General features: G+C 59.4%; 4 protein-coding genes across 11 annotated transcripts in view; 1 reads left to right on the plus strand and 3 right to left on the minus strand.

The window, feature by feature from the left end:
• Window positions 1-6,964, minus strand: part of LOC119846912 (immunoglobulin superfamily member 1-like) — a 615,137-nt gene extending 608,173 nt beyond the window's left edge. The window contains exon 1 of the mRNA XM_043501223.1: window positions 6,525-6,964. Coding sequence (XP_043357158.1) covers window positions 6,525-6,927 — 403 coding nt within the window. The 5' untranslated portion in view covers window positions 6,928-6,964. The remainder of the gene's footprint in view (window positions 1-6,524) is intronic.
• LOC119847459 (leukocyte immunoglobulin-like receptor subfamily A member 6) overlaps window positions 1-15,327 on the minus strand; it is a 652,437-nt gene extending 637,110 nt beyond the window's left edge. Inside the window, exons 1-9 of one of the 2 annotated variants that reach the window (XM_043501222.1) lie at window positions 15,227-15,327; window positions 15,059-15,094; window positions 13,744-14,034; window positions 12,435-12,725; window positions 11,901-12,038; window positions 11,336-11,363; window positions 10,943-10,992; window positions 10,389-10,426; window positions 9,747-10,181 (exon numbers count right to left, since the gene is read on the minus strand). In XM_043501222.1, the coding sequence (XP_043357157.1) occupies window positions 10,032-10,181; window positions 10,389-10,426; window positions 10,943-10,992; window positions 11,336-11,363; window positions 11,901-12,038; window positions 12,435-12,725; window positions 13,744-14,034; window positions 15,059-15,094; window positions 15,227-15,257 (1,053 nt within the window). In that variant the 5' untranslated portion in view covers window positions 15,258-15,327 and the 3' untranslated portion in view covers window positions 9,747-10,031. Of the gene's footprint in view, window positions 1-9,746; window positions 10,182-10,388; window positions 10,427-10,942; window positions 10,993-11,335; window positions 11,364-11,900; window positions 12,039-12,434; window positions 12,726-13,743; window positions 14,035-15,058; window positions 15,095-15,226 lie in introns of those variants that run through there. The other variant, XM_043501221.1, reaches the window with a different exon arrangement.
• LOC119847133 (immunoglobulin superfamily member 1-like) overlaps window positions 1-23,883 on the minus strand; it is a 660,993-nt gene extending 637,110 nt beyond the window's left edge. The window contains 4 exon segments of the mRNA XM_043501169.1: window positions 21,689-21,979; window positions 22,445-22,723; window positions 23,063-23,098; window positions 23,724-23,883. Of these exon segments, the coding sequence (XP_043357104.1) occupies window positions 21,689-21,979; window positions 22,445-22,723; window positions 23,063-23,098; window positions 23,724-23,868 (751 nt within the window). The 5' untranslated portion in view covers window positions 23,869-23,883.
• Window positions 23,884-29,768: 5,885 nt separating this feature from the next.
• On the plus strand, window positions 29,769-60,618 carry TTYH1 (tweety family member 1). Of its 7 annotated transcripts, none has more exons than XM_038382396.2 (14): window positions 29,769-30,043; window positions 43,777-43,949; window positions 47,289-47,400; window positions 48,354-48,574; window positions 48,843-48,938; window positions 49,388-49,460; window positions 54,964-55,039; window positions 55,158-55,213; window positions 55,560-55,652; window positions 55,747-55,839; window positions 56,327-56,469; window positions 56,922-57,047; window positions 58,219-58,297; window positions 59,404-60,618. In XM_038382396.2, exons 1-14 carry the CDS (start codon window positions 29,918-29,920, stop codon window positions 59,485-59,487), a joined length of 1,551 nt encoding a protein of 516 aa, XP_038238324.1. In that variant the 5' UTR covers window positions 29,769-29,917; the 3' UTR covers window positions 59,488-60,618. The 7 variants fall into 7 exon arrangements, with proteins under 7 accessions (XP_038238324.1, XP_038238325.1, XP_043357133.1 ...); XM_043501197.1 differs by having other exon boundaries at window positions 29,787-30,043; window positions 55,155-55,213; XM_043501200.1 differs by lacking the exon at window positions 59,404-60,618 and adding an exon at window positions 58,999-59,373 and having other exon boundaries at window positions 29,789-30,043; window positions 55,155-55,213; window positions 56,922-56,970.
• Window positions 60,619-60,948: the final 330 nt, after the last annotated feature.

Genomic DNA, 60,948 nt, shown 5'->3' on the forward strand with positions numbered 1-60,948 from the left:
AGACCCCAGGGGCAGCCGCTCTGGGCTGGAGGCTAGTACTGGAGCTAGGTTGGCCCATGGGTCTGACCTGTGGGGCAGGGGCGGGGGTGGGGAGTGGGGCAGGGATACCAGGCTGGATGGGCCCATGGATCTGATCTGGGGGGCGGGGATGGGGGTAGGGAGTGGGGCGGGGATACCGTTGTGGATGGGACAATGGATCTGATCTAGAGGGGCGGGGACGGGGGTAGGGAGTGGGGTGGGGATACCGGTGTGGATGGGACAATGGATCTGATCTAGAGGGGTGGGGATGGGGGTGGGGAGTGGGGCGGGGATACCGGTGTCGATGGGCCCATGGATCTGATCTGGAGGGGTGGGGAGTGGGGCAGGAATACCGGTGTAGATGGGCCCATGGATCTGATGTGGAGGGGCGGGGACGGGGGTGGGGAGTGGGGCGGGGATACCAGTGTGGATGGGCCCATGGATCTGATCTGGGGGGGCGGGGGTGGGGGTGGGGAATGGGGCAGGGATACTGGTGTGGATGGGCCCATGAATCTGATCTGAGGGGGCGAGGGTGGGGCTGGGGAGTGGGGTGGGGATACCAGGCTGGATGGGCCTGTGGGTCCGATAGCTCCCACCCATCCACCCTGGTGTGCGTGTCCTGCTGTCCCTGTCCCCAGTGACCGGGCAGGAATTTGGGGGGGCTGCAGGTCCAACACCGGCGTCTCCATCTGTCCCTCGGGCTGCTGGCTCTGCTCCCCGCTGGGCCGTGGGGGGATCAGCGGGTGGGGGGTCCTGGGGACGAAGTCCAGAAGTCTCCTCAGCATCAGGGGTCTTTAGTCCCCAACACCCCAACCCCCCAGGGCCCTGTCTGCCCCCAACCCCCTCCGTCGACTCCCCCAGGTCGCCCACCAGACCCCCCCATTCCAGCCCCTCCCCTCTGACTGGGGGTGTGGGGGAGGCCTGGCCCCATGGCCTGAGGTGCCCCGCAGGACACCTGGGTTCAATCCCGGTCTCTTGCCGGCTGGGCCCGATCCTGGTTTGACCCCCGATACCAGCCTCCCCCAGGGAGATGGACCTTTCCAAGGCTCAAGGGCGACCCCCTCTGGTCAAAGGTCTTCAAGGTGCCATCTGGGGGATCAGTGGGGTTGCCCGCCCCCCCCAGGGACACAGCAGTAGGGTGAGGGGAGCCCCCCATATGCAAGGTCACCTCGTCTCGCGTCCTCACCTCTTCCAGCTGTACGCGGCTTCGGCCAGAACCAGCACCAGGACCAGCAGGACCCCAACGGCCAGGGACAGACGGACGATGGCAAACGGGGTATAATCCTGCCTTGGGGGAGCCCCTAGAGGGAGGTCAGGGGCAAGAGGTGAATGCACCATGCTGGGGGGGGCTGTGTCCCCCCAACTCCCAATGGGAGAGATGGGCCGTCCCCCCCAAATAACGTCTCTCCCCCCACTCAAATCTATAAAGAGCCAGTTTGATCTGCCAGCCCAGAGTCCCCCGTACCTGGCTGCGTGCTGCCCGGGAGGGTGGGAGCCAGCACCGCTCCAGGATGAGTTGGGTCAGATCCCCTTGTGGGACCAGAACCAGCACCTGTCAGGGGTGAAGCAGGTTAGGGGGAGAAACAGCGACTCAGCCCCACGCCCGTCTCTGTCATTCTCAGTGCGGGGGAGTCCGGGGGAGGGATTTTAGTGTCTGGCGACGGTGCCGGCTGGGCACCCCTGGAACCCGACTGCCTTGTGCATCCCCAGAGCTGGGGCGTCCCCCTACTGCCCTGCAGCTCTCCCGGGGGCAGGGATCCCCCCACCCTCCGCCCCGAATCTCCAGCAGCTGGAAACCCCCCAGTGACGCTGCTGGGACCCCGGGCTCAGGGCAGGGCCTGGTTCTGAGCGTCCCCTCGGTGCAGAGCCCCCCCACCCCGAGGGTCGGGCTGGGGGTGGGGCTGGGAACGGGGACGCCGAGCCGGGCCCCTCACCTGCTACCACCAGCTGCATGGGGTCGCTGTGGGGGGAGCTGATGGGCGGCTCCCTCAGGCTCTCGTAGCTGCAGGTGTAGCTGCCCCCATCCTCCCGCCGGACGTTGGGGATGCGGAACTCGGCCGTCGAGCCGGCCGGCTCCGTGTGCCACCGCGCGACCCCCGCCCGGTACAGCTTGAACCGCACGCCCTGCCGCGGCCCGTGGCAGGAGATGGAGACGTCCGTCCCCGGCGCGATCTCCCCGCTGGGGCTGAGGGAGATGGAGGGCTTGGAGAAGTGCGCTGGGTTCAGGGAAGGAGAGAGGATCGGCATCAGACCCCACATTTGCGGGGACCCTGTGGCCTCGCAGTCGTCGGAGCGAAATGGAGGGCGGGAAGCGGTCATCTCGTCCAGCCCCCTGCGCTGAGCCAGGACCAGCTGACAGGCGCCGGTCCAACCTGGCCTTAAAAATCCCCACAGACGGGGGCTCCACCACCTCCCTCGGGAGCCATTCCAGAGCTGAACTTCCCCCGGAGTTAGAAAGTTTTCCCTAATATATCTCTAGCCGTAAACTACGCTAATTTAGTCTTCTCTGGCCCTCGGTGGACAGGGAGAAGAATAATCACCATCCTCTGTACCAGATCGGAAGACTTATCAGCTCCCCTCTTGGCCTTCTTGTCTCTAGACTAAACATGGTCAATTTTTTTCAATCTTTCCTCGCAGGTCATCTAACCCTCTTGTCTTCGTTGCTCTCCCCTGGCTTGGCTCACGTCTTTCTTAAAGTGCAGGGCCCAGAACTGGGCGCAAGACTCCCGCTGAGACCCGCTCCACAACTTAACGACGGGTACGTTAACGTTACCACTGGAATATTATTCCGAAATGTAACTGAATAATAATGAAATAAAGACAAATTCAATATGCCATGTACGTGAAGTTCGATTACCATTGTAATAAAATATGGGAACACGTGTACAAAGGTTGAAGTACAATGCCCCTTAAAATAAAGTCTAATACTTGCATTTAAAAATGTAACAATAAAATAAATAAAAGGTGCCTTCACGTTTTCATATTTTTTGAAAACTAAACTTTTCCCTCCAGTAAAAGGAAAATTTCATTAATTTCTGAAATGAAATCAGTGCAATTTCAAAACACAATGTCCATTCAGTTAAATGTATATTGTGATAAACGATGAAAATCCGTAGAATAATAAAGCAATGAAATGCGGCAAGAAAGTGTATACTCAAACAAAAGGGGCAGTTTGAAATGAAAGCGGTAAGATTTACGTTACCGTTTTCAAATATTTTTGAAATAGAATATTTTGTTCCCAAATTGAAATCGCATTTTAATGAAACGTTGAAATGAAGAGAAATGAATGCCGTTTCGAAATCTCATTGTTAGAGGCGGAGCTGTCCCTAACTATTCTGGGGCCCTATGCAGCCTATTCTGGGGGGGCGGGCGGGCCTCTGCGGGGGGGACCGGGGGGGCTGCACTTCCAACTGCTGGTGAGTGCAGGCCTGGACCTGCTGCAGAGCTCAGGGGAGTGGGGGTGGAGCAGGGGCGGGGAAGGGGCAGGGGCAGGTGGAGCAGGACGGGGCTTTGGGAAAGGGGGGAGTGGGGGCAGGGCTGGGGCGGAGCAGGGGCGGGGAAGGGGCAGGGGCGGGGCTTTGGGGAAGGGCTGGGGTGGGGAAGGGGCGGGGGCAGGAAGAGGCACGGTGGGTGGAGCAGGCTGGGGCTTTGGGGAAGGGGGGAGTGGGGGCAGGGCTGGCGCGGAGCAGGGGCTGGGAAGGGGCAGGAGTGGAGCTTTGGGGAAGGGGTGGAGTGGGGTGAGGCTGGGGCAGGAAGCGGCGGGGGCGGGCAGAGCAGGCTGGGGCTTTGGGGAAGAGGGGAGTGGGCGCGGGGCAGGGGCAGAGCAGGGGCGGGGAAGGGGCAGGACTTTGGGGAAGGGATGGAGTGGGGACGGGGCTGGGGCGGGGGCAGGAAGAGGTGGGAGTGGGCGGAGCAGGCCGGGTTTTGGGGAAGGGGTGGAGTGGGGGCGGGGCGGGGGCAGGAAGAGGTAGGGGTGGGGAAGAGGGGAGTGGGCACGGGGCCTTTACCCCGCGCCTTTTTCCCAGCTCCGACGCCACAGAGCATTTACCCCATGCCCCCCTCCCTGGCTCTGACGCCACAGAGCCTTACCCCGCACCCCCCTGCCCAGCTCCCACGCCGCAGAGTCTTCACCCCGCAACCCCCTGCCCAGCTCCCACGCCGCAGAGCCTTCACCCCGTGCCCCCCTTCCCAGCTCCCACACCACAGAGCCTTTACCCCACGTCCCCTTCCCCGGCTCCCATGCCGCAGAGCCTTTACCCTGTGCCCCCTTCCTGGCTCCAAAGCCGCAGAGCATTTACCCTGCACCCCCTTTCCTGGCTCCCACGCCGCAGAGCATTTACCCCGTGCCCCCCTCCCCGGTTCCGACGCCGCAGAGCGTTTACCCTGCACCCCTCTTCCTGGCTCCCATGCCGCAAAGCGTTTACCCTGTGCCCCCTCCCTGGCTCCCACGCTGCAGAGCCTTTACCCCGTGTCCCCCTCCCCGGCTCCCACGCCACAGAGTGTTTACCCTGCGCCCCCCTCCCCGGCTCCCACGCCGCAGAGCCTTCACCCCGTGCCCCCTTCCCCGGCTCCGACACCGCAGAGCATTCACCCCGTGCCCCCCTTCCCAGCTCCCACACTGCAGAGCCTTTACCCCGTGCCCCCCTTCCCGGCTCAGACGTCACAGATCCTTTACCCTGCGCCCCCTCCCTGGCGCCGACGCTGCAGAGCCTTTACCCTGCACCCCCTTCCCGGCTCCCATGCCGCAGAGCCTTTACCCCGCACCCCCCTGCCCAGCTCAGAGCCTTGTCTCCCTGTTCCCCGTTTCCTGTTCTCATCCCCCACCCCCAGCAAACACGATTCCAATTTTCCTTCCCCTTCCTGTTTGACCCCAGTTTATATTGTGATATTCGCAGCTGCACCTTAACCAACCTTGTCCTGAAATGTAACTAACCAATCCTAACATTGTAACATAGTTCTCTAACCAATTAGATCCCACGGCCCTAATTAACTTACACCTAGCAAAATTAATTACCTAGCAGACAGAAACCATTAGAGAACCAGAGAGATGAACAATACGAAAGTGGGGGCCATGAAGATAAACCAATACAGGAAAGAGGATTTCACAACCGCAGCCGTTGAGAAGTGATTTCTGGCCAGACAAGATGCTGTCAAACTAACAGGTTTCAGAGCGGCAGCCCTGTTAGTCTGTATCCGCACAAAGAACCGGAGGACTTGTGGCACCTTCGAGACGAACACATTTATCGGAGCATCAGCTTTCGTGGGCTACAGTTGCATCCGATGAAGTGAGCTGTAGCTCACGAAAGCTTATGCTCAAATAAATTTCTTAGCCTCTAAGGTGCCACACGGATTCCTGTTCTTTCTATCACACTAAGTTTTCTTTCAAAGTAGCAGCCATGTTAGTCTGTATCCGTAAAAAGAACAGGAGGGCTTCTGGCACCTTAGAGACTAACAAATTTATTAAAGCATAAGCTTTCGCGAGCTACAGCTCACTTCATCGGATGCATTTAGTGGAAAATACAGTGGGGAGACTGAATGCATCCGATGAAGTGAGCTGTAGCTCACGAAAGCTTATGCTCTAATAAATTTGTTAGTCTCTAAGGTGCCACAAGTCCTCCTGTTCTTTTTAAGTTTTCTTTAACCATCTTTATCTGGTGGTGACGGGCACTATCAGGACAGGCTCGTCTTCCTAACAGCCCAGTGGCTCCTTATTTCAGTGTGACGGGTTTGGGATGTGAGGATGTGACTGCTCGCTTCCCAGCTTATGGTTGCCCCTGCTGCCTAGCCAGAGGTCTTAGCCCAAGATCCAGGCCTCAGACTGTCCTAGTGAGAGAAGGTCCATACACAGGCAGACCGAGATTTTGATTCTTTGTTTTATATCTATAACTAGCTAAGTGATAAAAATACATCTAAGTTCTTAAAGTATCGGCCTGAATATCTATATCCTAACACCCGTGTCCATTAATTTGGAATAAAATAGGGAAATAAAATAATTTTAAAAATGTATATTAGCATGCGATATATTTTGCAATGAAAGAAAGAAATTAAAGGTTTCATACGTTTTTGAAATCCAATATGTGTCTCCTTAATTAAAATCAGTTTGACAACGTTCGGAAATGAAATGAATGGTTTTGAAATACAATTTTCGCAAGGCTGTCCTAAAACTCTGAAATAGAATAAATAATTCGACCAAAAGCAGCGATAAAACCTTCTTGTTACAAACAAGCGCACATTGTATTTGAAAATATCACGCCACAAGTGTAATATGGGAAGTGGGGTCAAATGGGTTAGAGCAGAGGGGGCTGGGAGCCAGGGTTCCTGGTTCTATACCCACCTCTGGAAGGGGATCGGAGTTCAGTGGTTAAAGCAGGGGGCTCAGCGCCAGGATTCCTGGGCTCTTTCCCCAGCTCTGGAAAAGGAGTGGGGTCTAGTGGTTAGAGCAAGGTGGGGTCACGGACCCAGGACTCCTGCGTTCTGGTACTAGGCTATAGCAGACACCCCCTCACCTGCTACCACCAGCTGCACGGGGTCGCTGTGGGGGGAGCTGACAGGTGGCTCCGTCAGGCTCTCGTAGCTGCAGGTGTAGGTGCCTCCATCCTCCCGCCGGATGTTGGGGATGGCGAATTCGGCCGTCGAGCCGGCCGGCTCCATGTGCCACCGCGCGACCCCCGACCGGTACATCTTGAACCGCACACCCTGCCGCGGCCCGTGGCAGGAGATGGAGACGTCCGTCCCCGGCGCGATCTCCCCGCTGGGGCTGAGGGAGATGGAGGGCTTGGAGTAGGAGGATCCTGTAGAGGGATGGACACAGGCTGTGAGGCACTGCGCCCCCGGGGGGGAAAGGTCCCAATTCCCGCCCCCCCCGGAGCCAGCCAGTCCCTGCCCTGGGATCCACTGCCCGTCCATCATCCCCTAACCTCGAATCTACCCCTCCATCCTGTTGCCCCTTTCTTCTGAGACTGCGTGTCCCACCCCTCATCATATCTCCCAGACCCCGCCTTAGACAAAGCTGGTTTCTGCAGGCGACTCACGAGCAGCAGCCAATGGGAGGCGGATCCAGATGACGCCTGTAATGAGAAGTGGGTGTTTGATGCGGGGGGGGACGACTGTGAGATCACATCACCCACCCCCGTGCTACAACATCAGGGCCAGAGTCATGTGCCAGCCCGTGGGAGTTCGCAGCCATTGCTGGCCAGAGTTTGCAGCCAGCCTGCATCAGATGTGGGTTGCTACGATGTGTGTTAACCCTGAACCCTAATGATGATGCACCAACAGCTGCGGCTGGCAGCTATTTTCCCTGGGGAAAGCAAGAGTTTTAACCCTTGCTCCACTGTGCACCTGCAGCCTGAGGGGGATGCAGAATCTGGGAATCTGGCCACGGATGCCGGGGTCCATGCACGAGCTAGGGCCCTCGCTGGGGAATTTGCACCCCACTAGCTGAGGAATCAGGGGTCCGGCTGTTGACTGAGGGTTGATATGCCTAGCCCAGAATCCACAGGGCTTTTGGTGTGGGCCGGAGAGGGGACGGGGGCCACCGTGGGAAGAGTTGCCCAGCTTGCGGGGGGGGAGGCGGCACTGGGAGGCAGATTCCAACCTGGGGGCATAGACTAGGCTGTTGGGGGGGGAGGGCAGGACACTGCTTGTGCAATGGGGAGCCACCGCCGGTCTCATGCTGCCAACTTCCCCAAGTGCTGGGGGAAGGGACAATCCAGCAGGCCCCCCCATGTCTGCCCTACCCAGGCACTGTCCCATGGGGGCAGCTAATACCAGCTTCTTCCAAGGACCTCGATTTTGGGGTCCAGGCCAAACCCAGCCCCACCACACGCCCACCCCCCAGCCCAGTCCTGGCCTAACCTGCTTAGGAAGAATTCCCAGGCGCAGGTTGGGGGGTAGTAGGGGGGCTCGGCAGGGGGCTGTGTGTGGGAATGAGGGGGGAGATTGTGGGTGTGGGGGGAGCTGTGGGGTGGATAAGCAAGGGGCTGTGTGAGGAGGACAGGGGCTGGTGGTGGGGGCAGGGTATGAAGGAGAACAGGTCTGGTTGTGGGGGGCAGGGTGTGTGTTGTGGGCTGTGGGGGGAGGATCGGGACTGGTTGTAGGGGGCAGGGTATGTGTTGGGAGCTGTTGGGGAAGGACCGGGGCTGGTTGTGGGGGGCAAGGTGTGTGTTGGGAGGCTGTGGAGGGGGGACAGGGGCTGGTTGTGGGGGCAAGGTGTGTGTTGGGAGGCTGTGGGGGGGAGGACCAGGGCTGGTTGTGGGGGGCAGGGCGTGTGTTGAGGGGTTGTGGGGGAAGGACAGGGGCTGGTTGTGGGGGGCAGGGTGTGTGTTGGTGGGTTGTGGGGGAAGGACAGGGGCTGGTTGTGGGGGCAGGGCGTGTGTTGAGGGGTTGTGGGGGAAGGACAGGAGCTGGTTGTGGGGGCAAGGTGTGTGTTGGGAGGCTGTGGGGGGGGACCAGGGCTGGTTGTGGGGGGGCAGGCTGTGTGTGGGTTAGGGGACTCTCCTTGACTCTCCGCTCGCAATGGGGACCCATCAAGGACTCAGGGAGGCTGATCCTGCCCCATCCCACCCCCTTGGGGAGGGGAGAAGAGCCCCGAGGGGGGCACAGGGACCCACTCACCCAGAGCGAGGAGCAGGGCAGGAGAGGGGCCCATGGCGCTGGGGACCCAGAGGAGCAAGCGGCACCTGGGGAGCGACGCACGGTGCGACTGGCTCTGGGGAGGAAGTGCCCGGCTCGGTGTCTCAACCAGAAAATTTTTTTCCTGGGGCCTCCCACCACCCACAGTCTGGGTTTCACAACAGCCTCCGGGCGAAGACCGCATGGCAGGGACTGGCCGGCTCAAGGGGGTGGGGGAAGGGAGCACGGGGCCTTTCCCCTCTCGGGGGTGTCAGCTCCGATCTGGCCCCAGGGCAGGGACTAGCAGGATCAGGGGGGTTCTTTAAGCAGGAGTTAAGGGAAACTGTGGCAACAGGGAGACAGACAATGTCTGAGCGCCCAGGGGCAGGCGGTCATGGGTCAGTCGTGTTGCTCCAGGCCGATCTGTGGGTCCAGAGGCTGAAGAGGCCAGGATCTCAGGAGTGGGGGGCATCTCATGCAGGGACCAGTATGGGAGAGCTGAGGGGACTCCTCCTCCACACATGGCTGAATGGCAGCAAAGCCTCATTCAGTGGAAAACATCCCCTACCCCGACCCCCTGCAGGGGGACGCAGAACTGCCCTGCTCTGTGTCCTTGCCCCCACACTGCTCCCTGCAAGTGGTGATTCCCACGTCACCCCAGGGGCCCTTGCGGGGAAGTCCCAAGCGGGGGGATTAGCTGTGGGGCTCTCCATGTGTCCAGGTTATCCGGCCCAGGGTCCCGAGGAGGGGAACATCGGGGTCACAGGGTGATGCCCCCCAATCTCTTGTACAGGCACCCCCCCCAGGAATCACTTCCCCTTTATCCCCACCCCGGCTCACGGTGATGGATCCCCCAGCACAGTGGGGAAGGGACGACCCCATGGAGGGGATGTAAACAGCCGGCGCCAATTGGTCACAGGCATCAGATCCCTCTGCAGCTTTGTCCAGAGTCAGGCCGTGAACCCCGGCGTCCTGACCAACTGATGCCCTTTCTCAGAGGGTCTGCAACCCAGCGCTGGGCGAGGGATCCCTGTATAACCCGCCCCCCCCGCCCCCTCCATCTCTTCCAGGTGTTACACACATTCCCGGCACAGGGGGGCTGTGGGGTGCCCAGGTTAGGCTGGTTTGTGATTCTGTGTTTATTACAAATCTGGAGATTAACAGGATGCAAAATAGCATAAAATCTGTCTCAATGCGTCCCCTCCCCCTCCCGGTGCTGAGCCCCCCACACATGGGTCTGGGTGGGGCAGGGGGACAGCAGCTCAATGGGAAGGGGCTGCAGCAGGGGGAGGGCAGGGTCCCCCCTAAATCTTCCCTAGAAGCAGAGTTCTCTGGGGCTGGCGCTGCAGGGGGTGAGTCTGTTGTCCCCTGGGGGCCAGTGCCCCATGGGTGCGGGGGGGCTCTCACTGCAGGGCCCCCTGGCTCATGTTGATCGTGGCATACACTCTGGGCTGGGCGGGCTCGGGGGCTGTGGTCAGAGCCCCCCGCTTGGCCTGCAGCAGGTCCAGCTCGGCATAGGTGAGTCCGTCAGTGCCGGGGTCGGGCTCCTGGGGCTGGCAGAGGAGAGAGTCACTGAGTGTGTGTGTGTCTGTGTGTGTGTCTGTGTGAATCCAGCAATATCCCAACACACACACACACACACACCTGGCGATCCCGTAAACCCACCCCCCTCCCAGCAGTGTGTGTGGGGGGAGGGCTGTGAGGGGCCCATGTGGGGCAAGGTTGGGGTCAGGCCCCATGGGGGAACAGGGGACACTTACCAGGGTCTGCGGTTGTTTCCCTTCTTGGATGGAGGTGTCTACAGAACAGAGACACCCGCTGAGCTGCACCCCCGGACAGCCCAGAGCAGAACCCCACACCCAGCTCGGACCCCCACACCCAGCCAGGGGTCCAGAGACCGGCATAGCCACCCCCTCCCCCCAACCCACAGCATGAGCCGAGGTCATTAGCCCCAGTGTTAAAGTGAGTCACAAAGATGTCGAGGGGATTACAGCGGGGGCTGGGGGCTGGGAGTCAGAACGCCTGAGTTCTCGCCCCGGCTCAGGAGGAGAGTGAGGTCTAGCTAGTGGTTAGAGCAGGGGGCTGGGAGCCAGGAGTGGATGGGGAACTAGAGCGGGAAGGGAGGGTGGCCCCAGGGAGCTCCTGGGAGTCCAACACTCTCAGCTGACACTGGCTACCTCTGGGACCCCCTCCTGAGTCCCACCCAGCAGCAGCTCTAAATCAGACCCTGCCCCATATGGGTGGAACCCACACAAAACCCTCCCCTCCCCGGGGTCCTGCCCCACCCTGGTACCCCCTTGGGTGTGTTACTCACAGATGGGGTCTTGCTGAGCCGATGCCTTTAATGCCACCATAGGGCTGGTGCTAAAAGAGAAAATTCCCTTGTAAATGTCATATCCCCCCACCCGCGGGGAGATTCCTCAACACACCCAGAGAGCCCCCCATCCTGCCTCACACTGAACCCAGTTCCCTATCCTTGCCCCAATCACCAGACCCCACCCCACCCCACCCTAACCACTAGACCTCACTCCCCTCCCAGAGGCAGATACAGAACCCAGGACTTCTGGTCACCCCCCCCACACACACACACATTCACCTCTCTGCTCTAACCACTAGACCCCTCTCCCCTCCCTGAACCGAGGAGAGAACCCAGGAGCCCTGTGACCCCAGCAGGTCGATCGGGAGGGGGAGGGGCCAGGGTTCCTACCTGCTCGGTCTCAGTGCAGCTCCTTTTCCTGGCGAGGGACACAAACAAGAAAATCCCATGAGCCGATCGGTATCCCCCGGTCCCAGCGCCCGGCCACTCACCCCGCACAGGGCAGCAGGGGGTCTGGGGGGGGTCCCCTCTGCTGCTGGGGCTGAGCCTGGATCCCTGCTGGGCTGGGCCGGACCAGCAGGGGGCAGCGCAACACTGTAGCTGGGGGAGGGACCGATTAACTCAGGGGGGCTTTTCCTGTCCCCCATCCTCCCTTGTTAGGGACTCGTGATAACGAACCTGATCCAGGCCGGTCGGCTCCTCTGTCACCCCAGGCACCGCAGAGGCACGGTGCCGGCGGCTCGTTATACAGGGACCCTAAGCCCGGCGCTGAGATGCGGCCACCTCTGGGGTGGGACAGCCGTGTGTGTACAGGGATTACACATTCAACAACGCCCTCTGCTGAACCCCCCTGCTCCTGGGCTTTCCCGGCACCGTCCCCCATCCAACCTGTGACCCCATCCTGCCCTGCTTAGTGGAAAGGTTTAACCCTTCCCTCACTGGGCGGGGCACTTACTGGCTTGGGTTTTCCTGAAGCAGACGAAGGCCATGAGGAGGAGGAGGAGAAGGACAGCGGCTGCCGCGCTCGCCCCGGCGATGATGGGCCAAGTCACCAAGTCTCTTCCTGCGGGAATAGAACCAGCGTCCATCAGGGCTGGGGGAGGGGAAGAAACAGCGACTCAGTGGTTGCCCCACCCCCACCCTGCAACTCAGCATCGATCGTCAGGGTTATTCTGGGTGCGGGGAGGGAGATGTTTGTGGCTGGGGCCAGTGCCGGCTGGGCAGCCCCTGAGCCCCAATTCCTCTGTGCGTCCCCAGAGCAGGGGCGGTCCAAGGGAGCATCCCCTGGCAAAAGCCCCCCTGCTCTGCAGCTCCCCCTGGGATCCCCCCTCCCTCAGCCCTGAATCTCCAGTGGCTGCTTCCCAGCCGAATATACCCGCCTCTAAGCCCAGGGCAGAGCCTGGCTCTGAGCATCCCATCAGCGCGGAGTCCCCCCGAGGATCCAGCTGGGGGTGAGGCTGGGAGCAGGGACGCCGGGCCAGGCCCCCACCTGCTACTACCAGCTGCACGGGGTCGCTGGGCTGCGAGGAGACGAAGGGCTCGGATCGGGGCCGGTAGCTGCAGCTGTAGCTCCCTCCGTGCTGCCGGCCCACGGTGGGGATGTGGAACTCGGCCCCGTCCCCAGCAGGGTCCATGTGTCGCGGCAGGTTCAGGTCTCCAGCCTTGTGCAGGAAGAACCTCACGTCCCGGCCCTGCCCCTGACACTGGATGGTGACGTCCGCCCCTGAGGCGGTGACCGAAGCCAGGCTCACGGAGATGGAGGGTCTGGGTAAGCTGGGATCTGCGCACAGGAGACAGGCTGTGAGAGCCAGACCCGGGCACCCACCCAGCCCCGGCCTCCCCAGCCACGGGCAGATCCAGGGGTCCTGGACAGAGATTCTCTCCCAGATCCCAAGAGTCCCCCTGACCCAGAATCCTGGCCCTGTGAGCTGGGCTCCCAGCCCCACAGACACCGAGCCGCAGCGTCCTAGTTCTTGGGATCCTCATATGCCCGTGTGTGGCCCCTGCCCCATTCCCTGCGTCCGGCCTGCCCTGGGGGTGCGTGGGCCCGGGCTGGCCGCTCGAGGACAAGTCACCCAGGGCGCCGGGTGCACACGCGAGCGGCTAGTCCTGCCCGGCCACGGCTCCATTGCTATTTTCAGCTCCATCAGGCCCAGCCCGGCTGCCACTTGCCAGCCCCCAGCTGCAAGGCAGACCCCCGACAACAGCCCACAGCTCTGGGGTGACCCCAGGGTGACGGCTCCCTGTCTCTGGCCTGGCCACAATCAGGGCCACGCTTGTCTGGGCAGGGGACAGAACTTCCTGCGGGGCTGGACCCAAGCTGCAGAACGAGCTCCCCCAGCACCCAGGGGCCCCTCTCACCTCCCCACCTCCGGCTCCAAGGCCAGGCACCCTCCGGCCAGCCTGCTCCCTTATCGACCCAGGGCAGCGTGGCCATTGACCCCCCAAACCGCCCCAGAGCAGACCCTCCGCGATGGACACAGACCTGCCCCGGGGAGAGGATGAGAGAGAATGACCTGCCCCTGACAAACGGGGGCCCCGTCGCTTAACGCTTGACTGGCAGGTGCCCTGACACCACGGTGGCCAGGGCAGCGTCAGACCATGTGCAGGGTAGGAGGCTGCTCCCCCCTGGCTGGGAACCCCCCAGTGACTCCGTCCCCGCTCCCCGCCCAGGCATCGCCTCTGCTGGGCCCAGGGCTCAGAGCAGGGCCTGGCTCCGAGCATCCATCGGTGCGAGCCCCCCGCGTATCTAGCTGGGTGTGGGGCAGGGCGCCGAGGTGCCGGGCTGGGCCCCTCACCTGCTACAATGATCTGCACAGGGTCGCTGGGCTCCGAGTAGGCAGCTGGTCCTGTTCTGTAGCTATAACGACAGGTGTAGCTGCCTCCCTGTTCCCGTCTGGCGCTGGTGACGGGAAATTCAGCCTCAGAGCCAGCAGGGTCCGTGTACGTCAGATGGTTCCTGTCTCCATCCTTGTAGAGGAGGATCCTCATGCCCAGGTGCTGATGCCGACACCGGATGGTGACGTTTCCCCCCATGGGGATCACCCCACCGGGGCTGATGGAGATGGAGGGTTTGGGGGTGGACCCCTCTGGATTCACAAACTGGCAGTAAGTCGGGGTGACACAAACCGCGTCCATCTGGTGCAATTCTCTGCCCATCTGTCGCTCCAGTGTTTTATACCCCCCCCACGCCCGTCCCAGAATGCAGGCCTGGCTCCCCAGGGTGAGACACAGCAGGGGGCAAAGAGATTTCCAATCTCAGATTCCTTTAGTTTTGCAGGGTGAATTCAGCCCTGCCCCTCTGCGGGTCAGGAGTGACTCCGGATTGACCCCAGGGGCTGAGATCAGAATCACCCTCCTGTTTTTCTAACGTTGTAGGCCAGCGGCAGCTTTGCTGGGTTTGGGCTGAACATGGATTATTCTTTAGAATATTCTAAAAACCACGTTTACTCCAATTGTCTGGCAATGTGCGGTACATACAGGAGCGCCGGGTGGGGTTCCTGGGACAAATCTGAGTCCTTTGAGCAAAGGCTCCAAAAAACATGTTTGCAAAATCCCCCGGTTGTTCTAACGTTTTCCTGCCCACCCCCGGGGCCCAAACTCCGGCTCTGCTCCGGCCCAAACCTCTCTCAGCCGCTGGGGATTTAGCTCCGCTCTGCCCGGTGCTGGGGACCCCTTTGGGGACGGGATATTTCCAAAGCCGTTCAGGGGACGTTCCAAAGCAGTGAGTGCAGCAAGCCAAGGGTGAGACACAACGGTGCCTTGCTCCAGTCCCTCTGTGTGTCCCCTTCTTACAGCCCTGCTCTGACTGACCCGTTCCCCGGGGCTACTGCCAGCTCCCCGGGCACAGTTCGGGGGCACTGTGGGGTGGTTGGTGCCTTCACTCTGTATTTCCTGGGGGGCAGAGCTTTGAGTGCAGCCGAATTCTCCTTGTGTGGTGCCCATCCCTGTAATGAGTGGGGCAAGGTCTCAGTCCCCACCTCTGGGTGTGGAGGGGAGCATGGGTCTGACTGGATCATCCCTTGGGCGATCTGTGCCCCTCACCCCCCACCCATGTCCCTCGTCCTTAATGCAGATATTCCACCAGCTGCCCCATTCCCCACAGATACTCACCTCCTGACACCCCGCTCCGCCCAGCCAGCCAGCAGCCTGGAAAGGAGATGAGTCGTTAGGGACCAGATCCTAGAACAGCTGGATCCTACAGCCCGGGCTCAGATCCTCCCCCCGCCATGGGCACACGCCCTGGTCTTAGATTCCCCCTTATGGGCAGACAATACTCACCAAGGAGGAGGGCAGTGAGAGCAGACGCCATGATGGTCCCCCTGGTGCTGAGCTTCACTGAGCCTGAGGCCCGAGTGCGAGTGGAATGAGGAACTGCGCCTGGAGCTGCAGCCCCAGGAAGCCCGTGATCCGCTCAGCCCCTTTCTTCCCCATCAGATGGTTTCTCTGCAACCTCCAGCCCAAATCTACCGCAGTCAGAGCTAAATCAGCTCCCTGGCACACCCAGCAAACCACATCCCCTCCTGCAGCTGCCTGATCCCACCCCACCCCCCATCACCTCCCAGCCCCACATGGGAGCTGCCCAGTCCGGGGACCAGCTGGGAACAGGGGAATCTCAGGAGGTGTCAAGAGGTGCCCAGGCTGCCCTGAGCTTTTCCAACAGGCCCGTCTAGCCTCCCTGGAGCTGCAGCTCAAAGCAGAGGAGGGCTCCCCCACACACACACACAGTGCCCCCCACGGAGCGACTCTCTCCCATGTAGCAGGGCAGATATTCCTTCCTGACCCAGCTGGGCCCAGCGTCCACCCTGGAGCATGAGGGTGGAGGGACCTGGTCAACCTCCATCTCAGGTCGTGTAGCTGCAGATGCTATTCTTAGTGCAGTGGTGTGAGACAGAGACGGGACAGCGGGGTGGGGGGTTGTGGTTTCCATCCCCCATAATGAGACAGGGGAGGGTTAAATTTAGATCCTGAATTGCTAAAACAGCAGCCGAAACACGCGTGAAACGGGGAAGTGTGTCCAGAGCTGGCGCTCGCTTGCTGATTCTGCTTCTGCCAGTGAAACTCAGCGTAAACCTGATTGCCCAGCAGTGACTCGATCATATAATCTGGCTCTGGGAGGAGAGTGGGGTCTAGTGGCTAGAGCAAACCCTCTGCCCCTCCCCTGAGTGATTCCATCTCCCCCAGGGGAGCTGTAGGGTGCCTGGTGGGGTGGTTTGTGGTTCTGTGTTTATTATAAATCTGGAGGTTAACAGGATGCAAAAAAACATAAAAGCTGCCTTGATGCCTCCCTTCCCCCTCCCGGTGCTGAGCTCCTCCCAGCCCCCCCCCCACAGGCCTGGGTTGGGCAGGGGGACAGCAGCTTGATGGGATGGGGCTGCAGCAGGAGGAGGACAGCGTGCCCCCTAAATCTTCCCTAGAAGCAGAGTTATCTGGGGCTGGCGCTGCAGGGGGGTGAGTTTGTTGCCCCCTGGACCTGCCGCCCACGGAGGGGCAGAGAGGATGTTGGATGCTCCGAGGTCAGACCCAGGAAGGGGGAAGCCGGGTGAGCTGTGTGTCCTGCAGACCGGCTGCTCACCGAGAGGAGACTCCCCAGAGTCCTGCCTGGCTTCCTGGGGAGCAGATCCAGAGCATCCCCCGGGGACTCCGTGACACTGCCCCAAAACTAGCCATGGCTGCCATCTCCCATTGCTCTCCAAGGAAAGTGACCCCCGGCTGCCCTCAGTGAACATGGCCGGCTGTCACAGACCCCCCGGTCGTCCCCACTCTTGGCCCCATGTGGTCCATGGGGAGGTGCCCCTTTCAGTGCGACAGCCCTTCTCCCGCTCTCTCTCGGGGGTTAGGCCCCTCCACCTCCTGGAGCTGCACCTCTCCGAGCCTTAGCACGCCTGTCTCTGCCCTGGGCCCCCGCAGGGAGTCCCCTCGCTCTGGACCCCCGGGGCCCCCACTGCCAGAGGGAATGATGCCCCCCCCCCCCGATCTCTAGCCCAGAGCGACTCTCAGCCAGTGTAACACAGGAGGGTTTATTGAGCGTCTGAACCCAGCACAGGAAACTCTCAGACCCCTCAGGCCTGGCCTCCCTCCGCACAGCACGTCCCAGTCTCCCCTGCATCCAGGTGGGCTCTGGCTGCTCCCTCTCTCCAGCCCCGAGCCCCCCTGCTTCCCAGCCGGGCATCTGATCTCACCGGCCCCAAGCCCCACCTCTGTCCATTGTCTTCTCTCCAGGTGAACAGGGTCACCTGGGGCCCCTCTCCCCGCTTCTGTCCTCTGGCCCCCCCGGCTGGAACCGGCTGGTCAGGTCACCGGGGTCCTCTCTTCACAGCCCTTGTCCTCCCACTGGCCGGACCCGGCTGTGACTCCTGAGCTGGGCCTCCCGGTCACCAGGTCACCAGTCGCTGGGGTCTCCAATCTCCAGGCCATTGGCCGGGTCCCCAAGTTCCCTCGCCGGTCCCCTGTACCAACCAACTCCCTCTCCCATCACCTCGTGAAACCAGTAACACCCAGGGAAACTGAGTCCCACCCCCTCTGCGTGCAAATCATTGGCAAAACCAAGAAAATCCCCCATAGGAAACAAGAAAAAACAAGAAACTCCCCCACTTCATCACGCCGCCCCCTTGCCCCCTGCAGTGCTCGCAGAGTGCCCATGCTGCCCCTTGGCTAAGATGGGCAATGCCTCGGCCTGGGGGAGGGGGAATAATCCTGCCCCTCTGAACTGCCTAGAGGGGCAAGGGGGGGGTAAATGTGGAGTGGGGAGTCATTTTGGGGCAGGGACTGTGGGGCAGGGAGGATGTGCGGGGGGAGTCAGAGAACTCGGAGACAGAAAGGAAAATCGGGGACCCTGGGGCTAAGGGGGCTGGAGATGAGGGGAGGGGTGGGGCCACTGAGAGGGGAGGCTGCTGGGGTTGAAGTGGCAGCCCAGGGGGCAGTTGGGAGCGCTGGCTCCCCCCTCCCTCCTCTGACCACCCAACAATCCTGCCCCCCCGGCTCTGACCTTCTGGGAGGAGCCTGTCTCCCCTCAAACTCCTGTCCCCCATCCGGCCCCTCTGCCCTTAACCCCCCTCCCGACACCCCCAACCTACTTCCCTCAAACTCCCACCTCCCCTCAGCCGACTCCCCCCAAACGCCTGCAACGGGGGCCCCCAGTGCACCCTGTTGTGTTCATGGAGACACAATAAAGGGCCCAAGGTGTGAACATGCCCCAGCTCCTGCCCTACACTGAACAGGGTTAAACACGGGTCGGGGGCAGGGTCCAGAGCCCGCAGCTTGCTCAGCCCCACAAGAAACCCCCCACTGACCCCTGAGACCGGCTGTGACAGACCCAGCAGAGCAGGAACCAGGGAGCCGTGGCAGGCGCCATGTGAAACGAGGGGTTTGTTCCAGCCCTGGCTCCGGCCCCATTTGCTGGAGCGAGTCTCTAGCCAGAAATTCCCCCGGGTTTAGGCATCTCCCCGCTGGCCCCGGAGACGCTAGCGACTGTCCTGGGGGGCAGAGGAGCCGGCGGAGCTGGGCTGGAGCCGGCGTCCCGCGGCTGCTGTGAAAGTCTGACCCCGTTTCCTCCCGGGTTGGGGGTTCAGCCGGGGGAGGGGCGATGGTGTCGGGGTCTCTCTCTCTGGCCCCTGTGCTCAGGACGTCTCCGAGGAGCAGGGTCTGGACGGCCTGGGGGGCCCAGGAGACGGGGGTGGCATCAGGAGGGTGAAGCGAGTCTCTTTCTTTAAGGCCCCAAAGGGTGGTGGGCGGCACAGTCCGTCCCCGCAATATTTTATCCACCAATGAGGACTCGTTTCTGACACCCCAGTTTGGGGTCATGGATTTCTGCTCCCCCATTTCTCCCGTGTCCCAGGCGGGCCCCAGCCCGGCCCGTGGGGTCTGTCCGGTGGCCGCTTGGGTTGGATGAATCCCGTCTTTGTGTCTCGCCAACTTTCCCCCCAACGTTCATTTGTCCAAGTTTTCGTGATGCTGCCTGAACTTCTCACTCGCCTTTGTTGGCTGAACTCACCACGGGGGGGACATTGAGAGGCTCTGGTATCACAGTCCCCTCTGGGGTGGGGAGATTTGGGGGCAGGGGAGAGGGAAGTTCTGGGGGTTTGTACAATAGAAATTCAGGCCAGGGGAGGTCTAGGGAGAAAGGGGGAGAGAAAAGGGGCTGGGGGACCCCACTGCAGAGTGAGGAAGGGGACAGACACCTTGGGTGCAGTAAGTGCCATTATTCCAGCACCAGCGTCCCCCCTCTCCACTGACAGCCCCAGACAGAGACCGGCCCAGCAGGGCCAGCGAGTGGGACTCCGACGCCCTCCAGGGGCTGCTCCGTGGGGAGCCCGATGCGCCCAGTGCTAGGACGGCTCCTCTAGCTGGTGCCGCAGGGGCTGGTGCTCGCGGAGTCAGAAGTCCAGGGTTCAATCCTGGGGGGCAACAGTCGGGTGGGGAGCAGTCTGGGGGGGACTCTCGAGCCAGGGTGTTTGGGGGCAGGGGGTTTGTGCCGGCATCTCAGCCCCCCAAGGAGGAGCAACTCGTCCCCCAGGGAGATTCTCTTCTCTGCACGGCCGGATGCGGGCTCCTGGGGGCACAGAGAGATGGCAGGTTAGAGGGGCCCCATGTCACCCTGTGCCCAGCCCCTGGGGGGAGCAAGGTGCACAGAAGTGGGGGGTCACCTCACCTAGGGCGCCCCCCTCGGACGGCTGTGATAGGCCTCGGCCAGGATCAGCCCCAGGATGAGCAGGACCACGGCACCCAGCACCAGGCGGGCAATGTTGGCGTGGGTGAAATCCAGGTGCCCCGGGGAGGCTTCTGCGGGGGGAAGGGGAAAGTCACTCGGAGGCTTAGACGGGGAGATCAGCAGCTGGCACTGCTCCGGGAGCAGAGCCCCCAACTCCCCTGTCTGGCAGGTCCAGCCCAGCCTCCCTCTGGGGGTCTCCCAGGTGCCGCAGTTGGGCGGCCCTGATCTGGAGCGAGATCGGCAACTGTAGATCCCTGAGTCTTCCCGCCTGGTGCTGCGGATGGTGAATTCACCCCCATCCCCAGCAGCATCCAGCTCCCGGATTTGGACTCCATCTTTATACAGCAATAACCTCCTGGCCTCACTCCGACATTGGCAGTGGATGGTGACGGCTCCCCCCGGGGCAATCACCCCGCTGGGGCTGACAGAGATGGAGGGTCTGGGAGCAGGGAGCTCTGCGTTCACACACAAACAGGAGTGGGATGGGGAGACACAAACCCCTCCCTGTGTGTCTATAACCTGTCCTTAGCACCCAGCCCCATGGACAGCGCCAGGGGTAACAGACACCTCACTGCATCCACAGTCTGGTCTCCTGGGGCAATTCTGTGCATCTGTGGACATGCTAGGGTTGCCAATTTTGGTTGGATGTGTTCCCGGAGATTTCATCACATGTCTTAATCTTTAATTAAAGATTAATCTTTAATTACTGGAAACTCCAGGCCAATCCTGGCGGGTTGGCAACCCTAGGACGTGCAGAATTCAATCATCCCCGCGTAATTTTGTTTTTTCCCCGCAGAAAATACAGTCTGCCCCAGGCGTGCTGCAGTTCCGCCTTTGCCCAGCAGAGGCCGCTGTGACGGCAGAGCTGCCAGCAGCCTGAATACAGCCCGCTGTTCTGGCGCCACAGTGGCCCCTGGTGGGAAGAGGCGGAACTGCAGCACTTCTGGGGCAGAATGTATTTTCTGTGGGGAAAAATATTCTCTGCCTGCCCAGGGCTGCAGAACCCCCCAGGAGGAGAAGTTCATCACAGCACCTGCCCACAGAGCCAGGTTAGGGCAGAGTGGGACACCCAGAGCTGCTGGGGGGGGGTCACAGACTGGGGCTCAGGAGCTAGTGGGGTGACAGCATTGAGTCTGTGGATGGGGGAGGAGGCTGCAGGGGCACATGGGGACAGGGGCTGATGTGCCTGACTGAATGGGAGAGGCTTGAGTCCAGCCAGTGTCTGCATGGGGCAGGCTTCCCAGCTCCGTAACAATCCCCATCCCCCCAAAAAAACAAACCTTCTCCCACCCACACCCAACCCCTTCCAGGTTCCATCTCAGGCTCCTTCCCTCTCCCTCAGCTCCTCCATTACCCCTGACTTCCCCAGGCCTTTGCACGGCTTCTGTCGTGTGATTTAAATGAAAGCTCAAGGTTCAGTATTAATGTGCCTAGTGAGGACACTATTTGTCAAAAACAATTACCAGAATCTTTTTTTTTTTTTGGTCTGTGTTCTTACAGACACACTCGCTGACAGCTATTTCGAAATAACTGACTAAAATAATTGAAACTGGCAGGATTATACTGTGTTATTCTGACAAATAAAATATGCAGCATTTTGCTGGATTTTCAAATAGTGTGTGCAGAATTTTTAATTTTTTGGTACAGAATTCCCCCAGGAGTGTACAGTTGTCCAGGTGGGTGGGAAGTGAATTCAGTACGGGGGATGGTGCTGGCTGGACATCCCCTGGGCCCTGACTCCTCTGTGCATCCCCAGAGCGGGACCAGCCCTGGAGAGCATCCCCCTGAGAAAGGCTCCCTGCTCTGCAACTCCCCCTGGGGGCAGGGATCCCCCCTCCCTCAGCCCCGAATCTCCAGTGGCTGCTGCTCTCCCCCAGCTGGGGAAACCCTCAGTGACTCTGTTCCCACTCCCTGGCCAGGCTTCTGCTGGGCCCAGTGCAGAAACAGGTTCTGAGCATCTCACAGGGCAAGACTCCCTGAGGGTCTGGCTGGGTGTGGGGCTGGGAGCGGGAACACCTAGTCGGACCCCTCACCTGCTACCACCAGCTCCACGGGGTCACTGGGCTCCGACCAGATGGGTGGGTCTGATTTGGTGCTATACTGGCAGCTGTAGGTCCCTGCGTCTCTCCGGCTCATGTTGCGGATGGGAAACTGAGCCACGTCCCCAGCCGGCTCCACATGCTGTAGTGTGTTCAGGTTTCCAACTTTGTACAAAAGGAACCTCACATTCTGGTGCTGACCCCGACACTGGATGGTCACAGCTCCCCCCAGGGCGACCCCCCCGCTGAGGCACAGGGAGATGGCAGGTTTGGGGTAGTAGGTCTCTGCAGTGAGAAGGAGACACGCCGTGAGACAGACCCTGGCACAGTCACTGAGCCCCGTCCTCCCTGCACGGTCCCAGAGACGGGGCCCCTGGGAGAAAACCCAGCCAGAGGAACCTCTCCAAGATCCCAGAGATTCCTGGGAGCTACACCCGAAACTTCCCTAGGATCTAAACCCAGAGCACCCCTCTGTACCCATCTATCTACTTAATGGGCCCTCAACCCCAGTGACCCCCCTCCCCATCCCCAACCCTCCCATGGGCCCAGCTAGCCAGTATCTCCCCTAGGATGAGTACACAGCAGCCACCAGTAGCTGCTGCGTCTCTCGGTCCCCAGCCAGGTGTCCCATCTGCTGGACCCAGGGCTCAGGGCGAAGCCTGGCTCTGAACGTCCCATCACGGTGGACACTCACCGAGGGTCTGACTGGGTGTGGGGCTGGGAGCAGGGTTGCCGAGCCGGGCCCCTCACCTGCAACAATGATCCGCACAATGTCACTGGCATATGACCAGCTGGGCGGCTCCCATATGGCGTGGGATCGGCAGCTGTAGGCCCCTGCGTCTTCCCACCTGGCACTGGGGATGGTGAATTCGTCCCCATCAGCAAATAGGTCCCAGATTTCGATTCCATCTTTATCCAGAAATAACCTCCTGCCCCAACACCAACACTGACAGCGGATGGTGACGGCTGCCCCCGGGGCGATCACCCCGCTGGGGCAGACGGAGATGGAGGGGCTGGACCAAAGGAATGCTGCGTTCACACACAAAGAGGAGTGAGATGGAGAGACACAAACCCCTCCCGTGTGTCTGTAACCTGCCCTTCGCACCAGCCCCAGGGACAGCGCCGGGGTAACAGACACCTGACTGCATCTACAGGGAACCTGTGGGCTGGGTTCTGATCTCAGCTCCCCGGGGTCAATCCAGAGTCACCCCTGACTGCACTCGGGATAGTCCCCATGGGGTTAATAACCAGAGGTTGAAGTGAGTTTTGGGGTGTAGCTTCAGGGCTTAGATCCTCTTTATCCCTCCCCCACCCCCTCCCCAACCCCATACTTAACACTAAAGTTTCCCCAGCCCCACAGATACTCACGTCCCGATATCCCGATCTGCCCAGCCAGCCAGCAGCCTGGAGAGGAGACAGGTCATTAGGGACCAGATCCCAGAGCACATGGATCCTACACCCTGGTCTCAGATCCCCCTCCCGCACCATGGACATATGCCCTGGTCTCAGGTCTCCCCCTTCATGGGAACATGCCCTGGTCTCAGACCCCCACCCCCATGGGCACACACCCTTTTCTCAGATTTACCCCCACCCCCATGGGCACACATCCTGGTCTCAGATCCCCCCCCCATGGACACACACCCTAGTCTCAGCTCCCCACCATGGGAACGTGCCCTGGTCTCAGATTCCCCCGCCCCTATGGAGACACGCCCTGGTCTCAGACACCCCCTGCAATGGGCACATGCTCTGGTCTCACATTTCCCCATATGGACATACCCCTGGTCTCAGATCCTACCCCCCATGAACACATGCCCTGGTCTCAGATCCCCACCATGGGAACGTGCCCTGGTCTCAGATTCCCCCGCCCCTATGGAGACACGCCCTGGTCTCAGATGCCCCCCATGGGCTCACGCCCTGGTCTCAGACCCCCACCCCATGGGCATATGCCCTGGTCTCAGATCCCGCCCTCCAAAGCCCTGGTCTCAGATCCCCCCCATGGACACACACCCTGGCTATCTCCGATACTCACCAAGAAGGAGGACGGTGAGAGCAGATGCCATGACAGGAACAGGGAGGGGCCCCTCAACACTGCCACCAACATCCCAGTGCCCAGCTCCACCGAGCCCAAAATGAAGAACTCGGCTGGTGGCTCCAGATCTCTTCCTGGAAACCATCTCTTCCTGAATCCCTCCCACGTTGTCTCTAATCTGCCAGCTAAATCTACTGGAGCCAAAATCAGCAGCGGTCCCTGCAACGCCCAGGAAATCCTGGGGCCGTCAGCCTGATCAAGTGTCACGTAATTCACAGCTTGTCCTTGTCTCTATGGGGAGTGGGGACAGGTGACACTCAATGTATCCTGCAGCCTTGGGAAGGCGCACTGGGCTGGGATCCAGGAGACCACGGGGTTTGGTCTTCAATCTTCCACTGCAGATCCGTCCCGTCCCCCATGATTACATTCTGGGTTCAAGTGGCTGGAGATCCATGTAGGTAAAATGAATATGTGGTCATGCAATTAAAGGCTGGCGTCATAAAACATGTGCTCGAGGGGGCAGAGTTAAGGGTGTTCATGAAACCGTAACTGGCATTTCCTGGTGCTGGAGGGTTTGACTCTGAAGCCTTCCCTCTTAGTCTGCCAACCTGCCCACGTGCAACACGAGCCATGGCACCGTGTGAGGCTCATGTGTTGAGAGAGTCTCTTCCCTGCACGGCCAGATCCAGGTTCTTGGGGTGCAGAGAGATGGTGGATTAGAGGGGCTCATGTCGCCCTGGGCCCAACCCCTGGGGGGCAGCAAGGGGCACAGAAGGGGGGTCACCTCACCTAGGGCACCCCCCTCGGGCGGCTGTGATAGGCCTCGGCCAGGATCAGCCTCAGGACGAGCAGGACCACGGCGCTCAGCACCTGGCGGGTGTTGTTAGCGTGAGTGAAATCCGGGCGCCCAGAGGGGCTGCTGCAGGGGGAAGGGGAGAGTCACTCGGCGGCTTGGACGGGGAGATCAGCAGCTGGCTCTGCCCTGGGAGCGGAGTCCCCAATCCCCCCATCCGGCAGGTCCAGCCCAGCCCCCTCTGGGGGTCTCCCAGGTGCTGTGGCTCTGGGGCATCCTCGAGGCTGGACCCCTCAGGGGAGGCTGCGTCCTGCTGCCCCGGGGGACTAAGCCTCAGTTTCACCAGTGAAGGGGGGACCTGGGTGGGTAAACTGCCCCCCTGAGCCACGCAGCAGCCCTGTGGGACCCCCCATATACTCTCACAGGTATCTCTGCCCCGGCCTGTCTGCTGTGCAGTAAGCCCATCCCCAGGGTGCGTTGGCTCCTGCCAAACCCAGGCAGGCAGTGCACGTGGGGGGAGGCTGGGATGTCACCCACTGCCCCCCACGTCCCGTCAGGGCCCACACAACGTACTGTCAACCTGTGAAACTCCTTGCCAGAGGATGTTGTGAAGGCCAAGTCCATAACAGGGTTCAAAAGAAAACTAGATAAGTTCATGGAGGATAGGTCCATCAAAGGCTATTAGCCAGGATGGGCAGGGATGGTGTCCCAAGCCTCTGTTTGCCAGATGCTGGGAATGAGCAACAGAGGATGGCTCATTTGATGATTACCTGTTCTGCTCATTCCCTCTGGGACACCTGGCATTGGCCACTGTGGGGAGACAGGATACTGGGCTAGATGGACCTTTGGTCTGACCCAGTCTGGCCATTCTTATGTTCTTCTGATCTGTCAGATCTCCTGTCTAACCCAGACCATAGCCCTGTCCTGAATGAATCCCCCTCTGAACTCCAGCAGATCTTCAGGAAAACAGCCAACCTTGATTTAACAAGTGCCAGGGATGGGGAACTGATCATGTGCTTTGGTACCTGAATCCAGTGGTTAATTTGCTTCACAGTTAGAAATTGACCCCTTATTTCCAGTTTGAATGGGTCTAGCTTCAACTTCCAGCTGTTGGATGCAGTTAGACTCTCGAGGCATTGCCTTGCTATCTACAGCAGGGAAAATTCATAGATTCATAGATACTAAGGTCAGAAGGGACCATTCTGATCATCTAGTCCGACCTCCTGCACAGCGCAGGCCACAGAATCTCACCCACCCACTCCTACGAAAAACCTCAACTATGTCTGAGCTATTGAAGTCCTTAAATCATGGTTTAAAGACTTCAAGGAGCAGAGAAGCCTCCCTCAAGTGACCCGAGCCCCATGCTATAGAGGAAGACGAAAAACCTCCAGGGCCTCTCCAATCTGCCATGGAGGAAAATTCCTTCCCGACCCCAAATATGGCAATCAGCTAAACCCTGAGCATATGGGCAAGATTCACCAGCCAGATACTACAGAAAATTCTTTCCTGGGTAACTCAGATCCCATCCATCTAATATCCCATCTCAGGGGATTAGGCCTATTTACCCTGAATATTTAAAGATCAATTAAAGATCAAAACTTACCAAAATCCCATTATCCCATCATACCATCTCCTCCATAAACTTATCGAGTAGAATCTTAAAACCAGATAGATCTTTTGCCCCCACTGCTTCCCTTGGCAGGCTATTCCAAAACTTCACTCCTCTGATGGTTAGAAACCTTTGTCTAATTTCAAGTCTAAACTTCCTGGTGGCCAGTTTATACCCATTTGAATAAATTCTTGCCCGTATCCTCTTAAACCGATTACTTCCCTTGCTGAGGAAATATTGCCAGAATCTCAGTGTGGTTTTAGACCATCCCGTGGGACAAAGGACATGATCTTCATTGTCCGCCAAATCCAGAAAAAATGTTGGGAAGGGAAACCGCACCTGCATGTCTTTCATGGATTTGACAAAGGCTTTTGACTCTGTCAATCGCGAAGCCCTGTGGAAGGTTCTGGCCAGATTTGGCTGACCTCCAATATTTATTAAGGTCCTAATGCTTCTCCATGAGCAGATGCCTGCCACGGTTCTCTGTAATGGTCTTTCGTCATCAAAACTGGGGTCAAGAAGGATGTGTTGTTGCCCCAAGCCTGTCTTCCATCTACTTAGCAGTAGATGGTCCTCGTTAAAGATCACCCACCCCCTCAATGGAGTTGACATTCAATACAGAATGGATGGGCGGCTCTTTAATTGATGTCTCCACTCGAAGTCTAAAGTCTTCACGGCGACCATGACTGATCTTCAGTTCGCTGATGATTGTGTCATCCTGGTGCATGCTGAGAATGACCTTCTGCCCACACTGGATTTTCTTGCACAAACTACTAAAGCTTACAATGCTCCCTCATGACTGAGAAGACCAAAGTGCTCCAGCAAACTTGCTTCAGGCCTGGCACATGACCCACCCCAAATTGCCATTGAGGGTCAGACTTTGGAGACAGTCGAGCACTTTTGCTACCTTGGTCACCCACTTTCTCAACACGCAAAAGATCAACCATGAAATCCAGCCCCGAATCCAGCGGGCAAGCGCTTCCTTTGGGAAATTCCTCCAGCATGTTTTCATGGTTTCCTGGGGTGGTCAGAGGAAACGCTACAAAGACACGCTCAAAGAGATATGAAAGCATATCTCAAGAAAACGGATGTGGACATCACAAGCTGGGAGAAGCAAGTCACCAACTGCCCCCAGTAGAACCACATCCTCCATCAGGCAGTGGCCTGCTTTGAGGAGAAGCGCCTTGCCCTCGATGCTGAAAAGAGAGAGTGGAGGAAGGAAAAAGAAAGAAATTTCTCCTAGTAGGCCCGCCGGCCTGCCAAGAAATGTCTGTACCTGTTGTTCCAGGATCAGACTCCTGAGTGATCTCAGGACCCATATGTAAATCCATGGTAGAGCTCATTCTCGCATTGCCGCTCAGTCAGTCAGGTACGTATTTATTTATTTTTCCTAAAGTTAATCAATTATTTTAGGAAAAAGTGTCAGAGCGGCCACTAGCGAGAGTTGGTGGCTGCACTCTGAGGCCACCAAAACATGTGTTGGGAGAGCCCCTGATTTAGAGCCTATTTTCGGGGCGGGGGGCGGAGATTCGGAGAAAAGCGAAGTGACCTTAAATTTCAGCTTGGCTTGATTTGCAGCCGAACTGATGGCAAACCAACCTCGGCGGAGGTGAAATCTGCCCCAGCTCAGTGTGAGCAGATGCACTTTTTTAATGGTAAGTGGGGTCTAGTGGTTAGAGCAGGGGGGCTGGGAGCCAGGACTCCTGGGTTCTCTGCCTGGCTATGGGAAGGGAATGGGGTCTAGTGGTTAGAGCAGGGGAGCTGGGAGCTAGGACTCCTGGGTTTTATCACTGCATCCAGCCCATCAGACCTTTTAATCCAACTCTCAAGCTCCTGCTGGGGAGTGGGGTCGGGAGGTTGCCCCACTATGTGTGTGCCGTGGCTCTGCATGGCTCCCGGAAGCAGCAGTATGTCCCTTCTCTGGCTCCTACATGAAGGGGCAGCCAGGGGGCTCCACCTGTTGCTCCCACCCCAAATGCTGCCCCTGCAGCTCCCATTGGCTGGGAACCATGGCCAATGGGAGCTGCAGGGCCAGCGCCTGCAGACGTAGCAGCGTGCAGAGTCGCCTGGTCATGCCTCCACTTAGGAGCCAGAGGGGGGACATGCCACTGCTTCCGGGAGCTGCTTGAGGTAAGCGCTGCCTGGAGACTGCACCCCTGAGCCTCCCCCTGCACCCCAAACCCCTGCCCCAGCCCTGGTCCCCCTCCCACCCTCCAAACCCCTTGATTCCAGCCCAGAGCACCCTCCTGCATCCCAAACCCCTAATTCCCAACCCCACCCCACAGCCCACATCCCCAGCTGGAGCCCTCACCCCCCTGCACCCTAACCTCCTGCCTCAGGCTGGAGCCCCCTCCTGCACACTGAATTCCTCATTTCTGGCCCCACCCCAGAGCCTGCACCCCCATCTGGAGCCCTCATCCCATCCTGCACCCCAACCCCCAATTTTGTGAGCATTCATCGCCCGCCATACAATTTCCATACCCAGATGTGGCCCTCGGGCCAAAAAGGTTGCCCATCCCTGGTCTAGTGGGTTGGGGTGGGGGGGACAATGGTGCTGGGATTCAGGGGACAAATTAAAACCTGACCCAAGCAAGTTTTTCCCACGACACGCAATGGGCCTGTGGAACTCATTGCTACAGGATGTTGCATAAGGCCAAGGATTTAGCAAATCCCAGGCTTCCAAAACGCCCCTTTGCCAGGACACTTACGTGAATGACGACAGGGATTAGGGCAGCTGGTTTGCTGGGATGGCTGCCGTTCAAGATGACCAGCCTGTTTCTTTGTGCTCCCCGCCCCCCAGGGTCGGTTGGTTTGTCTCCACCAGCCGCAGTGACCATCTTTTTGTTCCATGTCTGTACAGCACCTGGCGCAGAGCAGCCCTAGCCCGGCCCACCTAGGAGCGGATGCAAGGCAAGTATCAGTAATGAACGATAATAAGGAGCATGAAGGAGGGGGGACATGAGTATCTGGGAGTGGGTGGAGCAGCGAAGGGTTAATTTAAGAGTTAATTTAAAGGGTTAAAGGTTAAATTAAGGGTTAATTTAAAGGGTCCCTGTTATGGGAGGAGAGAGACTGAACATCTGAGGAATTATATCAGGCCACCACTAGGGGGTGCTGTTCCCGTCCCATACCCCGCACCCTCCAATGGGCTGGGACATGAAGGGTTAATTTAAATCCCTCCGTCCCCTCCTCCCATGGGCTGATTTAATGACCAGTTAGAAAAGCTCCCGGATGTCACCAGCAGGGGGCGCGGTATCCCCCAAGTCTGGGGCGCGAAGGGTGAATTTAAAGGGGTCCCCTCGGGACAGGGATGGAGGCGAACACGTGGGCAGTTCCAGGGTGTCACCGCCAGGGGGCGCTGTATCCCCCAAGGCTGGGGCGCGAAGGGTGAATTTAAAGGGGTCCCCTCGGGACAGGGATGGAGGCGAACACGTGGGCAGTTCCAGGGTGTCACCGCCAGGGGGCGCTGTATCCCCCAAGGCTGGGGCGCGAAGGGTTAATTTAAAGGGGTCCCCTCGGGACAGGGGTGGAGAGGGAGGAAAATCTAGGAAGTTCCAGGACGTCACCACCAGGTGGCGCTGCCCCTCCCCATAGCCCCCCCCGCCCCCTTTCTACCCGCCTCCAAAATACCGCCCCCCACCCCCCGCCGCCAAATCTCCGCTCGCTCACTCGCTCTCCAGCTCTCTGCCCACCCCGACTCCCCCCCCAGGCTCATGGGCGGCCCCAGTCAGTGAGCCAGGGGACCCAGGCGTCCGGCGAGAGGGTCCCCCGCACGCGCGCCCACGGGGTGCCATGGGGTCCCGCCAGGGGTACCAGGCGTCGTGGTGGGTTTACCTGCTCCACCAGGTGCCCCGCACCAATTTCCAGTTCGAGGCGGTGGAGAGCAGCTTCGCCCCCCTGGACAGGGAGTACCAGCAGGTAAGGGGACCACGGGGGGCGGGAAGACGGAGGTGGGGGGGAAGAGAGGGACAGAAACAGGCAAAAAGGCCGGGAGAGATGGAGAGAAAGAAAAAGGGAGGGAGAAAGAGAGAGATGCATGAAGCAGTGTGTATGCTGGAGGAAGGGGGATGGACAGAAGGAGACAGGAGGGATGGAGGGATGAAGGGGAGAGATGGATGGAGCAGTGTGTGGTTGGAGGAAGGGGATGGACAGAAGGAGACAGGAGGTATGGAGGAGAGATGGAGCAGTGTGTGTTTTCGAGGAAGGGGGATGGACAGAAGGAGACAGGAGGGATGGAGGGATGAAGGGGAGAGATGGATGGAGCAGTGTGTGTGTTGGAGGAAGGGGATGGACAGAAGGAGACAGGAAGGATAGAGGGATGAAGGGGAGAGATGGATGGAGCAGTGTGTGGTTGGAGGAAGGGGATGGACAGAAGGAGACAGGAGGTATGGAGGAGAGATGGAGCAGTGTGTGTTTTGGAGGAAGGGGGATGGACAGAAGGAGAGAGGAGAGATGGATGGAGCAGGGTGTGTTTGGGGGAAGGGAATGGACAGAAGGAGACAGGAGGTATGGAGGGATGAAGGGGAGAGATGGATGGAGCAGTGTGTGTGTTGGAGGAAGGGGATGGACAGAAGGAGAGAGGAGAGATGGATGGAGCAGGGTGTGTTTGGGGGAAGGGGGATGGACAGAAGGAGACAGGAGGGATGGAGGGATGAAGGGGAGAGATGGATGGAGCAGTGTGTGTGTTGGAGGAAGGGGATGGACAGAAGGAGACAGGAGGTATGGAGGAGAGATGGAGCAGTGTGTGTGTTGGAGGATGGACATGGAGACAAGGAGACAGGAGGGATGGAGGGATGAAGGGGAGAGATGGATGGAGCAGTGTGTGTGCTGGAGGAAGGGGATGGACAGAAGGAGACAGGAGGGAAGGAGGGATGAAGGGGAGAGATGCATGGAGCAGTATGTGTGTTTGGAGGAACGGGATGGACAGAAGGAGATAGGAGGGATGGAAGAGAGATGGATGGAGCAGTGTGTGTGTTGGAGGAAGGGGATGGACAGAAGGAGAGAGGAGGGATGGCGGGATGAAGGGGAGAGATGGATGGAGCAGTGTGTGTGTTGGAGGAAGGGGATGGATAGAAGGAGACAGGAGGGATGAAGGGGAGAGATGGATGGAGCAGGGTGAGTGTTGGAGGCAGGGGATGGATAGAAGGAGACAGGAGGGATGGAGGAGAGATGGATGGAGCAGTGTGTGTGTTGGAGGAAGGGGATGGATAGAAGGAGACAGGTGGGATGGAGGGATGAAGGGGAGAGATGGATGGAGCAGTGTGTGTGTTGGAGGCAGGGGATGGACAGAAGGAGACAGGAGGGGTGGAGGGATGAAGGGGAGAGATGGATGGAGCAGTATGTGTTTTGGAGGAAGGGGGATGGACAGAAGGAGAGAGGAGAGATGGAGGAGAGATGGAGCAGTGTGTGTGTTGGAGGATGCACATGGAGAGAAGGAGACAGGAGGGATGGAGGAGAGATGGATGGAGCAGTGTGTGTGCTGGAGGAAGGGGATGGACAGAAGGAGACAGGAGGGAAGGAGGGATGAAGGGGAGAGATGCATGGAGCAGTATCTGTGTTTGGAGGAACGGGATGGACAGAAGGAGACAGGAGGGATGGAGGGATGAAGGGGAGAGATGGATGGAGCAGGGTGAGTGTTGGAGGCAGGGGATGGATAGAAGGAAACAGGAGGGATGGAGGAGAGATGGATGGAGCAGTGTGTGTCTTGGAGAAAGGGGATGGACAGAAAGCAACAGGAGGGATGGAGGGATGAAGGGGAGAAATGGATGGAGCAGTGTGTGTGTTGGAGGAAGGGGATGGACAGAAGGAGACAGGAGAGATGGAGGGATGAAGGGGAGAGATGGATGGAGCAGTGTGTGTGTTGGAGGAAGGGGATGGAAAGAAGGAGACAGAAGGGATGCAGGGGAGAGATGGATGGAGCAGTGTGTGTGTTGGAGGAAGGGGATGGACAGAAGGAGACAGAAGGGATGGAGGGATGAAGGGGAGAGATGGATGGAGCAGTGTGTGTGTTGGAGGAATGGGATGGACAGAAGGAGACAGGAGGGAAGGAGGGATGAAGGGGAGAGATGCATGGAGCAGTATGTGTGTTTGGAGGAACGGGATGGACAGAAGGAGACAGGAGGGATGGAAGAGAGATGGATGGAGCAGTGTGTGTGTTGGAGGAAGGGGATGGACAGAAGGAGACAGGAGGGAAGGAGGGATGAAGGGGAGAGATGCATGGAGCAGTGTGTGTGTTGGAGGAAGGGGATGGACAGAAGGAGACAGGAAGGATGGAGGGATGAAGGGGAGAGATGGATGGAGCAGTGTGTGTGTTGGAGGAAGGGGATGGACAGAAGGAGACAGGAGGGAAGGAGGGATGAAGGGGAGAGATGCATGGAGCAGTGTGTGTGTTGGAGGAAGGGGATGGATAGAAGGAGATAGGAGGGATGGAGGAGAGATGGATGGAGCAGTGTGTGTGTTGGAGGAAGGGGATGGATAGAAGGAGACAGGAGGGATGGAGGAGAGATGGATGGAGCAGTGTGTGTGTTGGAGGAAGGGGATGCATAGAAGGAGACAGGAGGGATGAAGGGGAGAGATGGATGGAGCAGTGTGTGTGTTGGAGGAAGGGGATGGACAGAAGGAGACAGGAGGGATGGAGGGATGAAGGGGAGAGATGGATGGAGCAGTGTGTGTTTTGGAGGAAGGGGGATGGACAGAAGGAGACAGAAGGGATGGAGAGATGAAGGGGAGAGATGGACGGAGCAGTGTGTGTGTTGGAGGAAGGGGATGGACAGAAGGAGACAGAAGGGATGGAGGGATGAAGGGGAGAGATGGATGGAGCAGTGTGTGTCTTGGAGGAAGGGGATGGATAGAAGGAGACAGGAGGGATGAAGGGGAGAGATGGATGGAGCAGTGTGTGTGTTGGAGGAAGGGGATGGACAGAAGGAGACAGGAGGGATGAAGGGGAGAGATGGATGGAGCAGTGTGTGTTTTGGAGGAAGGGGGATGGACAGAAGGAGACAGGAGGGATGGAGGGATGAAGGGGAGAGATGGACGGAGCAGTGTGTGTGTTGGAGGAAGGAGATGGACAGAAGGAGACAGCAGGGAAGGAGGGATGAAGGGGAGAGATGCATGGAGCAGTGTGTGTGTTGGAGGAAGGGGATGGGCAGAAGGAGAGAGGAGGGATGAGGAGAGATGGATGGAGCAGTGTGTGTGTTGGAGGAAGGGGATGGACAGAAGGAGACAGAAGGGATGGAGGGATGAAGGGGAGAGATGGATGGAGCAGTGTGTGTGTAGGAGGAAGGGGATGGGCAGAAGGAGACAGGAGGGATGGAGGGATGAAGGGGAGAGATGGATGGAGCAGTGTATGTGTTGGAGGAAGGGGATGGACAGAAGGAGACAGGAGGGATGGAGGGATGAAGGCAAGAGATGGATGGAGCAGTGTGTGTGTTGGAGGAAGGGGGATGGACAGAAGGAGACAGGAAGGATGGAGGGATGAAGGGGAAAGATGGATGGAGCAGTGTGTGTGTTGGAGGAAGGGGATGGACAGAAGGAGGGAAGGTGGGATGAAGGGGAGAGATGCATGGAGCAGTATGTGTGTTTGGAGGAACGGCATGGACAGAAGGAGATAGGAGGGATGGAGGAGAGATGGATGGAGCAGTGTGTGTGTTGGAGGCAGGGGATGGATAGAAGGAGACAGGAGGGATGGAGGGATGAAAGGGAAAATGCATGGAGCAGAGTGTGTGTTGAAGAACGAGGGATGGATAGGAAGAGACAGGAGGGATGAAGGAGAGATGGATGGAGCAGTGTGTGTGTTGGATGAAGGCCAGGGATAGAAGGAGACAGGAGGGATGGAGGAAAGTTGAATGGAGCAGTGTATGTGTTGGAGGAAGGGGATGGATAGAAGGAGACAGGAGGGATGGAGGGATAAAGGGGAGAGATGCATGGAGCAGTGTGTGTTTTGGAGGAAGGGGGATGGAGAGAAGGAGTGAATAGGGATGGAGGAGAGATGGATGGAGCAGTGTGTGTATTGGACGAAGGCCATGGATAGAATGAGACAGGACGGATGGAGGAAAGATGGATGGAGCAGTGTGTGTGTTGGAGGAAGGGGATGGATAGAAGGAGACAGGAGGGATGGAGGAGAGATGGAGCAGTGTGTGTGTTGGAGGATGGACATGGAGAGAAGGAGATAGGACAGATGGCGGAAAGATGGATGGAGCAATGTGTGTGTTGGAGGAAGGGGATGGGCAGAAGGAGACAGGAGGGATGGAGGGATGAAGGGGAGATATGGATGGAGCAGTGTGTGTGTTGGAGGAAGGGGATGGACAGAAGGAGACAAGAGGGATGGAGGGATGAAGGGGAGATATGGATGGAGCAGTGTGTGTGTTGGAGGAAGGGGATGGATAGAAGGAGACAGGAGGGATGGAAGGGAGAGATGGATGGAGCACTGTGTGTGTTGGAGGAAAGGAGATGGATAGAAGGAGACAGGAGGGATGGAGGGATGAAGGGGAGAGATGGATGGAGCAGTGTGTGTGTTGGAGGAAGGGGATGGACAGAAGGAGACAGGAGGGAAGGAGGGATGAAGGGGAGAGATGCATGGAGCAGTGTGTGTGTTGGAGGAAGGGGATGGACAGAAGGAGACAGGAGGGAAGGAGGGATGAAGGGGAGAGATGCATGGAGCAGTGTGTGTGTTGGAGGAAGGGGATGGACAGAAGGAGACAGGAAGGATGGAGGGATGAAGGGGAGAGATGGATGGAGCAGTGTGTGTGTTGGAGGAAGGGGATGGATAGAAGGAGACAGGAGGGATGGAGGAGAGATGGATGGAGCAGTGTGTATTGGAGGAAGGGGATGGACAGAAGGAGACAGGAGGGATGCAGGAGAGATGGATGGAGTAGTGTGTGTGTTGGAGGAAGGGGATGGATAGAAGGAGACAGGAGGGATGGAGGGATGAAGGGGAGAGATGCATGGAGCAGTGTGTGTGTTTGGAGGAACGGGATGGACAGAATGAGATACGAGGGATGGAGGAGAGATGGATGGAGCAGTGTTTGTGTTGGAGGAAGGGGATGGACAGAAGGAGACAGGAGGGATGCAGGAGAGATGGATGGAGCAGTGTGTGTGTTGGAGGCAGGGGATGGATAGAAGGAGACAGGAGGGATGGAGGGATGAAGGGGAAATATGCATGGAGCAGAGTGTGTGTTGAAGAACGAGGGATGGATAGAAAGAGACAGGAGGGATGGAGGAGAGATGGATGGAGCAGTGTGTGTGTTGGAGGAAGGGGATGGATAGAAGGAGACAGGAGGGATGGAGGGATAAAGGGGAGAGATGCATGGAGCTGTGTGTGTTTTGGAGGAAGGGGGATGGAGAGAAGGAGTGAGGAGGGATGGAGGAGAGATGGATGGAGCAGTGTGTGTATTGGACGAAGGCCATGGATAGAATGAGACAGGACGGATGGAGGAAAGATGGATGCAGCAGTGTGTGTGTTGGAGGAAGGGGATGGATAGAAGGAGACAGGAGGGATGGAGGAGAGATGGAGCAGTGTGTGTGTTGGAGGATGGACATGGAGAGAAGGAGATAGGACAGATGGCGGAAAGATGGATGGAGCAGTGTGTGTGTTGGAGGAAGGGGATGGACAGAAGGAGACAGGAGGGATGGAGGGATGAAGGGGAGAGAGGACTGGAGCAGTGTGTGTGTTGAAGGAATAGGGATGGATAGAAAGAGACAGGAGGGATGGAGGAGAGATGGATGGAGCAGTGTGTGTGTTGGACGAAGGCCAGGGATAGGAGACAGGAGGGATGGAGGAAAGATGGATGGAGCAGTGTGTGTGTTGGAGGAAGGGGATGGACAGAAGGAGACAGGAGGGATGGAAGGGAGAGATGGATGGAGCACTGTGTGTGTTGGAGGAAAGGAGATGGATAGAAGGAGACAGGAGGGATGAAGGAGAAATGGATGGAGCAGTTTGTGTGTTCAAGGAAGGGGATGGATAGAAAGAGACAGGAAGGAAGGAGGGATGGATGGAGCAGTTTGTGTGTTGGAGGAAGGGGATGGACAGAAGGAGACAGGAAAGATGGAGGGATGAAGGGCAGAGATGGATGTAGCAGTGTGTGTTGGAGGAAGGGGATGGATAGAAGGAGAGAGGAGGGATGGAAGGATGGACGAGAGATGGATGGAGCAGTGTGTGTTGAAAGAAGGGGGATAGAGGAATGGAGAGGTGAGATGGATCGAGCAGTGTGTGTGATGCAGGAAGGGGATGGATAGAAAGAGACAGGAAGGAAGGAGGGATGGAGGAGAGATGGATGGAGCAGTGTGTGTTGAAGAAGGGGGATGGAGGGATGAAGAGGAGAGATGGATGGAACAGTGTGTGTGTTGGAGGAAGGGATGGATAGAAAGAGACAGGTGGGATGGAGGGATGGAGGAGAGATGGATGGAGCAGTTTGTGTTGAAGGGAGGGGGATGGATAGAAGGAGACAGGATGGATGGAGGGGGTGAGGAGGGCAGGACACAGCAAGAGGAAAGGGATGGACCGAAGGAGGAAGAAAATGAGGGCATGATGGGGATGGACAGAGCAGAGTGATGGAGGGACCCGACGGAGAGAAAGAGAGAGGAGGAGAGAGACCGGCAGCATGAGGGAGGAAGAGAAGACGCATGAGCCAGGCTCCGACGCAGGGACAGACCGGGGTGGGGGGGCAGAGGGAGTGCTGAGCTGGGAAGGTGGCACAGTGGAGGCAAGTAGGGGTGGAGGGGACATGTCTGTCCTGGGTGGCCAGCGGGTTGGGGGGAGGTAATTGTCCAGGGTGGGGGATTAGTCTCTTGTTATGCTGGGAGCCCCCTGTTATGTGTACAGGGGGGGAGGCTGGAGGGGGCGGGGATCATACCCTACTTCAGAAGTAACTGTCCAGGGCCCCTCCAATGGGGGCAGCTCCTACCCGTATAGTGGAGGGGGGGGTCTGTCTGTCTGTCCGTCTATCCCCAGAGCTATCTGTCTGTTCCCACCCACTCAGCTCTATCCATCCATCCCATCCCTCTGTCTATCTGGCCGTCCATCCCCACACTCCTCTACCTTCATCTCCATCCCTCCATCCTTCCCATCCCTCTGTCTATCTGGCCGTCCATCCCCACACTCCTCTACCTTCATCTCCATCCCTCCATCCATCCCATCCCTCTGTCTATCTGGCCGTCCATCCCCACACTCCTCTACCTTCATCTCCATCCCTCCATCCATCCCATCCCTCTGTCTATCTGGCCGTCCATCCCCACACTCCTCTACCTTCATCTCCATCCCTCCATCCATCCCATCCCTCTGTCTATCTGGCCGTCCATCCCCACACTCCTCTACCTTCATCTCCATCCCTCCATCCATCCCATCCCTCTGTCTATCTGGCCGTCCATCCCCACACTCCTCTACCTCCATCCCCATCCCTCCATCCATGTGTCTTTTCATCCCCATTTCAAACAACTCAACCACTTAGACGGTGACATTAGCTATCTATAGAATTACATTAACATGTTACTCCCACCCCACCCCTAAAACCTTCTTGTGTATTTTTGGGCCGCCCCCTAGTTCCCCTGTCCATGAACCTGCCACTTCCTCTCAAGGAGGCTTGGGGGAGACCGAGGAACCATCTGCACCCCGGAGCAGAAGGTCTCCGTGTACCTAGGTGGTGAATTTGCCCCAGGTGCCGGGCAGCACATTGTTTTGGCTTTACATATTAAAGTCAGCTCCTATCTGGACTGATTCCCAGACACCTAGATTTGCAGGTAACCCTGCGTAACCCAGGCCTGAGAGATTCCTGCAGGGAAGAGCCATGAAGATGCCCCGAGGCCTGGAGAACGTGAGCACGGGGCGTCCCGTGAAATTAAAGGGTGGTGACTTCACAAGGCAAGGTGTTGTTGGCTTGTGGAACTCCTGGCCACCGGGTGGCGTAGAGGCCAGTAACTTAGCAAGTTAGGAGGGCTAGATGGGCACCAAGAATATCCAGAGCTGTCATGAACAAGGATCCAAATTCCGGCCAGGCGATTCAACCTCAGGCTTACACCGAGCTCGCAGCTATGAGATTAGGATGAAAACTGTACGGTCGCAGGTTCTCTTGCCTTTGCAGCCATGGCGTTCTTAGACCTTCCTCTGAATCATCCGGGCGAGGGGCCTGAGCCAATGTGGCCCTAAAGCCCGTCTCGGGGCTGGTCCTTGGGGGGGTTTTAAGAACAAGTGGAACAAACGCCAGCTGGAGCTGATCTAAGTTGCCTTGGAGATGGAGTCATGACCCCTTCAGGTCTCTTCTGGCCCCACAGTTCTAGGATAACATGCGGAGAAATTGACCGGACGAGCGCGTACGAAATAAACCGATGCGTGGTGGACGTCCTAGAAGGGCATCCCCACGCCTCATCTGAGCACAAGTCACGTTCACCCCGGATTTGAGCGCCATTATCTGCAGTCGACTCACATTTTGCAGCCCGAAACAGAGACAGTGGGAAATGCGGGGGGCGGCTGCCCCACACTGTCTGGTAAAGGACCAGTTACCCAGATAGTCCCACAGCTGAGCGACCCATGACTTGGACACTGGTAAGAGGGTCTTTGAGCTGGATCCTGGAGTGAAGGGTGGGGCCAGGCTTCCCTGCCGGCCCCTGGGTAAGGGGCACAGGCTGGTCTGTGGGATGGTTCATCCCATTTGACTTTGATACCCCGGGAGGGAGAAAGCGCGTTGTGAGCACAAAGGGCCAAGCCATGACAAGGGAGCACTCCAAGTCGCACAGAGAGAGAGGCTGCGGTGTGCACGACCAAGCGACGGAAGGGAGCATCGGAGCTGGAAAGGAACTAATTCCCAGAGCAGACAGGAGGGGGCGCCCTACCAGCGAGCGAGCCCCGTGGCAGCCCTGACAATGGCAGGGGATGAATTAGTGGAGTTGAGCCCAAGTGAGCCCAGAAGGTGATTCACCCCCCAAGGCTGTGGAGGAAGCTGGGGGATGATGCCCCCAGATCTGGTGATCAGTCAGACCCTGAGCATAGGAGCAAGATGTCACCAGCCGGGCTGCTGGACCAAGCTGAACCAAAATATGGGCCCCTCTGATTGTGGTATAAACGTGTCCTCACACAGGGAGCCACCCCCACATCCAACCTGGTTCTGGAATAGCATCTCCACGTAGACTCGAGGCACTCACTTGATTGGGCCCAGCTAAAAGGGGTGACTTTTCCGCGGTCTAGAAATCCGGAAGGAAGCAGGACTGGAAGGTCACAGAGTGCAGTCCTCTGCTATAGCTCCATCTTCAAACCACTTAGGCTGATCCAGATGGTTAGAAACTTTCTTCTAATTTCCAGCCTCAGTTTATCCATGCCCATTTGTTCTTGAGCCAGGCATTGTTCTTCGGTTTCAACACACCTTCTTCCTCCCTGCTGTTTGCCCCCCTGAAAGGAATCGGATCCCTTCCCAGCCTCCATTTTAAGCTAAACATGCCAAATTCTTTGAGTTTCTTCTCATAAAATTGAGTGTCCAGTCTCCGGATCATCGCAGCAACTGATCCAGTTTGGGTTCCTCGTTCTTGCCCACGAGAGGCCAGAATTGGACATGGCATCCCAGAAAAGCTAAAGCGAGATCAATCCAGACGAGAAATATCTACGGTGCAAACTTTTTACCAGTGCGGATAATGAACCATCACAAGAGCTCCTCTAGGGATGAGGTAGAGTCTCCAGTCCCTGGAGTCTGATCGACTGGATCTTTTCTTCCATCATGTTAGCACAAGCGAATTAACTCAACTGAGTCGAAATGCTTCTCAGTGCTCCTTAAGACCCATCTTCAAAGACTTGTCTACACACAATCATGTTCCCATTATAACTCTTCTGGTCTAGCTAAGCTATCCTATCCCTTGGAAGGGCTGCAGGAATACGGGTTGCTTATATTGCTATAGCTATTCCTGTCTGGGAAAGGGAATAAACTGTACGGGTATCAAGCAGCGTAGCCTCATGGAGAGTCCCAGACTGGGACTAAAGAGACCTTGTTCTGCTCGGGGACTGTGGTCAGGTCACTGCCTCAGTTAATGGGGATAATTACACTGACCTCCTTTGTCAGGTGCTTTGAGATCTACCAATGGGCTATTAAACCTCAGACTTCAGGCTTAAACCAAGATCTTCGCTCCAAGATTAGGATGGAAGCTACGAAGGTGCAGGTTCTTTCACATCGGCGACCAGGAAGTTCTGAGACCTCCCTCTGGTAGGGAAAGACCTAGGTAGTTTGATTCTGACACTGACGGTGTACCCCAGATCTACAGCAAACGGCATTCCAGGGGGTACAAAACTGCCTATAGACGTGGCCTCTCTGAAAGTCTGTGTTGGCCGCTTTGAGAGTCAAACCATCCGAGGCATTGCCCCAACTCAATGCCGTTATATCGAGTTAAGGGCGTCCATGTACAGACTCAAACAGAAGTAACAAAGTGTGAATTCAAAAAATAAAAGTAGCTGATCAAAAAGATCAGGAGGTAACTTGATTACGACGTAGAAGTACCTTCCCGGGGAGGAAGTATCAGCTGCTCTTTGACCTGGTGGTGGAAGGCAGAAGATGCAACGGCTGGAAGCCAGACACCTTCAAATTGGAAAGAAGACACCAGTTTTGAACGGCGAGGGGGGATTAACTCAGCTGAGTCAAAACGCCTCATTGGGGCAAGCTACCAAGGGAAGTGGTGGAGTCTATCTCTTGATGGCCGATTGACCTCCTCCCAAACCCCCAAGTGGGGGTTTGGCCCCATTGCCTCCGATGGAGTGATGGCCGATTGACACCCCTCCTCTCCTTCCCAGCTGGGGGTCTGGCCCCATTGCCTCTGACTATTGACACCAGCTGGGGATCTATCTCTGGGCAGATTAAGGCCAAATCTGGCCTCCACCCTCAATCCTGTCCTGGGGATTACGAGATGCAAATATCAAAAGTGCTGCTTCTTTTTTTTTAAACAAAATGCAAATTAGCTGGGAATTAATGTGTGTCAGGAGTCGTCTGAGTAACGGGGGGGGGAGGCATCTAGTTTATGATCTTTAATCCCGTTTATCCCTCCCTCCCCCCACACCCCTTCGTCCCTCCTTCCCTTCCCCCACACTCCTCCATTCATCCATCCACTCCTTTGCATCTATCCTTCCCTCTCCACGCTCCCCTCCATCCATTCCTCCCCCCACACCCGTCCATGCCTCCCTCCCCCCACACCCTCGCATCCATCCCTCCCTTCCCCCACACTCCTCCATCCATCCCTCCCTCCCTCCCCCCACACTCCTCCATCCATCCATCCACTCCCCTGCATCTATCCTTCCCTCTCCACACTCCCCTCCATCCATTCCTCCCCCCACACCCTGCCTCCCTCCCCCACACTCCTCCATCCATCCATCCCTCCCTCCCTCCCTCCCCCCACACTCCTCCATCCATCCCTCCCTCCACACCCCTCCATCCATCCATCCACTCCCCTGCATCTATCCTTCCCTCTCCACACACCCCTCCATCCGTCCCTTCCTCTCCACACTCGCCTCCATGCCTCCCTCCCCCCGCACCCCTCCATCCATCCCTCCATCCCTCCCCCCACAGCCCTCTATCCATCACGCCCCTCCATCCATCCATCCACTCCCCTGCATCTATCCCTCACTCCCCTCACACCCCTCCATCCGTCCCTTGCTCTCCACAGTCCCCTCCATCCATTCCTCCCCCCACACCCGGGGAGGGGGGAGCCAGATTTCCTGGTGATTCCCTTGGCAGGCAGAACCAGGAGCCGAGCTCTGGATTCGCTGCTATGTAGGTCACTGGGGGCCCCCCGCGCGGCTGAGCCAGCACCTCGGCCTCGGAGACAGGCACGGCGCAGCCGCTCAGCCATCCGTCCCCCCAGGCGTCCCTCCTGTCCCCACGCGGCCCTGCATCCCCACACACAGCCCCCATCCCTCCCCACGCACCCCTCCGTCCCCACACACAGCCCCCATCCCTCCCCTCATCCCCATACACAGCCCCCCATCCTTCCCCACGCACCCCTCCATTCCTGCACACAGCCCCCATCCCTCCCCACGCACCCCTCCGTCCCCACACACAGCCCCCATCCCTCCCCTCATCCCCATACACAGCCCCCCATCCTTCCCCACGCACCCCTCCATCCCCCACACAGCCCCCATCCCTCCCCACGCACCCCTCCGTCCCCACACACAGCCCCCATCCCTCCCCACGCACCCCTCCGTCCCCACACACAGCCCCCATCCCTCCCTCCATCCCCATACACAGCCCCCCATCCCTCCCCACTCACCCCTCCATCCCTACACACAGTCCCATCCCTCCCTCCATCCCCATACACAGCCCCCCATCCCTCCCCACGCACCCCTCCGTCCCCACACACAGCCCCCATCCCTCCCCTCATCCCCATACACAGCCCCCATCCTTCCCCACGCACCCCTCCATTCCTGCACACAGCCCCCATCCCTCCCCACTCACCCCTCCGTCCCTACACACAGCCCCCATCCCTCCCTCCCTCCCCACCCCCCATCCCCATTCCTCTATCCCTGCCCAACCGTCCCCACAATGTGCCCATCCATCCCCACACACCCCTCCCTCTGTCCCCATGCATCTCTCATCCCTCCCTCCACCCCCCCACGACTCAATCCCTCCCCATCCCTCCGTCCCCATGCACCCCTTCATCCCCCCCCACAGCCCCGCATCCATCCCTCCATCCCCACACACAGCCCCATGGGCCTCTGCCTGCCCACCACCCCCGCCACCAGCTGGGAACGGCCCCACGGGCCCCCACCTGCCCCCGCCACCTGCCGGGCCAAAGTAAATGGCACTGGATTGTCTCTGCATCCCCATACATGCTCCTCTGTCTGTCTGTCCATCCATCATGCTCCCCGCCCCGGCCCCCCGATACCCTCCGTGTCCATCCGTCCCCACATGCCCATCACTGGACTGATAGGTGTAGGGGATGGATGGGTGGGTGGATGGAGGATGCGTGGGGAGGGAGGGACAGACACACAGACAGACAGACAGACGAGCGGTATTTCTCTGACTGGCAAGCCCTGGCCGCTCTCCAGCAGAAGCAGGCTGTGAAATGTCTCTCAGCTCCCCGCCCCGACGGCGCCCCCCTGCCCCCTCCCTCGCACGCGGCCAACTGCTGTGGGGTGGGGGCCTGGCCCACGCAGTTTCACTGGGGGCAGTTTCACCGTCTAAACCTGGAGCAAACTGAGAGCAGCTGTAATCTGCTGGGCCTTGCTTGGGGGGCCGGGGGTCAGGGCGGGAGATTGGGGCTGGCTGGGAGGATAGTCACAGGGCCGAGCGCCCTGGACATGCCCCGATCTGCCCCCTTTGGGCCCTGGGGGGCAGGGATCGCCACAGGGCCGGGCACCTTCACCTAGAAATATAGGAGAGAACCCAGGAGTCCTGGCTCCCAGGCCCCCCTACTCTAACCACTAGACCCGGCTCCCCTCCCAGAGGCGGGGAGAGAACCCAGGAGTCCTGGCTCCCAGCCCCCCCTGCTCTAACCACTAGACCCGGCTCCCCTCCCAGAGGCGGGGAGAGAACCCAGGAGTCCTGGCTCCCAGCCCGCCCTGCTCTAACCACTAGACCCCACTGCCTGCCCAGAGCCAGGGAAAGAACCCAGGAGTCCTGGCTCCCAGCCCCCCCCCCCCCGCTCTAACCACTGTCCGTGGGTTGATCTGCGTCTCTCTGTCCATCCCCCAGGCCTTGCTGCTCCTGACCAGCGTGGCCGGGCTCTGCCTGGCGATCAGCCTGGGGCTGATCTGCGTCTACCTGATCCGGTTCTGCTGCTGCGACCCGGAGGACGAGGACGAGCCCAAGCCGCAGAGGGTTTGCTGCGTCACCTGGAGCTGCGTGGCCGCCATTGTCATCTGCTGGTGGGGACCCGGGGAAAGGGGGAGAAATGGATGGGGCTGGGGGGTCAGAGCCCCCCCAACCTGTGTGAGAAGGGGGAGGGGACTGGGCAATGTAGGCTGAGGCCCCAACAAACTCGCTTCAGGAATGGTTCCAGCATGGGATGGGAGCCGGCGCCCCCTGGAGGGGACAGGCCCCGCGCCCCACTCCCTGCCCCCCTGAGCCAGCCAGTCCCTGCCCTGAGGCCAGGTGGGAGCCGGCGCCCTCTGGAGGGGACAGGCCCCAAGCCCCACTCCCTGCCCCCCATTCTCTAAGCCTTTGCTAAAGAGGCTGCTGGGGTTAGTATCTGTCCTCCCCGCCCTGCTCCCCCCCCCCCCCGCGGCAGCCTCCCTGGGTCCATCAGACTCCCCATTGTCCTGGCTTTGTCTGGCACTGGCTGTCGGTGCCCCCCCTCTCTCCCCACCCCCCCAGCTACCATAAAGAGCTGCTTGTTTCCTGGCGCTATAGGAAGCCGGGTCCCTTTTCTCCCCTGGCCCCGGCCCCGGCCTGGGTCCCCCGGCTCCTTTGTCTCTTTGTTCTGCCATGGCCGTGCCCCCGTGTGGTCCCCCCGCCCCCCCATCCTTGCCAATCCCCCCCTTCACTGCCATACGGGGGAAAAACAAAACTTCCCAGCCACGGGCGTCAAGGCAGAAGGCCAAGTTCATGGGACAAAAACGCAGTCAGTTCCCCTCCCGCACCAGAGCTGGGGATGGAACCCAGGAGTCCTGGCTCCCAGCCCCTCCTGCTCTAATCACTAGCCTCCACTCCCCTTCCAGAGCCAGGGAGAGAACCCAGGAGTCCTGGCTCCCAGCCCCCCCCCCCGCTCTAACCACTAGCCCCCACTCCCCTTCCAGAGCCAGGGAGAGAACCCAGGAGTCCTGGCTCCCAGCCCCCCCTGCTCTAACCACTAGCCCCCACTTCCCTTCCAGAGCCGGGGAGAGAACCCTGGAGTCCTGGCTCCCAGCCCCCCCCCGCTCTAACCACTAGCCCCACTCCCCTTCCAGAGCCGGGGAGAGAACCCTGGAGTTCTGGCTCCCAGCCCCCCCTGCTCTAACCATTAGCCCCCACTCCCCTTCCAGAGCCGGGGAGAGAACCCAGGAGTTCTGGCTCCCAGCCCCCCGCTGCTCTAACCACTAGCCCCCACTCGTCTCTCACTGTGGAGAATTTCACCAGACTCTCCATTCTCTGGGCTGGGTTATTGGGTTGCTCCTCCCCCATCCCAGCCCCATACCCTCTCGCTGGGGGTCGCTGGCAGCCCCCTGAGAAGGAGCCAGGCTGGGGGGAGAAGGGCCCCATTGAGAGCCCAGCCCCGGGCCATTCAGAGAGAGGACAATGGGCCCCTCTGTGTGCCGGGGCTGGCTGGGGGGGAGCCCAACTCCCCTGGGCTCAGACCCAGGCCGGCTCCTGAGCAGCCAGGCCACAGACAGGGAGGGACCAAACCCCAGAGCGCCTGTCCCATTGCTACGCGGAGGGGAGTGGGGTCTAGTGGTTAGAGGGAGCGGGGTGGGGAGCCAGAACACCTGGGTTCTCTCCCTGCCCCTCTCCCACCCAGCTTGGCTCGGTGATGGGGAAAGAAACTGGCATCCTATCCCTCCCCCCCACCCCATGGCTCCTGCCCTGCAAGGAAGGGGCCTCATTAGCATGACAATGGGGCTACCTCCCCCACGGGGTGGGGGCAGTTGCCATGGCAGCAGGATTTTGGGAGCCAGCCAGCCTTAGTCACAGACAGATGGAATGGGGGGGGATGGGAGGCATGGGGGGGAGGGGGATGGAGGGGTCCAACGGGGGATGGAGGGAGATGGGGATGGAGTGGTCGGGGGGATGAGGGGTACGAGGGGCAGAGGATGGAGGGGTGAATGGTGGGGGATGTGGGGTTTGGGGGGATGGAGGGGAGTGGGGGGCATGAGGGGGTATGGGAGGTATGAGGAGGAGGGAGGTGGGGTTGGGAGGTACGAGGGGGATGAGGACGGAGGGGGTGAGGTTGGGAGGTATGGGGGTATCGAGGGGTCTAGGGGGTGTATGGGGGTGTATGGGGGTGGGGTTGGGAGGTATGGGGATATGGAGGGGCCTGAGGGTGTATGGGGGTGAGATGGGAATGGGAGGTATGGGGAGGATGGGGACAGAGGGGGAAGGGATTGGGAGGTATGGGGGGGATGGAGGGGTCTGGGGGTATGGGAGGCACGAGGGGGATGTGGATGGAGGGGGCTGGCGTTGGGAGGTATCGGGGGGGATGGAGGGGTCCGGGGGGATGGGAGGTACGAAGGGGATGAGGGGGAGGGAGGGGGAGTTGGGAGGTATGGGGGGGATGGGGACAGAGGGGGGTGGGGTTGGGAGATATGGGGAGATGGAGGGGTCTGGGGGTGTATGGGGTGGGGTTAGGAGGTATGGGGGGGATGGGAACAAAGGGGGGGTGGGGGTGGGAGGGATGAGGGAGAGGGAGGGGGAGTTGGGAGGTATGAGGGGGATGGGGACGGAGGGGGGGTGGGGTTGGGAGATATGGGGATATGGAGGGGTCTGGGGGGTATATGGTGGTGGGGTTGGGAAGTATGGGGGGATGGAGGGGTCCGGGAGTTATGGGAGGTACGAAGGAGTGGGAGGGGGAGTTGGGAGGTATGGGGGTGATGGGGACAGAGGAGGGGTGGGGTCGGGAGATATGGGGAGATGGAGGGGTCTGGGGTATATGGGGTGGGGTTGGGAGGTATGAGGGGGATGGGGACGGAGGGGAGTGGGGTTGGGAGATATGGGGAGATGGAGGGGTCCGGGAGGTATGGGAGGTACAAGGGGGAGGGAGGGGGAGTTGGGAGGTATGGGGGGTGGGGTTGGGAGGGGTCCAGGACAGGCCATGGGTGGCTGATCAGGGGCTGCTGCCCCGGAGCTCGAGGGGTGTCTCCGGCAGGGCGCCCCTCTCGTTATCCGCAGGGCTGTAATTACACCCCCCCCCATTCTGATTGCTGGTGGGGGGGATCTGGCTGTCAGGAGCCTGCTGCCTCCTGGAGGTGGGGGCCAGTGACAGCTGGATGGGCCTGTGGGTGTGATGCGGGGGGCGGGATCCCAGGCTGGCAGGGCCCAGCTCCCCCCTTCCTGCTGCCCCCCCTCCCCTCTGTGCTAAGAAGCTTATGGGACTTTATCCGTCATCCCGACCATTTCCCCCCCGCCCCCCTAGCTCCTCTCCCCAGCTGAACTCTGCCCCATGGCCATCCCCCTGCCCCCAGGCCCGGGGGGGGGCGCCCCGGGCGGGGCTGAAGCGCCAGTGGGATGGGGCTGAGCTGGGGGGGTGGGAATCGTCCCCCCACCGGTACTGACCCCCTTGTGCCCCCCCCCAGTGCAGGGATCGGCCTGGGCTTCTACGGGAACAGCGAGACCAACGACGGGGTCGGGCAGGTCACGGCCGCGCTGCAGGACGCCAACCTCACGCTGCAGAGCGCCGACGCGCTGGTGAGCCCCCCCTGTGCCCCCCCGTGCCCCCCACTGCCCTCCTACCTCCCCCTGTGCCCCCAGCCTCTAATGCCAACATGACACTGCAGAGCGCCGACGTGCTGGTGAGCACCCCCTGTGCCCCCCGTACCCCCCACTGCCCTCCTACCTCCCCCTGTGCCCCCAGCCCCTAATGCCAACCTGACGCTGCAGAGCGCCGATGCGCTGGTGAGCCCCCTGTGCCTCCCGTCCCCCTGCGGCCCTCCGCTGCCCCCTCAGTGCCCTCCGCTGCCCCCCCAACCCTATGCCCCCCACTGCCCTCCTACCTCCCACTGCACCCCCCAGCACCAACCACACGCTGCAAGGCACGGACACGCTGGTGAGGCTCCCGTACTGCATGACCCCCCACTCCCCACAGCCCCCCAAAGTTCCCAAAGCCCCACTCTCCCCCACCCCTGCTAGCTGCCCAGGGAGCGACTCCCCGAACCCGTGCCACATGGGGACACTGCACACATGGGCGGACGAAGTGTGTGAAGGGGCACATGGCAACACACAGGCGTGTGGGAGGGGTGACACCCCGCACACGCATGGAGGGGTGGCATGATGGTGACACACACATGTGGGGAGGCATGACGGTGGAACATGCGTGTGAGGGCAGGCGATGATGGTGGCACATGAGTGGGGGGAGGCGTGACCATAACACACATGTGTGGGGGAGGCATGATGGTTGCACACACGTGTGGGGGGAGACATGATGGTGTCATGCGTAGGGGGAAGTGTGATGGTGGCACATGCATGTGGGGGGAGGCGTGACGGTGGCACATGTGGAGGGAGGCGTGACAGTGGCACATGTGGGGAGGCTTGACCATGACACATGCATGTGGGGGGAGGCGTGACAGTGGCACAAACATGGGGGAGGCGTGATGGTGACACATGCATGTGCCGTGCGCCTGACCCGGGCCCCTTCCCCGCAGGTGCGGCAGACACTGGGGCTACTGTCAGGGGCCGTGGGGGGGGACCTGACGCGGCTGGAGGAGGCGCTGGCCCCCCGCACCGAGTTCGTGGCCGTCGTGCGCAACACACGGCGCCAGGCCGAGGCCGTGGCCCAGATCCTGGCGGGTCTCCCCTTCTGGGGAGCCCTGGGGGGCAGCCCCAGCCAGCTGGCCCACGGCCTGGCCTACCTGGAGGACTACAGGTGAGACCTGGGGGCGGGGGAGATGGGAGGGAACAGGGGGGTCCTGAGAGCTGCCTCCCCCACCCCGGTGGCTGTTGGGGGGCAGGGGATGGAGGGGGCAGGGGGGCTGGGCTCCCCCATGGGCTCCCCCCCAGGTGGCTGGTGAGGGGCAGGGAACAGAGGGGGCAGAGGGGCTGGGCTCACCCCTGGGCTCCCCCCCAGGTGGCTGGTGAGGGGCAGGGAACAGAGGGGGCAGGGGGGCTGGGCTCACCCCTGGGCTCCCCCCCAGGTGGCTGGCCTATATCCTGGTGCTGCTGCTGGACCTGGTTATTTGCCTCTTCACCCTGCTGGGGCTGGCGAAGCAGATCAAGTGGCTGGTGGTCGTGTGAGTTGGGGGAGACCTGGCGGGGGGGCGGGGGGCACCTGCAGTCACTGGGACCTGATCCCCCCTCACAGCCCCCATCTTCAATTTACCAGCCCAACAGCCCCCTCCCCCCACATCCCCCCTCCTCCCCTGCCTCCACTGTCCCCCATCTTCCCTTCACCATCCTGACAGCCTCCTCCCTCCTCCCCCAATCCCTCCACAACCCCCATTGTCCCACCTCCCCCCCATCCTGCCTCACAGCCACCCTGCATGGTGATGAGAGGGAAATGGGGTGCAGTGGTTAGAGCGGGGGTGGGGGCTGGGAGCCAGGACGCCTGAGTTCTCTCCCCGGCTCTGGGAAGGGGCAGGGGTGAGAGGCTGTTTCTCCCTGCCCCACAGGCTGGGGGAGGGGCTGAGTTGGGCCTTTCCCAGCTGCTGACTCCAGTGTCTTCCCTCCCCGTCCCCCCCAGAATGACTGTGATGAGTTTCTTCGTTCTCATCCTGAGCTGGGGCTCCCTGGGGCTGGAGATGGCAGCAGCTGTGGTGAGTGAAGGGCTGGTGGGGGGGTGGGGAAGGCGGTTGTGGGTCTCAACCCCATGCTCGTCACGCCAGGATATCACTGCCTCCTGGGGCTGCAAGTCAGGAGTGAGGGGCAAGGGCAGGGCTGGGGGGAGCCCAGGGCCGGGCTAGCAGGGGACTGCAGGTCGGGAGTGAGGGGCACCGGCAATTACTCTGAATATTATCTCAGGAGGGCTATGCAATGAAAGGGTTAATCTTCCCCCACTCCCCATTAAAGATAACCTGGGCCAGGGCAATTAAATTATCTCACTTTAGAGAACCCAGGCTGCCCCCCACCCCTGCCCCAACCCTGCTGGTGCCCCTCACTCCCCACCCGCAGCCCCCTGCTAGTCCTGCTCTGGGCTCCCCCAGCCCTGCCCATACCCCTCACTCCCGACCCGCAGCCCCCTGCTAGCCCCCCCCCGAGCCCTGCCGGTGCCCCTCACTCCTGACCCGCAGCCCCCTGCTAGCCCAGCCCCCTGCTAGCCCCCCTGAGCCCTGCCGGTGGCCCTCACTCCTGACCCGCAGCCCCCTGCTAGTCCCGCCCCGGGCTCCCCCCAGTTCTGCCGGTGCCCCTCACTCCCCACCCGCAGCCCCCTGCTAGCCCAGCTCCCTGCTGGCCCCCCCCAGCCCTGCCAGTGCCCCTCACTCCCGACCCACAGCCCCCTGCTAGCCCGGCCCTGGGCTCCCCCCAGTTCTGCTGGTGCCCCTCTGTGACGAAGCGGGATTGTTCTTAATGTTTCCTCTGACTATTGTGGGTGTGCCTCAGTTTCCCCTATGCAGTTTAAGTATCTAGGTGGTGGGATAAGGGTGTATGATCATTGCAGAGCCCTAGAGGGCAGGTGTGTGCAGGGGCCTGGACACAGAGAAGGGCCGACACCCTGTTTCCTGGCAGCTGATGGCCTGGGCCCTTCCCCCCTGCAAGGTGAGAGCTAAAGGGTTGGAGAACAAAGGGATCCGGTGACCTCCTGGTCCCGGAAAGGGACAAAGCCCACAGGAGGGCGGGGCTGGAGAGAGTTTCAGTTTGGGGGCTGGCTGGGGACATGGAGTGAAGTGAAGACAGGGTTGTCTGGCTCCCTGCCCCCCAAAATGGACCCAGCTGAGGGGTCCTGTTCTCTGCACCTGCAAGCTCTGTTTTAGACCATGTTCCAGTCGTGTAATAAACCTTCTGTTTTACTGGCTGGCTGAGAGTCACGTCTGACTGTGGAGTTGGGGGGCAGGACCCTCTAGCTTCCCCAGGACCCTGCCTGGGTGGACTGGCTGTGGGAAGCGCCCGGAGGGGCAGAGGATGCTGAATGCTCTGGGGTCAGCCCCAGGAAGGGGGCAGCCGGGTGAGCTGTGTGTCCTGCAGACCGGCTGCTCCCAGAGAGGAGACTCCCCAGAGTCCTGCCTGGCTTCGTAGGGCGCAGTTCCAGAGCATCCCCTGGGGACTCTGTGACAACTGGTGGTAGCAGTGGGATGTACTGCACCCCGTGGATGGCGCTTCCTGCAGTAAGTGACTGGGGAGCAGTAAAACAAAGGGGGATTGACGAGGACCAGGCGTGCTGAAGGCTCAGAGAGGAGCAGTTTCAGAGGGCGGTTAACCCCAGGGAGTGTGTGACCAGCGAGAAGGACTGTGCAATAACAGGGTTCCCCTGGGGATTGCAGCGAGCAATCCCAGGGGCGGAGGAGTCTGTGGCTCGACCCTGGCAAAGAGGTGATGACCTCGAGAAGGGCTGGCACACTAGGGGTTCTCCCTGAAAATCGTGGGGGGCTGAGAGCACACAGGCCTGTGTGTCCCCAACAACTTGGGAAGAGCAGAGTGAGGGCCCATCACCATCTCCTTAAGAAGGACATTGTAACCCTGTGCAAAAAGAGAGGGTTGCGCATTGGAAAGTTCCCCAAAGCACAGTTAACCGTGCAGCTGGAGGAGGACGACCGCTCTAAGGAGCAGATTCCTGACCCAGATGGGGCTACAGCAGGATCTGGGAGCAGCTGGAGTAGTAGCCAGGCATCCCCAAGACTCCTGTCCCCGACCAGACGGGGGTCTTCATGATCGGGTTCCCCATCGGGGGATCGGAGACGGACGGGATTGGAGCTGAGTCCGAGAGAGCGAGAGGACGGTGAGAGACAGCGAGAGCCCAAGAAAGAGCTGCAGGAGCAGCAGCAGCATGAACTGGCGATGGTGGAGCGGAGAGGCAGAGGGGACCTCCTAGGGGTGAGTGGGGATAGACCCCGGGGTGCCAGTTCTGCAGGGAACCTCGAGACTAAATTGCTGCCCCTGGTTAAGGAGGGGGGGATGTGGATGCCCATCTCACTGCCTTTGAGCAGGCTGGTGATTTGAATGAGGGGGACCCTGCGGAACAGCCCCAGTGTCTAGCTCCCTTGCTGGGTCCCAAGGCCATAGACTCCATCAGCCAGATGGGTGGGGAGGTGGACAGGCTCCCACTCCTGGTCCCAACCTACATGTCTGTTTGGAGTCTCCTGGGTTCAGACCCCTCGGTCCCACAGTGGGAACTGAGACCCAGCTGAGGTGTGGGGAGGGGAGACACAGGCAGGGCAGGGGATCTGTTGCGAGCAGCAATGTGCTTGGTAAGGAAAGTTTGGATGAACCTAGGCAACCTTGTGAGCTGATGGCTTTGTCTAATCAGCAGGGTGGGAAGGCGAGGAGAGTGGCAGATGAGTGTCCCTGGACCTTACCTGTTAGCTGGGTGGAGAATGGGACAGGGAAGGAAACATGCCTGTGTCTGTCGGGGGTATTGACTTGCCTATGGCGGGAGCTACCCTGGTCTCCAAGCAGTTGTCTGTGAACAGCCCTCTGTGCTGGGACCAGGGGAATGAGATCCCAAGCTGTGTGTCTGGGAAAGGAGAAAGTGTGTCTGGCTCTTTCTGTGTGGAGCAGACAGAAGGGGTCTTTCAGCCTGTGGTGGCTGAGAACGGTGCAGTTGTCTCAGAGTTGGTTCTGGATTCAGCTAAAGCCCAGGAAGGGAATGGCCCTAAATTTGTGTCTGCTCGGGAGAATGGTGCTGTAACTAGGTCGCATCCAGTTAGTGTCTATGTAAAATCCCAGAGACCAGACAATTCTGGTGCTTGTATTTTGCCTGTTGCTAGTGTGTTGTTGGGAAAGGGTGTAGCAACTCTGTCTAATCAGGTTTCAGAGTAGCAGCCAGGGCACAAGGAGAGCAAAAAGGGGATTTGATTGTGTTACCTACTGAGGGTGTGGAAACCTGTAGCAAGAAGGAAAAGATTCCTGAACTTGTGTGTGGCAAAGGGAAGGAGAAGGCTTCTAACCTTTTATCTAGGAAGTCTGTCAGTTTGCCTGAAAGGGGATTGTGTAGGAATCCGCCTGATGGGCCAGAGGTAATTCTGGATGTAAGTGAGACCCAGAAAGAGTCTGTTGTTGCTCAGGAAAGTGTTCCTCTAGAGCAAGCCCTAGGTGAAGAGGGTAAGGTCAGAATTTCTGTGAAGGGTGAATTGTTGCATAGAAAGGACCCTAGGGAAAGGAATCCTCATGGAGTCTTTGCAAGCAGGTTTCAGAGTAGCAGCCATGTTAGTCTGTATTCGCAAAAAGAAAAGGAGTACTTGTGGCACCTTAGAGACTAACAAATTTATTAGAGCATAAGCTTTCGTGAGCTACCGATGAAGTGAGCTGTAGCTCACGAAAGCTTATGCTCTAATAAATTTGTTAGTCTCTAAGGTGCTACAAGTACTCCTTTTCTCTTTGCAAGCAGTTTACTGCAACTGAAGGGTGGGAAAGTGATTTAATCAAGAAAGTTTCAGTTCCTAACAGCCAGAAATTTTCTGTTGTGAATGAAGCCACTGACTTTTCTGTTGAAAGATCCAGTGTGGATAGCTTTGAGAAGGTGTCAGACTGAGTGAAAGCTGATAAGAAAATTAAAGGTTTCAGAGTAGCAGCCGTGTTAGTCTGTATTCGCAAAAAGAAAAGGAGTACTTGTGGCACCTTAGAGACTAACAAATTTATTAGAGCATAAGCTTTCGTGAGCTACAGCTCACTTCATCGGATGCATTTGGTGGAAAAAAAAAGCACCAAATGCATCCGATGAAGTGAGCTGTAGCTCACGAAAGCTTATGCTCTAATAAATTTGTTAGTCTCTAAGGTGCCACAAGTACTCCTTTTCTTTTTAAGAAAATTAAACAGTCCTATAACCAAGTGGCTGTGTTTAGCCAGCTTGTTGGAGACACAAGGCTGTTGAGAAAGGGATGTCTCCATGCTCGTTCTGTAAGTGAACAGTATGTGGCCCATGTCAAGATGGGGGCTCTTAACCAAGAGAGCCCGAATTGCAGGCCTCCAGACCGGAGCACTGGGAGAAGACACGATCCTTTGGGGTGGCAAAAGGGTACGGGCCGCATAAACCTTCTCACATGTGGCATGCGAGTGCTATTGACCACCCCCGACCTAAGGGAAGGTGTGAAACTGGAAGGGCCTGGTGTAACTCCCACCAAGGAACGGGAGAGATGCTGGGGCATCCATGCGAACGTTGGTGGCTTTGAACTTCCCCAGGTCACCGGCTAAAGTGACCCCGCTCAGTTCGGTTTTGAAGGGGGGAGAGATGTGACGAAGCGGGACTGTTCTTAATGTTTCCTCTGAATAGTGTGGGGGTGCCTCAGTTTCCCCTAGGCAGTTCTTAAGTATGTAGGTGGTGGGATAAGGGTGTTTGATCGTTGCAGAGCCCTAGAGGGCAGGTGTGGGCAGGGGTCTGGACACAGACAAGGGCCAACACCCTGTTTCCTGACAGCTGATGGCCTGGGCCCTTCCCCCCTGCAAGGTGAGAGCTAAAGGGTTGGAGAACAAAGGGATCCGGTGACCTCCTGGTCCGGGAAAGGGACAAAGCCCAGAGGAGGGCGGGGCTGGAGAGAGTTTCAGTTTGGGGCTGGCTGGGACATGGAGTGAAGTGCAGACGGGGTTGTCTGGCTCCCTGCCCCTCAAAATGGACCCAGCTGAGGGGTCCTGTTCTCTGCACCTACAAGCTCTGTTTTAGACCATGTTCCTGTCATCTAATAAACCTTCTGTTTTACTGGTTGGCTAAGAGTCACGTCTGACTGCGAAGTTGGGGGGCAGGACCCTCTGGCTTCCCCAGGACCGAGCCTTGGCGGACTTGTTGTGGGAAATGCCCGGAGGGGCAGAGGATGCTGAATGCTCCAAGGTCAGCCCCAGGAAGGTGGAAGCCGTGTGAGCTGTGTGTCCTGGAGACTTCCCCAGAGTCCTGACTGGCTTCGTAGGCAGCAGTTCCAGAGCATCCCCCGGGGACTCCGTGACACCCTCACTCCCAACCCACATCCCCCAGCTAGCCCAGCCCTGTCCCCCCCAAGTCCTGCCGGTGCCCCTCACTCCTGACCTGCAGCCCCCTGCTAGTCCCGCCCTGGGATCCCCCCAGCCCTACCGGTGCCCCTCACTCCCGACCCGTAGCCCCCTGCTAGCCCAGCCCTGGGTTCCCCCCTGTGCCCAGACCTGACTCTTAGCTGATTACTCCCCCCTCCCCCCTCACAGGGACTCAGCGATTTCTGCTCTGACCCAGACGGCTTCGTCCTGAACCTGACCCAGGCCAAGACAGACCTTAACCCAGGTAGGCACTAGAGGCAGGAGGCCAGGCTAGATGGGCCCATAGGTCTGATGGGCGCAGGGGAGGCGAGACCAGACTATAGGGGCCCATTATTAACCTCTTCCTTCTCCCCCCCAAGCAGAAATCCTCCAGTACTATCTCGCCTGCAGCCTGGATGTCCCAAACCCCTTCCAACAGGTGAGACCCCAACGACTCACCTGTGAACCGAGCTGGCTGGGGCTCAGACCTGGGCTGGGTTGGGGAGGGGCACACCAGCAGGGAGGCCTGGGGGTTGAGTGGGGGGGGGAACCCCAGGGCTGGACTGGCAGGGTTGGGAGTGAGGGGCGCCGGCAGGGTTGTGGGGGGGGCAGCTAAGGGGGGGCTCTTACGCCTCTACCTGAACCCACCACTAGAGGGCGCCAGACACCGTTGTGCAGCTGGTTTGTTGGTGACCAGCTGCTCCTGGGGCGGGAGCCGGGGGGAGGGGAGGGAGCTGCACCCCCACTCCCGTCTGCGCCCCCCAATCCCGCTCTCACCCCCCCAGAGGCTGACCATGTCGCAGCGGGCGCTGTCCAGCATCCACTCCCAGCTGCACGGCCTGGAGAGAGAAGCTATCCCACAGTTCCCCGCGGCAGAGGTCAGTGCAGGCTAGGGAGTAAAGCCAAGGGGGTGGGGGGGACTGGCTGGGAGCCCGGACGCCTGGGTTCCATCCCTCTCTCTCTCTCCCACAGAGGAACCTGGTGTCTGTGCAGGTCACCCTGAACACCACGGAGAGCAATTTCCACCAGCTGGTCGCGCTGCTCAACTGCCGGGGACTTCACAAGGTATCGGCTCCTGTCCCCCTGCGGGTGTCCCGCTGCTGGGCCCCCCCTCTGGCATTCCCCCTCACCCCCCAGCTATGGTAGCCCCTCCGGGCTGTTGTAGCTCCCCCCAGGCTCTGCCCCCCCGGGGCTATGGTAGCTCCCCAAGGTCCCCCCCAGGCTGTGGTAGCTCCCCCCAGGCTCTGCCCCCCCGGGGCTGTGGTAGCTCCCCCAAGGTCCCCCCCAGGCTGTGGTAGCTTCCCCAGGCTCCGCCCCCCCAGGCTGTGGTACTCCCCCCAGGCTCTGCCCCCCTGAGCTGTGGTAGCTCCCCCAGGGCTATGGTAGCTCCCCCCAGGCTCCGCCCTCTGGGGCTCTGGTAGCCCCCAGGCTCCGGTAGCCCCCAGGCTCCGCCTCCCTGGCTGTGGTAGCTCCCCCCAGGCTCCGCCCCCGGGGCTATGGTAGCTCCCAGGCTCCGCCCCCCAGCGGGCCGGTGACGCTGTCTCTCCCCCAGGACTATGTGGACGCGCTCAAGGGGCTCTGTTATGACGGCATGGAGGGGCTGCTCTTCCTGCTGCTCTTCTCCCTCCTCTCGGCCCTCGCCTTCACCACAGCCATCTGCAGCCTGCCCCGTGCCTGGGAGAGGTTCCAGAGCAGGTGGGCAGGGCCAGGTGCAGGGGGCGGGGCCTTTGAGGGGGTGGAGCCGAGCGGGCAGCAGGGGATGGGGAGCAGCCAGGTATAGGGGGCGGGACATCTAGGATGGGAGAGCGGTTCTGCTTGTGATGGGTGGGGCCACTCACAGTGGGGGTGGGGCATCTGGGGTGGGGATGGTTGGGACAGGTGGGTGGAGCTTCTCAGAGTGGGGGGAGTGGGCGGGGCGTCTGGGATGGGCGGGACTGCTAGCAGTGGGGGGCGGGGCCTGTTGTGGCAGAGCAGCTGGTTTCAGAGGGGGAAGGGGGTGTGTGGTTCTGGCAGGGGCGGGGCATCTGGCCATGGGGCAGGAGCAGTCACGGCGGCGGGCGGGTATCCGGGAGGGACGGGCAGGGGGACATGTCATGTGGGGGGGGCATCGCCAAGCAACCCCCCAACCCCCCCTCTCCGGCCGGCAGGGACGCGGCATACGAGGACACAGAGGACGACGACCCCTTCACCCCTCAGGCACGTAGCCCCCCGCCCCGCTCCAGCCTGCACCTCTCGGCCCCACCCATTTCCAACGCCCCCGTCTCACAGTACATGTGAGTAGCCCTGATCCCCTCCCCCCCCCACGGACCACAGCCGGGGGCTGGGGGCCGGCGGGCGCTGGACGTCTGTCCCTCGCTCCTCACCCCATGTCTATCTGTCCCACCCCACCGGCCAGCTGGTCCCGCTGTGGTTCTCCTTCCCCCCTGCACCCGTCTCTCCATTTGTTTGTCCACCCACCCGTCCGACCCCGTTACACTCTCGCCCCTCCATCCGTCCCCTTGACCATCCAACCATCCACCCCCAGCTACCCCTCCCTCCCTTCCCTCTCTCCCTCATTCCCGTGTCTGTCGCTCTTCTTATCCATCCGTCTGTCTGTCCCCATCCCCGTGCCCCGGTTTCCCCTGCCCCTGCAACAGCTCCATCTCAGCTGCACCAGCACTCGCCAGATCCCGGCCTGCCTGGGACTTAGGGGTCAGGTGCCCCAGTGCTGAGCTGGGCCAGGTGCTGATGGGTGCCCCCTCCATATTGACCCCTGTCCTGCCTTGCTGGATGGGTGTGGGGGCAGTCCAGGGGACCATCCCCAACCATCAGTGGGCCCTGCCCTCCCATATGTGCCCCTCCAGCCCATCTCTGTCCCTTTCTGCAATTAAAGCTATCCCCCGAGCTACCACAGGAGGGCATATGGCAACCCCCTCCCCTGCCCCCCCCATCCCCACACACTGTTCGGTTGTTTCTGGATTCACTCTGCCCAGAGCTCGAAGGGTTACTTATAACAATACCAGCTAGTGGGGGATGGGCCTCTAGGACTGTTCAGACCCATGGGCCCATCTAGCCTGGTATCCCGGCTGCTGACCCATGGGCCCCTCTAGCTCGGTATCCCAGCTGCTGCCCTGCAACAGAGCCATGGGCCCATCTAGCCTGGTATCCCGGCTGGTCTCTCTTAAATAGATTCCCCCCGCCCCCCCCGGCCCCAGTTAAACCAAGACATCCAGCTGTTTCTCTCTGCCCGCCCCACCCCCCCCAATCACCAGTGGGCAGCCCTGGGTTTGACAACCGAGCCCATAGCACGGCCCTGCAGAGACTTGGGGGGGAGGGGGAAGCTGGGGGTAGAGTGATATCACACACACCCCCAGTTCAGGGACCTGGCTCTCGGAGGGGGGGCAGGATTCTCCCCACCCTACCCCCGGCCCTCCCGGCTAGCGCCTGTCTCGCTCTCCTTGGCAGGAATCAAAGCGGTTTGTTCAGTGGCAGTCCTCGATATGATAGCATGCCCCTCCTGGACCGGCACTCCCCGCCCCCTTCGGTAAGTCTCTCCCCTCCCCAGCCTGTGCCCCAACTCCCGCGGCAGTGGGAGGGATCCCCCAGGGGACAACCTGGCACTGTGGGACCGCTATGCCCCCTTAACTCACTGGCCTGGGCTGTCTCACACAGTGTCACCCCGGTGACAAGCCGCGAACCCCCTGCAGGCGCTGTGATCACTCAGCCAGCAGCAAGGGCAGGTCTCCACACCCCAGCAACACGGCATGACAGCTCCCTGAACTTCTCAGAGAGGGACCCCAGCCAGTCGCCCCAGCCTGGCACCCCAGAAATACACCATCTTCCACTGCTCGGGGACTCCCTTGGACGGTGCAAGCTGATTCATTAGTTTGCCATTCCAGCAAAGGCGGAGTGGATCCACACTGGTTTGGGTAAAACATCAAACAGGTTTATTAACTCCAGCAAGACAGAGTGCCAGTGACTCTTGGTAGCAGGCTCAGAGAGCAGAGTCGGTTACCTAAGAAATAAAACTAGAAACGGTGTCTCAATTTAACCGTCTGAGCAAGATTTGAACCAAACAACCTCTCCCACTAACAGGCAGCTCACTGGCCGGGTTCCCTTCCAGCCTGGGACCAGTCTCCCTAGCTCAAAGTCTTTGTCTTCTGGACGGTTTTCCGGGTGTGGAGATGGGGGAGGAGAGAGGCCAAGTGAGGATGTCACTGTCCCTTTTTTTATACTTTCTTCCAGCTGCTAGAAAGATCCTCGCCGCTCAGGCAGCCCCCATTGGTCAGGCAGTTCAAAAAAGAACTAGATACATTCCTGGAGGATCGGTCCATCAATGGCTATTGGCCAGGATGGGCAGGGATGGTGTCCCGAGCCTCCCCACCTCGGGGATTATCAGTAGCACACAGACAGCAAAACTTACCACACAATGGGAGCACACACAAGCCAACAGAACATGCGTTCAAATGATGCCTCACAAGGCCTGCTTTGTATCAAACATCATAATCCCATCCCAGGGGTGAATGCTGGGGCTCCAGGAGACTGCTTTGAGGGACAGAGAGTCACATCGTCCCCTCCAGTCTATTCCCCACACCCCATCTCTCTCTCTCATCTCTCACCCCCATCTCTCTCTCTCCCTCTCCCCCCCAGTACTCACCCAGCATGCAGGCATCTTACGTCGGCGCCAGCCAAGAGGAACCAGGCCCCCGATACCGAATGGACTTCCTGACCTAGAATCCAACCCACGGCCCCCACCCCTGACTAACACATGGACCGGCTGCCCCCTCCCCTCCCCCCAGGCGCTGCTGGGCCCGACAGAACCAAACGGGGGAAGGAGAGAGATCGGGGCTGCGCCCCCACCCCCCCACCATGGCCGCCTCTGCTGACCCATTCCTCCGTCTATCTTGGTTTGATGCCAGGGGTCTGTGCCCCTGAGAAGGAAGAGGGTTCCCCCATAAGAATCCCAGGGGGGGAGAAAACAGGGGGAAAGTGAAAGAATGGAGGAGTGAAAGAATGAACGTGAGAGGGCAGAACAGATGAATGGAGGAAGAAGAGAGTGTGAGAGTGAAAGGGAAGGAAAGAAGAAGTGAAAGAGTAGACTGAATGGATGGGGGTGAAGAATGAAGTGAAAGGGGAAAGAATAGAGAAATTAAAGAGAATGAATGAATGAATGAATGAATGAGCAAAAAGAGTTGAAAGAATAAATTAAGGAGAAGGAATGCGTGGAGAAAAGAAGGAAGAGAGAAAGAAGGAAGGAAAAAAGTGTGAAAAAAAGTAAAAAAAATGTGAAGGAAGGAGGGGGAAAAATGAAAGGCCAGAAAGAAGGAGCAAAAGGAGGAACGAGAGAATGAACGGATGAATGAGTGGGAGAAGAACAAATGAGAGAAAACGAAAAGAACTCAAAGCTTGCCTGAACTGCAAGGGAGCATGAAAGAGACAGAGGGAAGGAATGAAGTGTGAAAAAATAGAGAGAAAGAAAGAACGGGGGAAAGACAGATGAAAGATGGGGTGGGGAAAGAAAGAGTAAAGGAATTAAGGAGTGAAAAAGAACCAATGAAAAGGAGCCCATCAAAAAAAGAGGGAACGAGAGAGCAAGGGGGCAAGACAGAGCGAGCAGTGGCCAGACAGACAGACAAGTGAGCCCGGCCAGCCCCGGGGCCCGGCCAGCCCCAATTAACGTCTAACCCCCCCGCTGTAGGGGGCCAGCCCCCGGCCCCCAGGTTGTAGAACAAAGACCTGTAGGCAGAGGAGAGGTGACTGGTGTGAGCTGGTGGGGACCCCGCCTGCTGTCCCAATTAGAGCCTCGGCCACTAACAAGCCTTCGATCCAGAGGAACGAGAAATAAAAGGGAAATTTTATTTTAAAGGGAGCTGCGTGTGCGCTTTGATTTGCCTCTCCTCTGGGGGCGCCAACCCTGATCCGGCCCCAGGGCAGGGACTGACTGGCTCAGGGGGGCAGGGAATGGGGCACGGGGCCTTTCCCCTCCATGGGGCGCTGGCTCCCATCTGGCCCCAGGTGAAATGAGTTCAGCTGCTGTGCCCTGTCAGGCCAATCCATGTCATGACTGACACAAACGAGGCCCCAGAACCTGAATGCCCCTCTGCCCCCTTGTGGGTGCCACCCTTGGGGTGGGAGCACGGGGAGGCTGGTCCCCACTGTAAACACTCCATAGCCCATGGCCGGAGGGGGAGGAGG

Source organism: Dermochelys coriacea, chromosome 23 (genome assembly GCF_009764565.3).
Source record: "Dermochelys coriacea isolate rDerCor1 chromosome 23, rDerCor1.pri.v4, whole genome shotgun sequence".
In the NCBI taxonomy this organism is placed as follows: domain Eukaryota; kingdom Metazoa; phylum Chordata; order Testudines; family Dermochelyidae; genus Dermochelys; species Dermochelys coriacea.

Excerpts from the sequence above, each read along its gene's own strand:
- TTYH1 (XM_043501197.1), top strand. The coding sequence starts at position 29,918 with ATGGGGTCCCGCCAGGGGTACCAGGCGTCGTGGTGGGTTTACCTGCTC. Across the intron at positions 30,044-43,776 it reads TGGACAGGGAGTACCAGCAG|GCCTTGCTGCTCCTGACCAG; the intron begins GTAAGGGGACCA and ends TCCATCCCCCAG. Across the intron at positions 55,840-56,326 it reads ACTGCCGGGGACTTCACAAG|GACTATGTGGACGCGCTCAA; the intron begins GTATCGGCTCCT and ends TCTCTCCCCCAG.